Below are 71,146 nucleotides of genomic sequence, written 5' to 3' on the forward strand. Positions count from 1 at the left end.
TCTCTTGGGTGCTGCTGGAGATGTAATCTCTTCCAGAAAAGCCAGCCGACATGCCAGCGGTCCCCTCACCTGCACCGCTTGAGAGATGAAGGCTGGGGACTCCAAGGGAGCATCACAGCAAAGCCAGGACTGTTGGGGTGAATGGCACAGCCCTAGATCCCCACACCAAGCCTAGAGAATGTAAGTGTCTCTCCCAGTCTCACTGCTCATTTTTCCTGAGCTTTTTCAACCTATTTGGAACCTATTCCATGCAGCAACCCAGTACAAAGCTGGCACAGGAGTTGCTACAGCTGCTGTAACATATACTACACGAGGATATGAGGATTCCCCTCAGCTGGAGGAGTCCTTAGGCAGCTGCAACCCACCAAATTTACATTTCTTTTAGCATCAGGGGGCCTGTGCAAACAGCGCCTGGGAATCAGAGAACAGGGCCTTCCAAACATGAATTCCAAATATTTCCAGTAAGCACATACCTATCCACAAGTCCTGTTATTCATCTGCACAGGAAAACACTCCCAGTGGGAGAGGGAAAATGTCCCACATGAGTGGGGAAAAATCTCAGAACCACAAACTGGTTTGGATTGAGAAGGGACCTTAAAGCTCATCCAGTTCCAACCCCCTGCCACGGGCAGGGACACCTTCCACTAGATCAGGTTGCTCCAAGCCCCATCCAACCTGGCCTTGAACACTGCCAGGGATGGGGCAGCCACAGCTTCTCTGGGCACCCTGTGCCAGCGCCTCAGCACCCTCACAGGGAAGAACTTCTGCCTAAGAGCTCCTCTCAATCTGCCCTCTGTCAGGTTAAAGCCTTCCCCCCTTGTCCTGTCACTGGCTTCATTGCCCTTCTCTGGACCCACTCCAGAACCTCAATATCTCTTTTGTAGTGATGGGCCAAAGTTATCATGAATTATCATGAATGCATCCAGCTGGTTTGGCCACAAGTCAATCGCTTGAAGGGGGTTCAGCTCCAAAGAGGCAGTGGTCGCTCTTTATTTCCAAACAGACCTGTTATAACCCAAATTACAGTAACTAGTGCTTCTGCTGGCTGCCTCAGTGCAGAGGCTACTGCCTGTGTGGACTTGAAGATGAACGAACTTCTCACTCCTTATGGCACTGCTTCAAACCCAGGTTGAGGACTGCTACCGAGGCTGTGAGGAACAAGCCTGCACCAACCACTGTATGTCTTCCTGGGATACATGGGAAACAGCAGTGTGGAAAACCTCATCTAAATCCCAGAATTAACAGACACACACATATTATTCTGGTTTTCCTCCTAGGAATGTTTTGGTTTTTGCTTTCCCAGTGCAAAACACAGCACAATGAATTATTAAAGCATGGATTCAGACAACCACGTTATTTCCATTTCATGAAAATTTGAGAACAAAATTTCCTAAGAGCAAAGATGGTTTTTGCCTTTTTTGTCCCCCAGCTCCTCCTTCCCAATCCCTTCATCCTTCTTCCAAAGAAGGTCAATTTTTCATGCACGCTGTACAAGTAACTGGCTCAGTTGCTTTGATTTTGCATTTCTGAGTTCTCATGATGATGGCACCTGTGGGAAAAGTTCACTGAAGCTGGATAAGAGATAAGAGACACACCGTGGTGTGTTGGAAGAGGGCTGGCTGGAAGCTACATTTTGTTTTCCCCTTTTTCCATTATTTAAAAATAGAACAAAACCTCAGTGGAGATCTAAGACTTGAAAATACTACTGCAAGACTGAGGGGAGAAGAGATGAAGGGATATGTTCTATATTCTCACTTACTTACACATCTTCAGTGAGCAGGGTAAAAGGAGTGGGAGAAGAGGCAAATGTGGGGTTTTTTTGGATTATCTCCTTTTGGAAAATAAAGTTTGTGTTTAAATGCATACTTTTGGAAGCACCCACAAAATGGATGCAGCAGAAAGACCACCTTGGATATCTGAAATACCATTCAAGGAGAGAATCACTTTAAAATGGATGCTGTTGCCTTTGTCATGAGCAACTGGTTTCTAGTAGATGTAAAAGTCCCATTGGCTGTGGAATTTGTTTCTGGTTCTTTTTTTTCCCTTGAGGGAGGGAGTATCCCCACACCCTCAGACATTAGTTTGTAGCTTCAGATTAAAAGTATCCACTTATCTAAACATGCTTTCTTGTTTTTCTAACAAGTCACTAGAACAGACCTCTCTCATCTGTGGAGGCCAGTCATAGAATCATAGAATAGTTTGGGTTGGAAAGGACCTTAAGATCATCTAGTTCCAACCACCTGCCATGGGCAGGGACAGCTCACACTAAACCATGTCACCCAAAGCCTCATCCAACCTGGCCTTGAACACTGCCAAGGATGGAGCATTCACAACCTCCCTGGGCAACCCATTCCAGTGCCTCACCACCCTCTCAGTAAAGAATTTCTTCCTTATATCCAATCTAAACTTCTCCTGTTTAAGTTTGAACCCGTTACCCCTTGTCCTGTCACTACAGTCCCTAATGAATAATCCCTCCCCAGCATCCTTGTAGGCCCCCTTCAGATACTGGAAGGCTGCTGTGAGGTCTCCACGCAGCCTTCTCTTCTCCAGGCTGAACAGCCCCAACTTTCTCAGCCTATCTTCATACAGGAGGTGCTCCAGTCCCTGATCATCCTCGTGGCCTCCTCTGGACTTGTTCCAACAGTTCCATGTCCTTTTCATGTTGAGGACACCAGAACTGCACACAATACTCCAAGAGAGGTCTCACGAGAACAGAGTAGAGGGGCAGGATCACCTCCTTCGACCTGCTGGTCACGCTCCTCTTGATGCAGCCCAGGATACGGTTGGCTTTCTGGGCTGCGAGCGCACACTGAAGCCGGCTCATGTTCATTTTTTCATTGACCAACACCCCCAAGTCCTTCTCTGCAGGGCTGCTCTGAATCTCTTCTCTGCCCAACCCATAGCTGTGCCTGGGATTGCTCCAACCCAGGTGCAGGACCTTGCACTTGGCATGGTTAAACTTCATCAGGTTGGCATCAGCTCACCTCACAAGTGTGTCGAGGTCCCTCTGGATGGCATCCCTTCCCTCCGGCGTATCAACCGAACCACACAGCTTGGTGTCATTGGCAAACTTGCTGAGGGCGCACTCAATCCCACTGTCCATGTCACCGACAAAGATGGACTCCTCTTGATTCTGAGGTGGTCATCCACACCACATCTTACTCCATGGTGTACAGAATGCAAAAGCAGCACTGAGGAGACACTGGGAGCGATGGAGACAAAAGCTGGCATCAAGCAGTATAACCTACAAAATCACAGTTATTATTAGTTTTTCCTAAACAAAGGACAATTGAGCTAAGAGACTAAGGACAACCAAAGCTGAACTCCCAGCAAGAGTCAGCATGAGTGTCTGCAAGAAGAGGAAGCAGAGGCCTGCTGGCAGACTGCAATAGCCTTCTCCATCTTAGAAGCACAGCACAAGTGATCAAAAGAGGCACAATGTGATCTGGAGCTGTGACTGCGGGACTGTTACAATCTGGATAAAAGGAAAAAGCTCTGAAGCTTCTCTCATTACACGTGGCAACAGTGTCATCAAGGGTTCAGCAACTTGCCAGGCTGGTGTGGCAGACCATCTCTCTCCCAAATTAGCATGCTGACAAAAGCTCAGGGGGAGATGTGCTGCTGGTGTGATATGCCTCTGTGGAGAACAGCACTTCTTGCTTCTGCCAGCTTTGTTTCTCAGTGGGAGCTGCTGCTTCTTGTAAATGTCTCCTTCAAAATGCTGCAGGTCTCCTGCAAAATCTGCCAGTGCACAGTTTGGTAACCATGTCTGAGGCGCTGGATCCTGGCCTCAAAGACAGTAGAAAGGAACCCTCCAAGCCTTCGCCGTCACACACCAGTAAGGCTGCTGGATGTGAGTTCAGCTCAGTGAGAAGTGACTTGGGACTCTATTGGTATCTGCCTTCGGCTCTACCGTGTTCATTCTCCTCATTTCGTTCAGCATCCTTTTTTGGCTTACTCATCCTTCATGATTAAACACACGTTTTCTTATTCCCAGTGCTTGCTTTCATCACAAGTTTGGTAGCCTTTGTGACCTGCAATGTATTTGGCAGCTGGCTCAGTACAAACTCACACATGATTTTACTGGAGAAGTTTAGTCTAGTCTAGTTTTGAGGGGAAGGTCAGTAGTACAGTAACTAGGTGAAATACCATCAAGAACACTGCCCTGTGTAAACGCAGCTTGCCTCTGTTTTATCTCAGGCTGGAGAGGTAAAGATCATAAGCTCATCACAGAAGAAGCAGGGAAGGAAACTTTTTGGAAGAGAGAGAGTTGAGCAAACCATATAGCTTATTTGGGAAGCCCGTATAATTAGCCCTTATAATTAGCTGAGAATATTTGCTTTCAAGAGTTTTGTGAGGCAGATTTCGTCTGCAGAGGCAATTTTAGCTCTGCCAGTTGGTCAGAAATGACCTAAGAAACTTCATGTAAGTTTAATTTTTCCACTTTATTCTCTGTTTAAAGAAGTTCCCAGAACCCTTGCTGGCACAGACAATATGATATTTCTCCTTATATACCTTGGGTTGGATGGGGGGGGAAGCTTAGCTTCTCCTTATGTCACCTGTCCTGTTCGTTACTAACTCACACAATCACAAAGAAGATACGTTCCTGTTTGTTTTAATGCGCTAACACCACTGGTTTTCTTTAAATTCCAAAGTATTTTGGTTATTTTTAAGTTCTCTCAACTTCACAACATTTTACTTCTACCTTCCTCCCATGACTGCAGGTTTCCCCATGGGTTCTGCCCAACATAGGGTTTGTTTGGCTATTAATAGCTAGACTGCGACTTGGATCAGCCACAGGATGATACTGGATCAAATGCTACTTGGATTCTGATTCAATCACATTGGCAGAGAGAAGCTACTTCTGTACTGGAGCAAGTGGAGGCAGAACGGGTGGTTCTTGTTCTGTTTCTCTGACCCAGTGTTTTGTGAAGGGAAAGTTATACCAACAGTACTTTATTAATACAATCTTTATTCCTCTCCAGAGGAATAAACCACAAAGATCCCGACAAAACCAGATAAGCAGCAAAATATAATTGGGGAAGGGTGGGGAATAATCCCTGGGAAATGCCATCTCCTATTAAATATAGCCATAAATTTAAGGAGGCAAAGCAGGAAAAAGATGTATATTTAGTTTAGGGGTTTGTCCCATAGGAGCTGGGATAACTTGAGTAATAGAGACACTCATCACAATTTCATCACAACACCCTCAGCTGTGGGATGATTAAATCCCCGAATTAAAGCAAGCATTTACTAGATGAAATGAAATCCTGTCAAACCAGATTTCCAGAGTTGGATTATGCCTTCTTAGGCAACAGCAAACAGTCAAGATTAGCCAAAGTCTTTCAGAAAGGAAGCCCATCTAAAGTAATGTTTGCTTCGTTATCAGGCCTAATCTTACTGAGCTGAATTATATCTTTGTCACAACCCTGAAGAACTCTGTGACACATAGGTCAAAACTGTGAGCTCCTTATCTGTACCTTAGAGGGACCTCAGGCACCAGGAAGCAGTTTCACTGTCTACAGTAATCTTTGCAGTACAGAGGCTGCTGAACTGTTCCATACAATAGCTCAATCTTTATCCAGAGCTGTATGTAGGAGCACGACCTTGCCTTTAAACAAGAGTTCACCACTGCTACTACAGCAGATAAAGTAGAAGATGAGAGCTTTTTTATTTCCTGTAGTGTAGAAATCAGTCACCTTCCAAATAGCTGGGTGGTTATGCTGAAGAGTCACTACCCACATGCACAGCTACTGCACTCATGCATCAGATGTTTAACGGAGAGAGTGGGAGAAGCTTCTAGGTAGTAACTGAATTTAGCTGTGACATTTCATTTCATAGTGAAACAGATTAGGGGGTTTTGCTAGGAAAATGCTTACATGCTCCCCTCAGCTCTTGCCAGTTTAATTACACCTTCAATAATTCAGTCAGTAGCTGCTCAATCTCTCAAGTTAAATTATTAAGTAGAAGAGTGGAAAAAATGCAAGTGAGCATGTGAGACAGAGCACTCTAGGAATGCAGCTAGGGTGGACACACACAGCATCTGAGAGAGTGAGTCCTGGAGTGATTCTCCATCTGAGCCTAATCTCACATCCCTGAACACACAGGATTTCCCTTCTCCCCTCCCTGCTTCACTCCCTCTCTGCCTTTGTGGTCTTCTTCTTCCCATTACTTTTCCTGAACAAAGCTTTTAGGCGTTCTTGTGGCTTCGCCAGTAAACTGACTGACTTTATACATGCTGAATGGAAATGTCAGGTCTCATACACGCTTCAAGGTGAGACCTCAGAAGGAAACCCTTGTTTTCAGGAGCAATGGAAGAGTCTCCAGCTGCACAGTGGATAAAGGTCAGGGTTTTATACAATAAGCTGAAGAGGAAAAAGAGAAATCCTTAGAAGAAAATATGGGAAGAAGGAACATCCAACAGATGTGGGAATAGTGAAACAAAGCTGATAGCTTCACTGAGACAAAGGAATGTGGAAAGCAAGAGGGAGAATGAATATGGGATTATAAATTAAATGGTAGAGGGAAAAAATGGCCCTTTTTAGCAATAGAATTAACTATCTTTATTGAAGCTGTCTTTCTTATCCTTATTGAAGCTTTTCTTTTTTACCATATATGGTAAATTTCCATATATGCTTCCCATATTATCCACATTTCCGGTTATTAACTTGTAACAAGGTCACCCACTTGAAAAGCATTCCTGAACAAGGCAATGATACACTATTAAAAACACAATGAATTACAAAAATGTGGCTTTCTGCTGGCTTTGAGGAAAGCAGCGCATAGATTAATTGAAAGGTATTGTAGCCAGATACACCATATAGCAAGTGAATCAAAACCATGCGTATCATTATGGAATACAAAATCCACAACTGGTGGTGGTCCACAACTAACAATCCGTGTTCTCTTTGCACAACCCTATGAGATTAATGTGCTTAGGATGAGATCCCAGTGCTTATTATGAGATCTCTGCATTCCCCATAGAGTACCAGCACTGAGTACTCTCCAGCTGTTCATTCCCCTTCCCCCTCCATACACATTTCCATTTCCATGGTTTTCTGATAATCCCCCATGGCCTTGGGACTTCCTCTATAGCTAAAATAAGATATAAAGCCATATTAGACTCAGCATAATGAGTGATGCATCAGACTGTCTTCCCAGCTGATCATACACATCTGTGGGTGAGCAAACGAAGGATCCTCCTCAGCACGAGCTCTTCATTGTTATCAGTGTTACGTATTGCTGCTGGCAGAGCTGTGCAGACACAAAGCATTCCTTTGTAGGAGCTGAATTCCACAAAAGCACAATGTCCTTTTCTTTAAAGGAAAATACAAACTGGGAAGAAGAAGTCAACAAGGCACAGAGAGTCCTCCATGTTTATTGACTATCTTGGGGACTGAATGCTGACTTGCACCAAGTTCTTCACCAGTTCTTGAGCTGTGGCTCAGTATTTTGCTTTACTGGCAAATGACTGAGGAAGACAGCAGGAATTGTGCCAGCTCAGGATTTCACACTTAACATGAAGGAAGCCTGAGAATATTGCTTAACATCTGCCCTGCATCAATTCTTTGATTGCAAACCCCAAAGGGACTAATGCAGAGCCCAGCAGTAGGTTGGAAATAGGGAACCACGCTTATCCCCATGTACACTGCTTAGATCAATAGCTCACCAAAGGTGAAATTAGCCCGAAGTACATATACAGAAAATAAGAGGAAGGTACTAAGAAACTTGGGCTGTGTAAAATGCAAGATCTTCATTTAAGAAAGGTGTCCAACTGTTAGTGTTTTCTTACAATTTCAAACAGGGAAAAGAATTGATTATGTTGGGAAATCACAAGACATGCCAGAGCTATGCATATTTTGGCAGTGGGGTAAACAGCACAGAGAAGTCCACCATGGCCAAATTATGCAAATGTCTAAGTATTCAGGCACTGCAGCAAGAATTGTCTTGTGGATGGAGTCCAGAAAAGTTGAGCATCAAGCAGTACATGGAAAACAATAGCTGTCAATTCCTGCAGCAGGAAGACTAAAAGTTGGTGCCTGGCCTATCAAACATTCCCCATACTTGTATTTCATTAATGGAAGAACTATGGTACACTTCAAATAGCTGAATTTAAAAATCTCAGCTCCGTGTTCTCTCCAGTAAGGGCAGCAAGAGTGGGTAAGGGAGAATTGCTTCCTGCTGCACTCCATCCTGATCTTAGCACAGATTCGAGAATCTTCATGCCATGTGTAATACAAGACTGCTGCAGATGCTGGTAGTTGATGGGTAGAAAGAAGTGCTGCAAGGTTCAGCTCTTGGCTATGGAATGCCTCCACTCCCTCCTGCCTCCTGACTATTTGAGACAGGACAAATAGTTCATGCTTCCTATGACTACCAGAATCTGTCCCTTACCATTTAGGAGCCACAGTGTGTGGCACAATCAGCAAGACACACAGACCACACACAGCCACAAGCCTGCTGCAGCTGGCTGCATACAACCAAATCAAGATGTGATTTGTGCCGTCTCCATGAGGCTTTATATTTGCTTGCTGTTCCCAGAAATCAGCGGGAATGATTATTTTCCACAACTACCCCCCTGAGACTGTCAGTGCAAAGCTGCTATTAGTGCTTCTGTGCAGGCCTGTGATGCTGTGTTGTGTAGTCTAGAGAGCAGGAAGAAATGCTTTTCTGTAGTGGGCAAACTGCATCTAGTGGCATGAGCATGAAGAGCCTGAGAAACAGACTATGAGCACGGTCATTTCTATACAGGGGACCCCTCCATCCTTACTTAGAAGCTGAAGCTGGCACTAGTGCCTGGCGGCCAACATTTTGGAAGAGACTTAGCAAGCAATGCCCAGCCCAGCAGTAATGCAGGCCTCTGTACAGACCTGGATTTTCTGCTGACTTTTGTTTGAATTTGTTTGAAGGAACTTTCATATTCTTATTTTCTTATCTGCACAGGCTGTGAGAACTCAGTGAAACATATTTATCACCAGTCATCGCTTTTTCACTTCAGTTTTATCTTTGGCTTTCCAAGCAAAGGAACCTTGCTTAAAGTCTCACATTCTCCTTCTTATTTCTCAGACCCAACTGTGGCTATAAGATCTGTCAAAGGATATGGGTCCCTTTTTTTTGCCCCTTCAAGTGCTATGTTCCTGATACAGATAGCATTCTTGAAAATAGTATTAAGAAAGCCAGTGTCTATGCTCTTGGGAAGATAAAGTCATTGCAATCTGACTCATTATAACATCAACAAAATGGAAAGAATTGACTACTTTTGATCAAGACTATCTATTCTTGATCAGCTGCCTGATGAATCTGATACTCATATAACCTAAGCAACAGATACAGGGATCCCAGCATCTACCAGGTCTGTAAGATGAAGAAGATACACTCTGGTGGCTTGAAAGGAAAGTACATCTCTTTAATTGGAAAGAAAAGGGAAAAGTCATCACAAATTTTCTTCCTTCGTATTTTTCAGCATGAAGTGACTCAGAGGAAAAATGGGTTTTTTTTGAGAAGTGATCTAAACCAATTCTTTGCACATCGGTGCCACTGGTTTTGCTGGTGAACGACCTCTGGATCTTATGTTCTTGGAGTTTTTTTTCAAACAATTTAATTGCTTACATTATTTAGGTTGCGGTGGTGTTGTGTTTTGTTTTGTGAGGGTTTTTTCCTATTAGAGAGCATCTCTCGTATATAGCAGATAAAAAAGGCACCTTATTTCTGATCCAAAGGAATCTAATCTGTGGAGGAGAAAATTTTTACTTCTAGGACTACACTTACCTTAAGATTCAGACAACAAAAAATTCCTGGGGACACATTCTGCCATTCTTGTCCAGCTGAGTCATACTCTTACAAATAACCCCACTGCATAGAATGGCTTTTCTTTTAGGGTAAGACATTCTTCTGCAGATGAGAAGTAACTGAGTCAGGTTCTTGAAAGCTTCCTGCAAAACTCAGACTGTTTTTGCTCCTATTCTCAAGTGAAAAGAGAAAAGCATTATTTAGTAATAAACCATATTTGCATCTTATCTGAAGAGCTCTGGATAAAGGCCCTCAGGAGCCTATGTCCTAAGAAATACTTGGTATCTTCGCAGTAGCTTACTTGAACACAGACCCAGCCAGATTAATGGCCGCCACAGTGACAATTGTAACCTGTGACACAGCAGAGACCACCACAGCCTGATAATCTGCAAATAGATTCAGTTCCCTCCTCTGCCACTGACAGAGGGAGCAATTGTGAGGAATTCACTTGCTCTTTCTGCACCTCAGTTTGCCACCTGTCAAGCAGGAATCGTGCCATTTAGCTTCCCATATAAATTGTTAACATGAAAGTGATTCATGATGGAGTGGTATTTGCTATGCCATCCATTTCTGCAGTGCCGTGCATGCAAGTACTTTGCAGCTATTTACTCAGTTTTATAATTCGGGTGTTTCTTGCAGTAACTCCTATTGTACTCCTCGTATTACATACACAGCACCAGGATGCCTCCTACTTCTACATACTTGCTAATGATTGTATCTTCTTGCTCTTCAACCATTCTTCTTTCACAGTAACTTTGTGGTAATCTACTCTGTGCCGGACGAAAATATCTGAGAAGGATTCATTTGGAGCAAGAGAAATTCACGTGTCTCAGCATTCTCCTGAACTCCTACAAGATTATATTCTTTGTTCATAGATAACTTAATCCAAAGGACTATGGCAGCGCTGGCCTCATGAGCTCAAGTGATGTATCATGACGGGGCAGCTGACACGCTCCATTTTTATTTCCTTGATTTTAACACAAAAAATGCTGTCATGAACTCATTAAGTGACTCTGTAACACAAGAGTGTTTACACTCTTTACAGCCTGCCTCTCAGTCACTTGGAATTACAATTGCCTTTAAAAGAAATCCAACTGATGTCAATGGCTTCTTGAAGATCAAGGCATCATTTATCCTGTTTAAGAGTGATAGCATTATGTAATCTATCTTTAATTGGACCAAATCCTGATGTTATTCTTCAAAGTACCTTAGATGCATTGCTTAATCTGATTGTGATGGAGTACAGTCAAAAGATGAATGAGTAGGAACTTCCAAACTCAACATATTTAGAACAAACCTTTCCTCCAGGACTGGTCTGTCAATTTTCAGCCTTAAGCTGTTCAGTATAGCCCCTTCAAAACCTCTATTGTTTGTATTTAATATTAATCCCAGATGATAAAAACAAACATAAATCCTTCCAAAAGCCTGTTCCATTGGAAGTATTTCACATAGTGTGCTCTAGAGCTACACTGTAAAGGAAGAGAGAGCTGTAAGCCATATTGCTAGACAAATCAATGAGCCTGTGACGGGGCCAGGAATAGAAACAGCATTAGTATACCTTGGGAATGGATGTAAAAGCTGTGTCAGCTGCGGAAGTACCAACTGACTGTCCTTCCTACACCATGACACACACTGCATTTAATGTGCCTATTTCGCTTGAGCTGGTCCCAAAATTTAGGGCATGCAAAGGATTAATCAAGCTTATGCCCAAGACATGACAGACAGAATATTTCTATATGCTTCTGTAGAGAGAACAACTCCATCAAAGCCACTTTGCATAGAGAAGAGTCTATGCTCTTTCAAGAAACCAAGGGTACCAGTCCAATGCTTGTGTATTTGGATGATCAGAACACACTTAAGTATCATAGAATCACAGATATCTACTCTGCTCTTGTGAGACCTCACTTGGAGTATTGTGCTCAGTTCTGGTGTCCTCAACATAAAAAGGACATGGAACTGTTGGAACAAGTCCAGAGGAGGGCCACGAGGATGATCAGAGGAATGGGTTTCTGCCTACTGATTTTCCAAATCTTTGCTGCTTCATCTTTGACCTTAGAACAGGAAACCTCCTTTATTTCAAACAAACAAAAAACTTTCACATGATCCAGGGGTGAGGCTTTAGAGAAATCCCTTCCAAATATTGTACATTGATAGCTCCACAAAAGTTGTTGGTTTGGGTCTTCTGCTCCCAAGCAGTTTGTTTTGCTTTTCATACGTTTATCCATCACATTCCATATGAAATGATTTCTACACCTTTTATTCTAATTATGTATATTGCCCTCAACCAGGGGAAACCAAAATATACGATGTTTGAAAGAAATTCAAGTACCAACTGATTAGACTCAATTTACTACACTCACCAGATGCGATTTGTGGATACCTTCCTGTAGCTTGACTTTACAGCTTTCAGCTGTAAACCTAATCCGGTTGGTATCCAGCAGTAGTTTCACAGGTATATGCTCTGCATTAAACATATATATACTTGCACACATCCATATGTCCAGGGTTTCAGTACATTGGACCAAATTCTGTCTTGAATGATATTCCACCGATTCTACTGAACTGCCTAGGAAAACACTGACAGCAGGCAAAACTAGATCCATTCCTGCTGCACAGACTACTACCTTTTCATTCCTTTCACTTATTTTCCTCCTGTTTGGACCCACTCTCTAAGTCTTTGGCAGGTTAAGAGTTAGACAAATTATTTGGAAACAACTCATATTTGCAGATCCTCATTCACTGTGTAAATTACACAATGCAGTAACATGATGCAAAAGGAGGTTTTTTGCTGGCATCTCATTTAAATACTAATTAACAAGTAAGTTCTAATGATACAGGCACCTTTATCACTTGTGTGCTTCCAGAACACTCTAAAACTTTGATAGAACACACCATCTTCTGTTCTTTTCTGTGCAACTAATAGTCATTTAGATACCACAATGGTTTTCTTTCCTGTCTGTATCTACTGTCTACAAACTGATCCTCATGACTGTACAAATGCAAAGCAGTTATACCTTGAGATTCACTGAAATGTTGCTAGACCTATTATTTGCAGGACTTTCTAGCTGCATACATAAAACTTTGACTAACAGAATACACCAGGCATACAAAGCAACATAGCAGCCATCTGTAATTAAGAAGTGCAAACAGAGCTCCACTATCTTGTAAGGGAAAAATCATAGGAAGAACTACCATTTCAAGTAATTCACCCAGCAAAGAGAAGTGCACAAACATACACAAAAAGCAGCACATAAGTTCTCAGTATAGATCTAATTAAACTTAGAACAATGAATTACAATACACTAGTTTGTGTTATAACTAGTGTATTTTCATCATACTTGGCAAACTTAGTGTTTCTGCAGATCTTTTGCCTACACAGACGCAAATGTCTAGAATATGACACTGTTTCCTCTCTCACTAATGATCTTTTGACTTTTGTTTTGCACATACCAGCAAGCTACACTCCTCTGCCACCTAGCGCTTTGAGGAAGTAGAGTTTATATCAGCCACTATTGCTATCATAGTGTGTTCAAAAGAATAGATGAGGACTGTGCAGAAACCTTTGATTAAAACTTCTGTGCTAAATGCGAAATTAAAGAGAAACTTAGTTTATCAAACTCTATGGATATTGTAATAGATCACTGCCAGAGATCACCTCTATCTCTGCAGATCTTACCTATGATACAAAATCGTTCAGCAACTCCCAGCCTTTTATTTTTTAGGACATTACATCATCCTCCTGGATCTAAAACATCAAATAAATTAATTTCTACATAAAATCCTTATAGAAGAAAAATATAATCAGATACAGCATGTAAAAGAAAGCTTTTCTCACCACTAGCACGTTCCCAATGGATCAAAGTGAAATTCCAGAGGCAGGTAATTTTGTTTTTAAATGGATTCTGGAGCACAGCATTGTAACAACCTGCTTGCTTTCTGTTAAGGTATAACTTACATTGTTCTGAAAAGTGCATGTTTCTACATGAGTAGGATTTCAATTTCTCTCTTTCAAAATCAGACATTAACAGGGTTTATTTCAAATAACTGACTGTGCCACATGGTTTAGAGGAATTCTGTACATCTTTATTGTTTTAAACAGTAACGTAGCTTCGTATCGTCAGTGTTAATGAAGCTATGTTCAGCTTGAATTACTTTTCTTCAAAAGAAGGAAGAGAAGGAATTCTTTGAAGGATGAATGAATTCTTCATCTCTCACTAAAGATTTTTGTTTAAATTAACTTGTGCTCTACCAATTGCATACATGAATTTTCAATATTTGTCTGTTGTTTCTATTTTTTCTTTTAGAGACCATGAATACCAGATACTTTACTTTTTTCTGCCCCCATTACTCAGAAACCACTACAAACCATTACCAAGCATCTCCTCTTGCCTGCATTGCACAAATGCAGTACTAACATAAGCAGTATGGCTGTGAAATGAATCCTAATGTCACCATGACCTGTCAAGTATCTTAAAGCATCTCAGTGTTGACACAACCTAACTTACCTCATGTCAGAACTCTATTTGTAAAGAATATTGTAGAATTCACTGAATTAATGCACCATACAGCCAGTTGTAATTATTACTCCATTAGCAGAACTCACATGTTCTCTCTCATGTTAAAACAGTTTTGGGTTTGTGTTTAAGTAATACCTCTGTGTTTCTGAGGAATGAACCCACGACTCTCAACACCCCTGGCTAATTTAGCTTATTTCTCTACAGAACCTTTGCTAAAAATAGAAACATAAGTAAGGTGTAATTGATCCTATAATACATGGACAAAGAAACAAAAAAAAACCACCCACCTCTCCCTAATATATATATAAATATATATAAGTATATATATATATGTCTTTGATTTGGGACAAGGAAAATATCTATACCTATCTTATTGCTTGGCTAATCTCACCTCCAATATGTGTGTCTCATCCCATGCAGCTCTGTTAAAAATAAGCCTTCACTCTGCATCCTGCTTGCCACCTTTTATTGGCTTCAGTTCTAAATAAGTGAAAAACAGATATGACTGTAATAAATCCTGTTTCGACAAATTGAAAAGAACTTATGTTGTTTGCTTGGATACTGTCAACTAAACGGCATCAATTTACACTTATCAGTTTTCATTATTCCCTTAGACTATGGAGGAAATGCGACATCTCCACTAACATCTGTTCCTAACAGTTATGTTTCAGAACATGGAATTCAGAGCGAGGAAAGCAGAAGTGAGGTGTTACAGCACACACGGGCTCACTTCTTAACCAGGCGTAATTGGCTCAGCCACCTATAAATGAAGGCTAATCCGGAAAGCGTGGTGTCCCCACTTTAATATTCCTACCATCCACACTGCCACTTTTCCGAACGCGACACGAGTCAAGCTACAGGGAGGTACCCACAAAAAAAACAAGCCTGTAGAAAGGCAGGGAACAGCTCTGTCAGCACAGCTCCCCAAACGAGGACAACACAGGAGCAGTTACACTCAAACATCAAGGAAACACAGGGGCAACCTAGACAGGGCTGGTTCAGGCTTGCATTTTGTGGCAGCAAATGGCTATTAGACTGGCTGAGTCACAACGTCAGATAGTACTGTTTTCATATTGGAAGGCCGACTTAAAATTGAAAACAGTCTTAACCTTAAATGCCACGGTGCTAGTGTGCGGGTGAAACTCCGCAGCGAGGTGCTGTAACTCCACCACCGAGGAGTTCAGTGGACAGCAGAGGGCAGAGCTGCCCCCGCTCTGCGGAAGACTCAAGACCGTAAAGCACCTCTGCTCTCTGTGGTTTTCCAAGCACCCGCTCCCCACACAGACTACTTAAAGGCAAAGGCTGCAAAAGACTCAGTTCTGACCCATGCCAGATGCACAGATTCCCAGTCTTTGCACTTCAATCCGTTATTTCTCTCAAGAAATTAAGTGCACTTAATAGTGGATAGAGGATAAAATAGAGAATAAAAAAAAAGCTTTCCATGTCCCTTCAAGACAGAAAATTACTTTGCATACTAAGAGCAACAAACACTTAATCTTCAGTCTTGTACAGAAAAAGTGCAACTACTACATGGCAACCACTATTTTGCCCAAAACCAGGAATACCACCACGTTATCTCAAACAGCAGCACTGTAGAGAGATGCAGGCAGATTCTGTAAGAGCCATGGAAATAACCAGATTACTGTATCTTTCCTTGTAAATATGCTATCTAACCAACACTGGGTTTGAATTTATTATCTCCTCCCCCTCCAAAAGAGCAGCAGCCAAAACGAGAAAGCAGATTTCCCTGGGAAACTCCACATACTTTATTTTACATCTCTGAATGTTTTATGTTCGTTAAAAACTGGTTATTTACAAAACCAGCATGGAACACTAGCATACAGATTACTCAGTGTACCGCACTCAGATGTCCAAACTCAAGGCAGATCCTGATCTCTCTGTAACTGTTGATTGTTATGATGCATCACTGAGAAGCATTTTCCACTGCATGCTCTAGAAACAACACCTGACTGGAAAATCACACAGCACGATGTGCTATTCAAGCAGGCTTCCAAGAAGCCCATAGGTTTTCTGTATCAACATTATAACGAAGAAAACATTCTTGAAAATCATGATCTTTCTTGCTGTAGTAACTGCTTTTGTTAGCATTAGTTCCTTAGCATCAATTTTGAGCAAACCAAGATGGGCGCTTCCTGGTTCTTTCAATGATCCTCTTGCCTGCATCTTTTTCAGTGGGCTTTTCTCCATCATACAGGACAACAGTCTCTACAGTTGGAGCATTAAATGGCCCTCCTTCCTGTTTATGTATTTCCTTCCGGATCAGTCGAGTTTCTGCTTTGACCTTTGCATAACAATATCCACAAAGGACATGCTTCTGTTTCAAGTTTCCACACTCACGACAAACGTCTATGTTCGTCTGAAAAAGACATTGGAAAAGAAAAAAATTTGCAATTTGAGTAACAGCAACAAAAGAAACAGGACACAGTCAAAAATTACTCAGAAAGTTAAATGAAAAATATCAGAGAAATTAAATTGCCTTTTCAAAACCTATTCTTCTATGGAAAGTATTTTTTCTGTAACATATTACTATGTCAAATGCTTACTACTAAACAAGGCCTATGAAGTCAACACCTAAATGTTTATGCCTAGTGATGTTTGGAAGACTTTAGACCTATCCACTCAATTAGATGCAGAGGAACCTTTTCCATTTATACTAACTAGTTAGCTAAAAATTCATATTTTGTTGGCTTGGACCTAAACTATCACCGTTTATTTAACCACTACTGTCCACACACATAATGACCTATTAAAAACTATTTTTGAAGATTATAGTGTCTTTTAAGCAAAAAAGTCTTTTAAGGGACAGTAGTGATAGGACAAGGAGTAATGGGTTTAAACTTCAACAGAGGAAGTGCAGGCTAGATAAAAGGAAGAAGTACTTTCCTGTGAGGGTGCTGAGGCACTGGCACAGGTTGTTCAAAGAAGTTGTGGCTGCCCCATCCCTAGCACTGTTCAAGGCCAGGTCGGATGGGGGTTGGAGCAACCTGGTCTAGTGTGAGGTGTCCTGCCCATGGTAGGGGGTTGGAACTAGATGATCTTAAGGTCCTTTCCACCCCAAACCACTCCATGATTCTATGATTCTATTAAATAAACAAATTCCAGAACACTTTTTCAGTCAATACCAGTCAGTACAATGGTTCTCTAAAACAAGTGAAATGAAAAATAACTGACGTAAATCTTACTCCAGCACGCTTGTTTGCCATTAACAGAACTAACTTCAGTGAATAAGGTGGCCAGCCTATGGAAATCTGGTGATTACCTTGACTTTTATAAGCTTATTGGGGTTTCTTCGCCTGCAGCGGTTCACTTCAATGGTGCGCCTTTTCTTCGGCACTGCCATCCACAAGATGCTGTCCAGCAGACTCGGCGCCTCATTACCTTCATTGGTGTCATGTACTGGCTGTGGAAGGAAAGCTGGCGCCTGGACAGCTAGTGCAGGTCCTGAAGGAAAAAGGGAAGGTAACTCATTACAGCTAAGCCCCACTTTGGCGTGCAGCCGAGAAAACACGACACGGATACTAGTGACACCCCTAAAGCGGTAACAGGGGCCAGCAGCATCTCCCGCCCTGTTCCCTCAGCGTCCGCATGGCTCCGCGCTCTCCTTATCCAGCCTTTCTCTCCCTCAACCATTCAACACTAAGAACAAGCCCGGATTCCGCCCTCTCCTTCAGCCAGCACCTACCCCAGGGTGGGCTCTGTCCCCCAGAGAAACCCGGCAAGAGTCCACCCTCCAGCCGCTGCCAGCAGCGCTGAAGCAGACCGCGAAGCCGCGGCAGCGGAGGGAACACCAACACCAGAGCCGCCATGTCCCCACCGAGCTCTGCAAGGCGGGAAGGGCGGAGTGCCCAAGCCCTCCTGCCGCTGAGCCCTCTGGGAAACCGAGTGCGCTGAGCCCTTCAGGACGCCACAGGCACAGGCGCTCGAGGACTTCAACTCCCAGCATGCCTCGCAGGGCAGCTCTTCGCCAATCGCGTCCTTCGCTGCTCGGGGGCTACTTCCCGGTATGCTCCGCTATTGGCCAATCAACGCGCTAGTTGTGTCCTCGTGCAGGAAGCGGGAGGAGCGCTTGCGCTTTGCGAGGGGAGTGGAGGGGTCGGCTCCAACATGGCGGAGCGCGGGTACAGCTTTTCCCTCACCACGTTCAGGTACTCGGGGGGAGAGGGCTGTGGGTCCGGGTTGTTGGCGGGCAGGCTGGCGGGAGAGCGGGAGGACGGTGCGCAGCCTGCGCGGAGCGGTCCTCCGGCGGCGGGGCAGGACGGAGTGGGGAGTTTGCAGAGTCATCGGGTCCGCGGAGCCGGGCCTGCGAGAGCTGCGAGCGGCGGTGGCTGGACCCCGGCAGGCGTGGGGAAGGCCTTGGTTTTCAGGCGGTTTTGTGTTCGCCGGAGCGGGTGCACCGCTGCTGTGAGCTGAGCGGCTGCAGGCGCAGCGGGGAGAGAGGCGAGCGCTGAGGTGGGAGCCCCGGGTCCCAGCCGAGCTCTGTCGCTGACTTCGGGCCCAAGTGCTTGGATCATCTGTCGGTGCTGTGAGTCGGAGTCACTGTGGGGCCAGCCCGAGTTCTGTCCGGTCACTTGTGGTGCCTTACAGGAAGGAGTGCGTGGTGAAGCGGCTTAGCGCACTTGGTGTCCCCAACCACACGATTTAGGCAGGTAGTAGTAGTTGTGTAATTTTGAGCTAATTGGAGATGCGGGGCGATACCTGACATACGGTTTATTGAGAGGTTGCTTCAGAACGAACTTTGCGGATGTGGGAATGAAAGAAGCTCTCAGATAAGTTTTAATAGTTTATATCCCTTTCTGCTGCACACTACAGGCAGTGCTCTCTTTGCGCTTTGTGTTGTGCACAGCCTAGATGTGGGATGATTGCAGACACAGAGTCTGCAATATGATGTTGGAGTGGTGTCTATTAAAGTGTTGCTTTAATATGTACGCTTTAATAAAGAGAAAAGGAAATTACTCCTTTTTTTTAATGAAGTTGTTATACAGAATTGTATTACACGTATGAAAAGGAAAACTGAATGCAGGAATCTTTGTGCTGCTTTTGGTAAAGTGCCCCCTTAATCTCAGGGGAGAGTAAAGCTGTGTAATTACAAAGCAGGTTACTAAGGCCTTGTTGCCGTAAAGCAAATGAAACAGCTCACAATTTAAAATGAGGAGAAGAATCTTTTTAATGGGTGGATGCAGCCAAACATGCCTGCTTTACTTAAGTGAAAAGTGCATGTTTTAGTAGTTACTGGAAATGGTTTCTTAAGGGAGTTTAAAAACTTACTGTACTGTACGGAAGTTCCTTGTGCTGGAAATTACATATTTTAATTTGTGCTTACTTTTAAAACATTTTGCTGATATTCTGTATGTTTTAATTGCTCACATAGGAAACTGTTGTTCTGGTTTGTTAGCATTTTGTAGTGGAGAAGCTAGAATTATTACTTTGTTACCTTTATACACTGTTTACTCAGTGTATAACTAACTACACTAACTGATTATTGCTTGGTTTGTTGGGTGGTTTTTTTCTTGGTAACTCCTAAGTCAGATAATTTTCTGTTTTATTTGTGCATCTATTAAACCAGCAGCATCTGAAATACAGCCCAGAGAATAGATTCCACTTGCAGAATCACTTGTCCAGTGAGACTTACTTTGTGCTCTCTCTTTTCCTTGGGGTGGAGAATGTCAGCCTAACACCTGCTGCTGTGTTCTGATGATTCTACGTCCACTACCAGAAAGACATGGATCACTAAAATGCAGGAATACCTGGCGATGGAATGGGAGCTGTTTCTGTCTTGTGCCATTGACCTGATGTGTGCTTGTCAGTCAAAAGGAGTGGCTGTGTCTTGCCTGTGTTTTGTTTGTACCTTTCAGCAGTGAACATCAGTGTCTTAAACTTTTACAAACCAGACATATAATGCCACTTCAGTAGAAACTCATGACACTCTGAAGATTTTCCCCACTGAGTGGAAAACTTGTTTAAAATGGCATAAAACTGGAGAATCGACTTGTTCTCCTTCAACCTGCATCCCAGTCACTGCTCCCTATCCAAGACATTTCACAAATCAAGACTGTTGTAGGAGAGATTTTAGCATATCAGAATTCTGTTAGGCCTTACTTGTATATTTTCCTTTGTAGTCCCTCTGGAAAGCTTGTTCAGATTGAATATGCTTTGGCTGCAGTGGCTGCAGGAGCTCCATCAGTTGGCATTAAAGGTATGCTTAGAAAACAACTAATTCAGTGAAGAATTAAGGATTTGTGAGTGCTACTTGAAAAAATAAAGTACTTTGGCCTGCGTACTGGGCCTTTTTCATCTTGTGTATTTCATACTTTGTTTTTCTTTCAGGGGATTTTCACATGCTTTAGTGGGTTTAATATTTTGTATGTTTTTTTCTGCAAATCGGTTATTTTTTCTAAAGAAGGAAGGGAGCATAGAGCTTCATGCTGGAAGAAGAAAATTGCCTGAGTGATTTTGGAGACACTCAGCTGGTAGAAGCAGACATCTGTTTGTTTGAGTGTCTCTTAATTAAGCAAGCTGTGTGTCCACAGTATTTAAATATCACAGACTTACTTGAACTGCTCAATTATTAATGTGCTTCAGAATCTTTAGAGTGGGATTATGGGACCTGTAAGAGTATTTAAAATGAGAAATGATGAGTTGGGTGGATTCATCGAAGTATCTCTATTTAATGTGACTGTACACTTGAAGGGGTTTTATAAAAGGGAGTACCGAAATTCCTTACAATCCACTAAGCTTGTTAAGTGTTTTTGACAGCTTTCAGTAATTTCACTTTAATACCAAAACCCCCAAAATCTTGTTTCTTTCCAGCTGCAAATGGAGTGGTGTTGGCAACTGAGAAGAAGCAGAAATCCATTCTTTATGATGAAAGGAGTGTCCACAAAGTAGAACCAATTACCAAACATATAGGTTTAGTGTACAGCGGTATGGGTCCAGATTACAGGTAACTTTGTTTGGTTGCTATTTAGATGCAGTTTCTTACAAGAAATGTAAGAAATGGAAACAACTAGCAATTAGCTGTTTCTTTCTAAGCGTAGGGCATAATATTGTATTTCACTGTATCTGAAATTAACTTTAAGATTTTCTTAACATATTCAATGCCTTGTCAAATAATCCTCTATTTAAAGAATGAGTAGGGAATGAACAGTGGTGTACTTCAACCTTAGTTTCAGTTTCAGTATTTCAGAGATTACTCAGTTGGTACTGATTACTCAGTCTGTGTTTTCTTACACTGGTGTTATGGCACATGTATAAAATTCCTTAGCACAGTATTTATTATGAGTTTTCAGTTTTAGTTGTAATAACTAGTTGGAATTTCTTTGACGTACTAATTTTGTCTTTGTTTTTAGAGTACTTGTGCACAGAGCTCGGAAGCTGGCCCAGCAATACTACTTGGTTTATCATGAGCCCATCCCAACAGCTCAGCTAGTACAGAGAATTGCTTCTGTGATGCAGGAATACACACAATCTGGGTATGTTTTATTTTTGAAGTTGCTTAGAAAGGTTTTGTTTAAATGTAAGGAATAAACAACGTTGTGACTGGCTGTGTTCAAGGCCAGGTTGGATGGGGCTTGAAGCAATCTGGCCTAGTGGAAGGTGTCCCTGCCTGTGGCAGGGGATTGGAACTGGGTGAGCTTTAAGGCCGCTTCCAATCCAAATGTTCTGTGACTCCATGATAATAACAGCTACCTGGTAATGCAGCTTTCTGTGTGTCAAAAAGGAGATAGTTTTTCAGTGGAGAATGTCCACAGAAAGTGGGCCAGCAGGAGAAGCACTAACTGGCAGTGAGATGGGGTCTTCTTGCAAACAAACATGTCAAACAAAGCAGCATACTTTTGGTTTTGTACTGTTGATTGACTAGTCATTCTTGATCACAGCTTTGGGCTGGTGGGAAGGCTAACACATTCCAAATAACTCAGTCACTTTTGGTTTTCACTGAATAAATTTTGTATATCAGCTGTGGGCTTGTTTACTTTTTAGTGGTGTTCGTCCATTTGGTGTATCACTGCTAATATGTGGCTGGAATGAAGGGCGGCCCTATTTATTTCAGTCAGATCCATCTGTAAGTATCTTACATTTGTAAACCCTACTGCTTTTATGAAACATTTAAAACTTTATATGTGCTATGGTGAGAAGAATGCAGCGCTACAGCAAACAGTCATTCAGTAGAGGTCAGAATAAGCCATTTCAGTAGGTGCTTGGAGCAAGCCCTGATCATTCTGTGCCTACCTGATCCTGTACTGCTTGGGCAGCTGTTTTTGAGGGAGATGAGCTTTTCATGCATTCCCACCTAGTTCGTAATGCCAGCAAAAGTAGCATTCTGCAGCAGGTACCAGTAAAAAAAAAGGGAATAATTGACTACTAATGCCGCTCAAATACTTGTTCCCACAACTGGATGGAAGTTACACAAGAATCTGTTGTATTGTGGAATGTAATATGTGTGCTTTAGTATTTAATGATAGTGGTTAATTTAAGTGAGTTTATTTGCTGTGTTTGCACTGCACTGTGGAAAAACTGCCTTTTGATGCATGTGTGAGTTACAAGTCTTTACATCAGACTAAACCTTGGTCACTGTAGTGATCGTTGATGAGCTTCAGAAATTTGAATTACTGCCTGATGCTCAAATGTAAAAGGCAAACTGCAGATGCCTTGTGTAAGGCAGCTTGATTGAGCCATAGAACTGCTGAGGGTCTTCATGCCAGAGGAGAGAATAATGATGGCTAAATAACCTGTTAGTAGCTGAGATAAATCAGATGGCTGATTTGCAACAAGTTATTTACATTACTTGAACAGTAAGAATATACGGAGTGAACCTCAGGAAAGATGTGACTGTATTCAGTCTCAAAGGCAAACATACTACCTCTGTTTTAGGAATCCCAAATAAAAACTGTGCTAATGACTTACTAAATTCATATTTCAAAGTAATGGATAAAAATTAGGTGGGGCCCTATACAAATATTTTGTTTTCCCAGCATATGTTTCCATATTGAATTAGTTTGAATGGACTCCAGAATAGTCTGCTATATTCTCAGAGCATTCACTATGCTTATAATGACTTCTGTACTTTTTGCCAAGTAACTGAATATGTAATGTCTGACTAAGGTACACAAAACAATTCAATAGATTGTTGCTGTTACAGGGAGCTTACTTTGCATGGAAAGCAACAGCAATGGGAAAAAATTATGTCAACGGGAAGACATTCCTTGAGAAAAGGTAATGTATGATACATGTCTGAAAAGATGCTGTCTGGTTTGTTCAGGTGCCATATGACATACAAAGATAGATAAAAAATTCACAGTTTTATTAGGGCAAAGTTTTAAAGTACTTAAAATATGCTTCCAGTTTACTTACCCATGCAAAGGAAATTTGCTTTATTTAAAATCCAGTTTTTGTGTTTACGGAGAATTATTTCAGTGCAATAAATGTTATATTAAACATATTTGCAGAAATACTGTTCCATACAGAGTCAGTAATAAAAGTAGTGAATGTTTTTTACAAGTAATAACTTCGGCTATTAATAATCACAGTGCTTACAAATAATATTTGTATGAGAAACAGGAAGATTTTAGCAGTGCTTGGGGTTTTAGAGACTCCAGGATTATCAGGACGTGGCAAGATCTTTGTTCCATACTGAAATACACATACTTCTGCTTACAGATACAATGAAGATTTGGAGCTTGAAGATGCCATTCATACAGCTATCTTAACACTAAAGGTTAGCAAAATATTTAAGAAATGAGTTTCTTTCTGTTATGGCATTACTGGTGTGATTCACTGAACTGTATTTTCTTTAATAGGAGAGTTTTGAAGGGCAGATGACAGAAGACAACATCGAAGTTGGCATCTGTAATGAAGCAGGTTTTAGGAGGCTTACTCCAACTGAGGTTAAGGACTACTTGGCTGCAATAGCCTAGTAGGAACCGAGCCAGACTGTGTGATTCACACAAAGGTCTTTTTAATTTTGGCTACTTAAATGTTTTTGTTTGCAGTTTTTGCATACTTATTTCTACATGGTTCGTCTGAGAGATTTTTTAAATATCATGGGTGCAAAGGCAACAGTCCTAATGTTGTAATACATGGAATCTTATTACAGGTAATTCTTTCCCTTGATATATGGAATCTTTGTACACAAAACACTGTACAAAATGTAAAGTTACAATGACAGCTCAAAAAAGGCTAAAGAATAAAATTTGAAGGCCACTGTTTTGGGGGCAGGTGTCTGTGTGTCTTTTTAATCATAGCTTTTTATCTGCATAAAGCTGAGTCTTCAGTATCTTTACTGTTAAGGAAACAGAATTTTCCACATCCAGTCACAATGAACTCATGTAAGACCTTGAGTGGACAGGGTGATTTTTTTCACTTTGGAGCATTGTGTAATATTAAGTTACATCCAGAAATGGTTTTATCTGGTGTAAGAGATCATGTACTTTCACAAATAGCCAGAACAGTCTTCCATTTCAGGTGTAAACTGTGATCTACCTGAGCATCTCTACTCTTGACCCTCTTGGTCATTGTGTCTCAAGAGCTTGTTTTCTATTACTTGGGTCATAGCCCTAGAAACTGCACTTTTTCAACCCTGAAATACTTTTAGAAATAATAGAAGTGGTAACTCTTACTGAAAGCTAAATGCATTTATCACCATCAATAACAATCAACAAGAGTTGCAAAGCAAAGTGAGAATATGTGATGTAATTACTTTATCCCTTGAATTCTGCTAAAATATTTTCCAACTTGCAAGATAACTCTAAAGGTGCAGTAATGAAAAGATCACTTAATTTATGCATCACAACTTTTACAGGTGCAAAACTAGATCCTTGAATATTATTGTGTTAGGTGTCTGTATCAGTGCATTTGTTACGTGTGTAGAGTCGTTCAGGTTATATAGAAACACAAAACTTACTGCAGAAGAAACAGGATAAAATATATGTATTGTTTTCAGCAGAAATCATTTGGTCTGCAGTCATTTAAGTTACTCTATGCAGATTTCATTTGGTTTTAAGCAGTGTGATTGTTAAAATGTTGATAATGAACTGGGAGCAATAGCTTGTATGTAAGGCTAAGAACATATGGAAGCAGTCTGACAGGATACATCTTAGCCAGACATAACTGATGAAGAAAGTACAAAGTATGAGTTAGTCTGCAGAAAGTAGTGTGTAGCTCATTGATCTGTTCTTTCCAATGTCTGTTGTCTGATGTTTTATGTTATCATTAGGTAAATAAGAATTTCTGAAGCATGCCATAACTGAAGTTCTATTTCCTAATGTCAGAAATAAAAGCTGTGTCCAAACGGTTCATTAAGACTTACTCCAGATCACTTCTTGAGTATTTCACTCTGAAAACCAATCCATGCTCTGATTCTTCTTGTAGAGGAAGTGAACAGCTAGGAACCAAAACTGGAGGCTTAATATTGCTACATCTTCAATTTGGAATATTTATATACTAATTTCTTTAATGCTATATAAATATTATAAGGTGGTTTTTTTATATTAAAAAATGCAGGTAGATACTTCAGAAAATGGTTAGCATGAACTGCAGTAGCTTAGTTGCCTCCTCTACTAGATTAACAAAAGAACATCCGATGAAGTGTAGTTGAAACCAAAGCAAGTTTCAAATAAATCATGCTATCTTATTCCAAAATGGTAACAGTGGGACAAACAAAATGTTTCAAGGTTTGAGGGATGGGGGTAATAATTGAACAGAATTGTGTAGAATTTCACTAATTTTATAGGTCTGAAGTGGAAAACCCAGTATCATCCTTCTTGTGGGTTAATAATTCAAATGTAGTAACTGTTCCTGTGCACAGTATGAAAACCACTGTGCTCTGAGCAAGGAAAGCGCTGTCCTTCAGGTGTCTGACAACTGGTGTAGATGTTGAGAGGGGATTTGCCCACTGCTCCCTACCTTGCTGGGAGGACAGACAACCATTACCACATAGAGTAGTTTACTGAGGTGTGTATTTCAGAAGGGTTGCTGGCTTTACTTCATGTTATGAACCAACATTGTAAATGGTGGCAGCATGCAGTTAGAACATTTGACGTATTCTGAATGTCCTCTTGTACCAGGTTGCCTCAGTCAATGCTTTTTAGGAATGTAAACTTTGAATTGGTGAAACAATGCGTGGTTTGGTTATTATTATGTGATGGCATGTTTTCTTTTGAGAACAAGCAGAAGTGTGCCTTGGGAAAGATGAGAATGCTATGACTGGGCTTTTGTAGTACCATTTATTAGTACATGTCATAAAAAGAGACCAGAAAGCTTCAAAACGCAGATCAGTTGTAACTTTTCTTTGAGAGTACTTTACCTTGAGAGTGCTCTCCTCAGGCTATCTCTGAGGTATGATCTCAGAGCCCCAGTTGTCATTTCTATGGTAGTGTTTGTTTTGTGCTCTTTGTCAGAAATGGGACAGGTAGGTCTTAGGTGGTCTGTTGTCAGTGTATTCATTTTGATGAGCTACCAAACTGATAGTTGAGCAACTGTTTTGACACTGAGTCCCAAAGCTCCCTGATAATACTTAAGACCTACAGAGAATTAGAGTTTATGGGACTTGGTGTAATTCGGGAAGAATATGCATAATATATTGAATTCAGGTTTTATTTATTGTATTAGATAATTTTCTTCGTGGTGGGTGGGCAGACCGTGGTATTATGGTGTTCTTTGGGGCAGGTGGTGTGATCTGGATTGTGGGGTTTGCTTTTTTAACTTGATTTAAAGAATATCTCCAGGAACTCGCCAACAAAGTTCAAGTTGACAAGCAGGTATTTATCGCGGTGCCGGGAGACACGGGGGATAGCTCCTCCTAGCGTGTCTCTGCAGAAGTGCTAAACAAGCCGTCCATATATAGTCACTAATCATGCATATTCATTACGTACACGCATATTCATGAGGTTTCTTATGTATTACATCGTTTCTGCCGCATGCACACACAAATGTGATAGTGGTCTTTGGGGGCCGTTTACTTCTTCCAACGATCTTCCATCACTTGGCTGTTCCTTGAACTTCCGTCCTGGCAGTCTTTGCAGCATGCACAGTAGATAAATGCTTAAGCCAGCTTAATTGGTTTAGTAACACCACTGTTATAATTGAATGATTTCTCCCTGTCCTTCTACTTATCAGTTAACTCAGCTACAACTCATCCTGAACAGCTGCTAGTTTACATAATCTTCATCTACATGTCCTGTTTTGCTTACAATTAATATTGTACAAGGTTATGTGGTCCTAGAACTACATCAGCTATGGTCATTTATCTTTTACGAGGATGACCACTAAGCAGAACTAAACTTACTTACTTATAATAGGTTATATTTCAACCTGTTTTCTCTATTTCAAACTGCTTAATCCTACACTGAAGGAAATCACTCCCATACTGTATAGAATAGTGATTAAATTTTATCTAGCACCTAAAGGGAACCTTTAAACTGCAGGGAACTCATTTATGTCTTTTTCTATTCAAAATCTTTGGAATTTAAGGGAATAGTAATTTTAATTTGGAGAATTTATTTCTCAAATAACCATTTCAGGGGTGAGAGATACAAGCACAATGGAGCAGCAAATTATATAGGGGTTGTCATTTTCAAAATGCAGGGGGTTTGTGTGTGTTGTATTAGCTTTGTTTATATTTTAACAACTCACTGCAAGAAGTGGGATCAAGGGGGAATAAAGTGAACAAACACTGTTCAGGTGTGAGATGACAAATTACAGGCTTGATTGTCTTAAGCTAACCATGAAGTATGCTTCTGCTTCGTTTATCTTGTTCCTAATGCAATCATGTGAAAGAAGAGTGGTCGCTTAAAGTAGGTAACATTGATCTGCATGTCCTGGAAGATGATCAGCTCCAAGGAACTTGGGGTTGTGAATTTCCTTTGGCATAATTTAACTATTAGGATCTGGATCTGACCATCACCATTTCATGAGGTGATGAACCTACTGTAAGTAGGTTTCAGTGTGATATACAATGAGGTGCAGTGAGCTGTTTACAACTTGTTTTGGCTTACTCTTGCTTTGCAGATCTTGTGAAACCATTTAGACAACTAAAAACCATCACTCATCGTAGGAGCCAGCGATCCGTAGGTGGAGAGAAAGCAAATCTGATGCTCGTTTGGAGCATTGCTGCAGCACGGAGAGAGGCTGGAGCCCACGGCAGGGATTACTGCTTTGAAGTAGCCTTCAGCTCTGGGCAAGCATGGAGGACACTTGCTCACATTTAGCACTAAATGGTTCAATAAGGCTCGGCTTTGACAGTTTAGATTCAGCGACATGACATGCACGGAGCCACGGCTGTTTCTTCCCCGCTACACTTAAAGCCTCAAGGCTGACACGTCTCTGACCTCATGCAATGGCTTTGCTCCTCGAACAAAGGCTTTCCAGGATAAAATGTGTATCTATCAGACGACGGCCAGCATGCCGGGAACCAGAGCCAAGCGCAGAAGGCCGGAGGCCTGCCGTGGCGGATGCGGCGCCTGTCCCCGCCCGGCGGCCCGGGGGAGGTGCTGCGCCGGGCCGAGCCGCGCAGCCTCTTGCCGCTGCCGGGGCGAGGGCTGGTGCTGCCGGGCTGTGAGTACGGGCTGCGGGGAGGGAGAGGCTTGCTGTGCACCGATAGTCACTGCGGAGCAATGACACGAGTGCCACCGCCCGCTCTGCCGGGGACGGGGTGCCGGCACAGGGCGAAACAAGGGGCCGCGGCGCAGGCTCGCTGCCGACAGGCGCTGAGGGCACCGTGCCCTCAGCCAACATGGCGCCGCCACCTCACCGGCTCCGCTGCACGTAACGGCGGAGGGCGGGAGAGGCGGTGGTTGCGGCAGCTCCGTGCTGAGGGGCGGTGCGGGCCCCTCAAGGGAAGGGAGAGGGACATGGCGATGCCTCCGCGGCCGTTGAGGGCAGGAGGGCCCCGAGGGGCGCCCTCAAATGGCGGGCGTGGGGATGGCGGGGAGTGCGTTCTTCCTTGTGTGTGCATGCGCGGCGGGAGGAGGCTGCGAGGGGGTGGTACGCTCCTGTGTCAGTAAGTGTGCGCGTTTGTGAGGGGTTTAGGGTTTTTCCACCTCATTTTAAGAGTAGTTCCGTTTCTGAGGTGTTGTGGGTGGTTCTGAGGCTGCCTCGAAGTTTTGCTGCGAGAGTAGTTGGGTTTTGGGCTGACCCTCACTGGAAAGCTGGGAGTAAGCTTCATCCCGATGCCTTTCTATGTCTGTAGGAGGTGCTGTGGTGAGAGGGGCCAGAGTGGTAAATGCGAGGTTTTACTCACTGCTTTGTGTGTCAGAATAAACTTGTGAGGGTGAGGACTTTGTTGGGGAGGGCTGGTGTCGCTGGCCTCCTCTAGCCCTGAAGAGAGTCAGTGGGTCAGGTTGGAAGACATTGGGCTTTTTGGCTGAGAAGAAGGGGGAGAGTTTGGTGATGCTGGATATTGACTGGGCCAGAAGCAGTTAATTGTGGCTGTACTCGACCTTGTGCATAACGTGAGGGTGATTTCGACTGCTTTCAGCCTGGCCTTGCAGTTGTGCTGGCACAGCCTAAAGCTGCCTTTTCTTGCTCTTTAATGCCAGATTGCTTCAGCATGCAGTTTAGGTAAGAATTATAGGAGCATGTGTTTATAGTTGGGAGTTGAATCAAGTAATTTCACTATTTATAGTGGATATTTACTGCCCTCCATAAAAAATAGTGTTGTTTGCCGTGATATTGAATCGTATGTCTTTTTAAAGCCAGCCCCAATTCAGTTAAATAACTGCTGTCATACCTTGGGAGATGTACTAAAGTAATATGAATGTGAAGGAATAAACTTAAGGAGATGCAGCATAGTAAATCTCTAGTAGAACTACAAAACATAGACATTTCTAGGTCCTTCTGGCTCTAGAATTATAACCTGTAGCCCGTCTGTGTAATGTTGAGACTTTACCAGGATGTGGTTAGGTATTCATTAAGTTATACGCTGTAAGTTGGAAGCTGGAGAGGACAGAGCTGTGCAACTCATGACTGTAAAATACAATGGGCTTCCTCTGTGTTAAAATACTTACTGGGAGCCAGACTTGATGGGTTTTATATATGTCTGTAAGCATGGTGGGTGGCTTTTACATTTTAATGGTAACTGTGATGAAGAGGGAGGTTTGCATATGGCAGTAGCAGGAGTTCTCATTTTGCTCTGGATGGCAACTATTGCAAATGAGCTTTAAGTGACTAGCTCAGAGAAGGGCTTGCATGGAGCAGGAAATCCACCAACTTGTGAGGTGGTGGTGGGGTCAACTTGAGTGCTGCTGTTCTCCCATGCTGAGACCTAAAATCATCTGAGGCTGTAGGTTGGATCCCCAGAGGCAAAGGAAAGGAATTAAAACTCTTTGGTGAGACTTGCGCTGAGGTTCCTGCTGCTTGTGCTTTACAGTACTGGTTGCTGTTGTGCTAAATCTACTACAAAGCTTCAGTGTATACTGTTTCAAAGATCTCTTTTGACTGTCTTTATACTTGGCTATGTGATAACAATCTTCTCTTTTGCTTTCATTTGATAGGAATAATGTTTCCAACATGTCTGTGCAGTCGCTGCTTTGTGAAAGAATTGCTGTTGCCAAAGAATTGATCAAAAGAGCAGAAGCCCTTTCCAGGTCCCAGAAAAGGAGAATAGAAGGTGGAGCAAAACTGTGCAGCAAACTGAAGGCTGAGCTAAACTTCTTACACAAGGTAGAAGCAGGGAAGGTGGCCATTAAAGAATCCCATCTGCAAAGTACAAACCTCACCCATCTCCAGGCCGTTATTCAGTCAGCAGAGAACCTGGAGGATGTTGTCAGTGTCCTCCATGTCTTTGCTTATGAGGACAGGTTTGGAGACAAGCAGACGCTGGTGGTGGATGTTGTTGCAAACGGAGGTCACACGTGGGTGAAGGCCATCGGTCGTAAGGCTGAGGCTCTGCATAACATCTGGCTGGGGAGAGGCCAGTATGGTGACAAAAGCATCATTGAGCAGGCGGAGGACTTCTTGCAAGCAAGCCATCAACAGCCAGTGGAGTACAGCAATCCCCACATAATCTTTGCCTTCTACAACAGCGTGTCCAGTCCTATGGCAGAGCGGCTCAAGGAGATGGGAATATCTGTGCGAGGAGACATTGTAGCTGTGAACTCACTGGCAGAGCCATCTACAGAAAACCAGCACCTTAGCACCAGTGAATCGGATGAAGAAGGCCCTGAACTCCTACAGGTGACCAGAGTAGACCGGGAGAATTTAGTGGCCAGAGTTGCTTTTCCTACCCAGATTAAAGTAAATGTGTGCAATAGAGTTAACTTGGACATCACTACCTTAATAACCTATGTCTCTGCTCTGAGCTATGGTGGCTGCAACTTCATCTTCAAAGAGAAAGTGCTGACGGAGCAAGCGGCTCAGGAAAGGAGGGAGAGAGTCCTGCCTCAGCTGGAGGAGTTCATGGAGGGGAAGGAGCTCTTTGCCTGCGAGTCTGCTGTCAGAGATTTTCAGTCCATCTTGGAAACGCTGGGAGGACCTGGGGAGAAAGAACGAGCCGCAATGCTTGTGAAAAGAATTCAAGTGGTGCGAGATCAGCCATCTGACCGTGCCTTAGGACTAGTGGCTAGTTCAAAAATCAATAGCCGTTCTCTAACCATTTTTGGGACAGGAGACACTTTAAAAGCCATCACCATGACTGCAAATAGCGGTTTTGTGAGGGCAGCAGCTAACCAAGGTGTCAGGTTCAGTGTTTTTGTCCATCAGCCACGGGCATTGACAGAAAGCAAAGAATCTGTTGCCACACCTTTACCAAAGAGCTGCCCACCTGGTGATGGACTATAAGTCATTGAATGAGTCATTGGAATGCTGCAGGGGAGGCATTTGGGGAAACAAGAATCCTAGCAATACATTTTTGGGTGTGTGTCAGTGAAAGCAGTGACTGTAGCAGTGGAAGGGCTCCTCAAGGAATTTGCAGTATCTTTACTCAGCCCTTGGGGGATATTTTGTTCAGCTGACTATTAATTTATTTGCTAAGGTAATAAGATTTCAGTGAAAATTGTTAACTGATTTACAGTATATTGTATCCATCCCTATTAAAAAGTTCAGTTAAAGCACAGTTGTTGTGCCCTTGTCAATTTTGTCCTTTTCAGGGGGATTAAATTCAATGCCTTAGGTGGACTTCAGACTTGGGTTATGTGGAACTTAAATCCTTCGTTCATCTGACTGAATTCCTTGTTGATTCAAGGGTACTTTGTGTACAGAATTATGCCTTTTTGGGTGTATGTTGTTTCATGAATTCATGACTAGTGTCTGCGAATAGAAACCAACTTAAGTCGTCCTTTCCTGAAAGGAGCCTCTGTATGTGTACCATGTTAGACTGAATCAGGCAGCAGCTTTGAAATTCCCCTAAAAATCAGTTGAAATTGGAGTTTATTGGCACCTAATATATTGTGAGTCTTGGGCTGAATTGGACATCCAGTGGTAACAGATCAAGGAGGCAAATCCACTTCCCTTTTGCCAAATGCAAAGTCTTGCTGGGTGCAAAACTCAGCTTGAGGCTTTGAGCTAACAGAATGCTCCTAAACTGAGCCAGGACCCAGGTGGGTTCTGGTACTAATGAGCTCCCTGCTGAGAACTCATGGTGAACTCAAATTTGACTTTGTTGTTTGAGGTTTACCTGAAACAAAGCCTCACTGAGGTCCTTCAGTGTTGGTGTGACAGAGGAGGAGGTTTATGGGACATGTTGTTAAATGCTAGTTTGCTCTGTAGTAGGGAGAAGCTTTTTCACTGGTGTTTTTTGCTGGTTTTACTCAACATGCAGACTAAACAATTCCTTATTTGACTTTTTTTTTTTTTTTTTTCCAGGAGAGAGTTGCATTTTGAGAAGTCTTTCTAATGTGTTTCTGTATGCAGTAATGACAGGAGTTGCTGTTTGGTATGAAATTGCATCAGGTTCTTAGCGGAAAATATTGAGATGCCAGAGTGAATTCTTGGTCCCGATCTATACATTTTATCAGGTCAGTGAAAGAGATACTCACTGAATATTTGCCAGGCTGTTGTTCAATAAGATAGCGTTATTATGCAGCTTATAATTCAGGCAAAGAACATTCCCTTGCCTCTTGCCACTACACTGTAAATTTCTTCCATTCGGGCAATGCTGCCCTTAGCCAGAGTCTAAACATGTTTCTTTCTGTCTCCAGTGCTCTGGTATTCTCCAGCACTGGTGTAAAGATACTGGCATGCCAGCAAAGCCACTCTGCATACCTTTTGCCGCTGAGTAATCTTGACTCCAAGGAGCAACAGTGTACTTTTGTCAGTATGACTCTTGCTCTGACAGCACTATGCCTGTAGAGTAACCTGTTAGGAGTTGTCACCAGTATCCAAGTGCTGCATATCTTTACCTGTAACTCCTAACAATGCAGAGGCCAGTCTGTTCTTTACTTGCACCTCATTTCTGCTGGTCACTGAGGTAGTTCATGGGGTTTAGTTAAGATGACTGGAACTGGATTTTGTTATTTGCTGCTTCAACATCCAGTCTTCTACCTGCCAGTTTCATAGTTCTCCCTTGGTGAGTTGTTCTAACAAAACATGTAGCTGTTTCCTACAGTCTTAACACGGTGTAATGAAACCTCATGGCGGTACACATACCCCACTGGATCCATTAATTTTCCTGGAAGTTCTGAAGGGAAAGGAGGACCAGAGCAATGCAATTACATAGATAACATGGTGGCTGTCTGCCTTAGTGATTACAGTTTAGGCTTCATCAAACAGGAGCTTAGGGAGACAATGCTTTATCATGGGGTGATGTATTCACCAGAGCACAAACAGATGCTCACAAAATGTCCCAGTACTATAAAGAGCTGAAAGGAAAGGTGCCTTTTGTTTCTGCCATGGGAATTCTTACTGTGGAGACTTCTGTGATGTCTTTCCTCTGCATCAGGTGTGGGAGAAGGGAAGAAAAAAGAACACTGTGTTTCAAAACTGTTTCTGTTTGATACCAAAGTCCTAAAAGAAGGTACATGTTACTATTTCTGGTGCATAATTTATAAACAGCCTGAGAGGGTTGTTCTTTTTGTTTGCAACTCAGAGCTTTAAAAGCTGGGGTCCCAACAAACAGCTTACTATATATCACTGGTTAATGTGTTTTACGATCTAACAGGATATACCCAAAGCTAAATGCATGGTAACAGTGCAGTTATGCATGGTAATTCATTATGACCTTTTAAGAACTAATCCTTTAAGTTACTTTTAATTTGCTTGCAACCTTCCTACCCTGATGAGGGTTTGAATGAGTAATGGGAAACAACTGCTTCATTCTACTTCAGCTCTGTTTAAAAGCCTATGTCTCTGGAGCCATCGTGTGGTGATTTTCTTCATTACCAGTCTTTTGCCCAGCACAGTATTTGTTACTGAATCCATTTTCTTTCTTTTACCAGTTTACCAATCATATGAGCAATTTTACAGGAATATGAAACTCTAGAAATTGTGTAATGTGTTTTAGTTGTAATATTTGGTGGTCTTTGTGTTGCCTTCCAAGATATTGGTGATCTCTATATATCAGCTGGTGTTCTGGCTTTGTGTGTTTAGATTGTACTTCATTTCACAATCGGGGGACTAGATGTCGCACTTATTTATGATTTGAGAAATGAGTAATTAGAAGATACCAAATTATGTTTGAAATTAACTTGATAACCATAGAAATCCGAGGCTGCTTATCTTTTCTTCCAGTATCACATCACCGCTTTGTCTACACTATAGGAGGCACTCAAGGATACAGAGATGTCTCACTTGCTGCTATGGATTTTGTTTGGGATTTTCAGTGTCCTTGGCAAAGGTGGATTCCTAAATTGTTTTGGAGGAATAGTTCTTCTGGCACTTTTAATTTACTTTACATTATCTCTGTATGGTCCTACAGTCTTTGAGGAGAGCCAGCATTCTGTTCTGTGCAGCACTCAGCCTGCTCTTTTTGCTCCAACAGTAAGAATGCCAAACCAGGAGTGCTGCAGTTGATGCCAGGCAGTGGAAAGTGCTTGGATATTATATGAGAAATAAATAGGTAAGTTGTTAATACATTCATGTTTCTAATTTGCCTTCTACTCTTTTGTCAAAGGCAAACTTATTTCTGGACACAGCTGTGTATATCCTTTACTTACTGTTGTTCTGGCTGACAAAATTTGCAGATCAATGACTTTGTCATTGTACCTGCAAGCTGTGAAGATGCCCAGAGGGAGTTTTGGGTGTTGCAGCCAACAGCTGTGTAGAAGTATTATTCTTTGGTAGCTTAATGGCTAAATAGTGGTTTGTGTTTCAGACTTGTCCCCCTTACCTGATGATGCCTTCAGCAGCTTAAAGCAGTCTGCTGAAGTCATCTGGAGCCTGTCTGGAAATACTTCCACAACCCAGTTCCTAGGTCCTGAAAACTGAATGTAGGTTTGGTCACAACAGTAATACACCAAAAAACCACAATCATCAGTTAGTTTAGGTAAGTTTGAGAAAAGACCTAGGAAAAAAAAACAAACCTGAAAGTCTTTCTTTGTTCAAGTGGAGGTTTTACGATAATGACAAAGCATGTAGTTGCAATGACATTCTTTATTTCAGGCTATTCTGAAAGCAAAGCAGCACAGGTTACCTGTTAGCTAATCAACCTTGTACAGTAAGCATGAACTAGACAGGGTTCTTGACTGGAAGGCTGTGGTTACAGTTTTCCTGCAAGCTGTAGCTTTAGGAACTGCTCCACCATCCAGCTTGCTGTAGGCACCACCTGGGTGTTCTTGTGTGGTGAAACCAACTCTGTAGGTACGTGTGGCTGTTTCTTTTCCACTGAGATTTAATGTGGTAGATTATTCTAGAGTGAAAACAAAGAGAGTGAATGTAACACTACAACAGAGCTGCTTGGAACTGTGACGGTGGGGCCGTGCACATTGTTCCCTATGAGCATCATAGAAATTAACATTGTTCCTACTGAAACTATTGTAAAGAATTAAACACACACACACTCATGCCTTCATTGTTCAGAAGCTTCTTCTGTCCATTTTAAAGATCTTCACTTACAATGCCTTACATAAGACATTCCTCACTCAGAAAAATGTACCAAAAACCCCAAAAGCCAAAATAACACAACCAACAACCCCAACCTAAAAAAGAAACCTAAAAGAATTAACAGTACCTGATAATGAGGCTGAGTGCATGATAAAGCAGCTCACTGTGGGATGAGAAGCACACCAGGGCACAGCAGTTTTGGTATGTACCAAAAACAAGGGGCTAGAAGAGTGAGTAGCATGGGTGCTTGACAGTGTTTTTTTGCCGAGGTTCATCACATCCATTTCCTGAAGCATCTGAGGTCTCAACACTGCTCTAGTGGTAGCAGTAGTGAAGGTGATGGATTTCCCTGGGCTTGCTGTAAACTACCATAGTGCTTCATAGTTATGTTGGTGGTAGTAATGCTGGTTAATTTTGGGGGCTGTTTTCTGAAACCATCCTAGACATAATACTATAATTTGCAGTTTTCTTAGCACAGATATAGCCCTCAATGCTGTTGAGGCATGTGGGAGAAACTTTTCAAAGGAAATGTGTTCAAGGGAAAATGCTCTCAAAAAATGAGGCAGCTGATGTGAACAGGAGTGAAAGAATATGGAAGATTAAGTCAGTGTTAGATTGTCTTGCTAGCCAGACAAAAAGCATGACAGGAATGGGTGAGGATCGGGGAAAAGTATCCCCTTCCATGCCCTGTGTCCTGTTGTAAGCTGTGGAGAAGTTGCTCATAGCTCTAAGGGAGAAAGGGTAATGTATCACACAAACCTCCTTACTACATATGGATGGATGGATGATAGGACAGACCCTCTGCTGCTTTGCAGTCACTGCATTTCTGACTTCTCTTCAGGTTTTTTCTTTTGTAGGGGATAATTTAGCCTATCTTTACAGAGATGAGGGTCACCAGGGTGAAATGTCACTCAGGCAGACCACAGCCTTTATAACAATGAAACTCTACCATATAAATCTGGGTTTGGTTTCTGTTTGGTTTTGCTTGGTTGATTGCTTTTCCCCTACATTAGGAATGCACATTACAAGCCAGCATTAGCTATATCCACAACAGAAACCTCTTTTCATGGAGAGGGGAAGTGCAACCTCCTTTCTTCACACACATACAGCTGTCAAATGAACTCAGCAATAATAGCACGATTCATCTTAAGGAGTCTCACCTTCCTCCCTGTTACTAGCAATTTATTTATGGTTTAGGAAGGAGGAGAGGAGCAGAAGGTAGTAGATCTTTGGCATGCCAGATACCCTGCCAGAAATAGACTACAATGAAAAGCAGCATTTTGCAGGACAGGTAAGAGCACTGGAGTAACAAAATAGAGATAACAATAACAAGAACAATCAAAACCAAAATGTGTCTTACCAGGTATTTCGGTGGTTGACTCCTGGGTTGGTTCTTTGCTTGGGTCCACGCTTGGCTCAGGGGTAGGTTCAGTACTTGGCTCTCCGCTCAGCTCCCAAGTGGCCTGTTCACCTTCTTGTACTCCATTGTTCCCAACTTGCTCTGTGCCTTCCTCCTTGTATGGGTCTCTGCTGTAGTCCAGGGGTAGCTCTGTGCTTGGTTGTATGCTGGGATCTCTGCTTTGCTCCACACTCGTTGCCTCAAGCACAGGTGTAACAGGGGTACCTACAAATAAAATGGAAGGAATTTACATGGATGAGGAGGATGGTTTGAAAAGCCAAGTTACTTCAAGGGCTGTCTAAGCATGTACATAGTTGCTTTCATGGATCAGAAAGACCAAGTAGGAGTTTGGGGAAGGGGGGGAATAAATCTGGTAATAATTACACTTTAGAATATGAATCTTATTTCAAGTTACCAAGATTGATTTGCCAGTATGTCTTTTGACTCACCTTGTGCCTTTAGCAGATCAACCAGAATCAGTGCCAGCAGTGCTGAAAGGATTGTCATCTTCTTCAGCATGGCTGCCTAAACACCACGTTAAGCACGAGCGTTTGGAGCAAAGCTTGAAGTACACAGCAGACAGAAAGCCTTGGCTATTTAAAGGCAAGCTCCTACCTCTGTGCACCTTCTTGAGAAGAATAGGTTGCGAAAACAGCATCCAAATTACATTCTCAAAATGAATTTAGGGCCTACCTCTCAGGGACTGTAATCAGTCAGTTCCTGCCCCTTGCTACAGGGTGAGATAACCTTTACCTCAAGCAGTAAAGGACATTTAGGGGCAGAGAGGTGGGGAAGTGGTGGCCTCAGACTATGGTAACATAGATAGTAGTGTCATTGTGTGCCTCTGGCAGTGCTGGTTGCTCAGGGCAATTGATCCTGTTGGTTTTGAATAAGGATCTTCAAAAATCCTTTGATATGACACTTGCCAAATTGAACATGCCTCGCAGCAATAGGTGAAAGGTGAGGTGCGACTAAAAACTATGCATCTGGCTTCTGTGTTGTAAGGAAATAACAGTGTGAAAGAGCTGGGATGTTTTGGTCTGAGGCTGGATGAGCATTTTGTTGGGAAGCCTTCCTTTGTCACTGTTGGAAACTTGTGCGCTTGTGCATGCGTGTATCCAGCCTGTGATAGGCAGTATCTCAGCCCCAAAGTGATGCATTTGAAAGGCTTGGACAGAACTGGAGAAATCCTCCAGAGGGGAGCCAGCTGCTTTGTGTGGTTTAATCAGCAAAACACAATCCTTGTTTCAAGGGCTGTTTCTGATGCAGAAAAGATGCTTTGTTTGCATGGATGCAGCTCCCCATGACCTTCCCCATCACCACTAACCAGGGAACTGAGTCATGGCAAGAGACTCTCAGGTTGTGGCAAATGTAACTGTCTTAGTTAGGTTTTGGGGTCTGCCAGGGGAGCAGTGGACCTCAGGTCTGTGTGTTTGCCTCTGTGATGAAAACAGAACTGTGGGCCTGGTTCTGTATGTTACATTCATATGATTGAGTGGTGTAATTGCTATAAGTAGCCATCCTGCAATAATTAGCAGAATTGGGCTAATGTCAAGTCAACGTAAAGGAATTCAGAATCTGGCTCTCAGGATTCCTCCACCCACCCCCCATTTCCCTGATTTCACTTGTTTAATACTGCATCAACTTAGGTTTTCAGCACAGTGTTTCTTTCAAGTTGCTTTTACCTCTAGGGTTTGCCTGAGGCATTATTCCTCTAATCAAGCTTTTTATGGTGCAACAGAAGGGGTTTCTTTTTTTCTTGAGGTGAAAAAGGAAAACTGATGCCCACAAACACCTACAGATACGTGGCTGCTACAGAGGGCTTTTCCTGTGTTTCTAGTTTCAATTGAAGGTTGATGTGTAACATCTTTTCTGTTTTTTTCAAATGTGAATGGAAGAATTTGGCGCTGACTCCCTTGTAAGAGGTAACAGCATGATGCACAGGTCAGAAACCTGTGAAACAGAAACATTGCTATCTGCAATGAGCAACATTCCTCAGTATAGACTAAGAACTCTTGTTTTTCACTCTTGAAAGTGTTTTTCTAACACACAGTTGTTTTCATGAGGTGGTGGGTCTGCCAGTTGTGAAAAAAGAGCAAACACAGAATCATGGAATCACAGAATGATTTGGGTTGGAAAGGACCTTAAGATTATCTAGTTCCAGTCCCTCTCCATGGGCAGGGATGCCTCACACTAGACCGCTGAGTTATTACTGTGTAAGGAAAGAGGAATTGTAATGTTACTTCCTCAGTGGATCTCAAGTTTGTTTCTGAAGCATTCATCTTCCCTTCTCACGAGGCTCACTGGGCAGAGTGGCCCATCTTGCTCTTCCCAGATCTCTTCTGTTTGTGTCATTGTTTGTTTCTAACAAATGTAGGTGAATTTAAGCATTTTAAAGCAGGGTTGCAGGTTAGCTTTCTGGAGACAGAGTTACATTCACTTGTTTTTCACTGCGGTTTAGAGTTGTTAAGGAGAAATCTCAAAGAGCAGTGATGAAGGTATAAGTTTTGAGTAGGAGTTCTCACTGTCTGGGATTTTGTGTGGCTTGGGTTTTCTGGTTTTGTTTAGAATTAGTATAGACCCTGTCACTATTCAACATCTTCAGTGATCTGCAAGTAAACAGTTAACATTGCTGAAAGAACTAAAAAATGAAGATTCATGAAGAATAAGTAATGGTGAGGACAGAGGTGTGTTACAGGTTTATTGCATTTAGCTACGGTGTTTTCAATAGATCCCAGCCAATGAGGCAAGTTACATGTACAGGTTAAAGGAATAAAAGCCATACTGAAGCAATGGAGGCTGCATCCTGGGAAACAGCTCTTTCCTTCCCCAAGTTCCTGAATGCGGCCCTCAGTCCAGATGTTAACATCCATTATAGAATGTAACTAAGCTAGAGAGGGTAAAGAAATAAATGTTTATTGGTGGAAAAAACCCCTCTCTAGGACTGGAGAAATCTTTTCAGATGCCAGATTTGTGTATTTTATTAAAAAGAAGGCTAGAAGAGTGACTTATGGTTTGTAGTTTTACTGGGGGGGAAGAGGAGAATGCAAGGTCTTAAAGCAGTCATTGATGGCATGGGCAGAGGCATAACCAGAGACTGGCTTGATGCCGAAACAAAACAAATGATTTAGGTAGAAATCAGGGACTATGAGGGAGCTGAGTGGTATTAAAAAACCTGATGGATTAAAAAACCTCTAGGTATTATTATCAAATGGCTCCTTTTAGCCTTGTGGTCTCTTGACTCTCAATTGTCTAGGTTATGTATTGATATTGGACTCCTAGGGAGAAGCAAATATGACTTTAATACTATGGAGATGAATCATCACTTCCTCTGTGGGGTGGTGGAAGATGATTGGTCTCACCATGAAAATGCAGGAGGTGGCAGCACACCAGAGATATTTGTACAACCTGTCGATAAGCCGTGTTCAGCTCACTCGTGTGCAGAAGCTGTGCAAGTGTCCACAGAACATCTTTAGTCAGGAGGAAAAGTGAACTCTGCCTTAACTGCATTAGAGTTTTAGAGGATACCTGACAGAAACCTGGTAGTGACTGAAACTGCTAATCCCTGGGGTAGGATAGGTTGTGATGATACTGGTTTATGCCATCTCTGTGAAGGGACTTCTTTCTTTCTCTGTACCCGTTTAGTCTAGGTGCCTTGATTGATATGGAGACTCTCACCTGGAACTCCAGTAGGTGTGAGACAGGCAGTTCTTCCTTCTTACACTTCTGTGCCTGTGCAGTGCCTGGAGGTGAAAGCTTCTTCTGCGTTTTAACAATCCAATGCTGGTATTCCAAAGGTGTGTGCTGTGCAAGCAGGCACAATGCTAAGAGGTTTTGATAGCAAGTAACTGAAGCAAGCTGTGATGTGTAGCCTCCCTCACCTCCAAATTGGGGTGTGTAGTGCAAGGTATTTATTAAAAGTGTTTTCATGAACTAAGAATACTGTGATAAAGGATACTAAAATAGTTCTAAAAGTTTAATTTCTTTCCTCCCCAGCTGATGGTTGTTACATTTCTTTCAGGTCAAAGCAAGCCAGGGTGATGAAATGAAGTTCAGTGGAGCTAGGATCAAAGCAAGGGACATTGTCAGATGATGCAGGAGCTAGTTGCCAGAAGTTCACACAGGCTCAAGAGAAGACTGCAGGTAAGAGTAAAACTGATGGTAACTAAATGCATGGAAGCAACACTCAGCCTGTGTGATCCTCAGATGAAGCATAGGATCATAGCATAATTCAGCCTGAAACAGGTCTCGTGAGGTCTGTAGTCCAATATCTCACAGAAAGCAGGGTCACACCTAGCTCACACCAGTTTAGTCAGAGCTTTATTCAGTCTGGTTTTGAAAGCCTAAAGGGACAGAGCCTGCACAGCCTCTCTGGGCAACCTGCTCCGATGCTTGATAGTCCTCATGGTGAAAAGGTGTTTCCTTATATTCAATCTGACCTTTCCTTGTTTCAACTTGCGCCTCTTCTCTCTCATCCTTCCTCTGACTACCACAGGCAAGCCTGGCTTTTGTAACCTTCATAAATAGATGGAAGGTGAGAGAGTATTAGTTGGAGATTGACATATTATTTGTGTTTTATGTGCATATAGTATAAAGACTTGTAAATTCTTACTTTTCTCTGGGCACCAGCTTATGGCCACCTTTGCAAACAGAGCACTAGGCTTGGTGGATCCTTGGTTGGACTGGGTTATGTTAAACATATTGACTAGTATCCTTTGTTGGACTAGTGTAGCAGGGAAAGCTGTGGATCCTAATTTGGGTGTCTGAAATAGCTGCAGAACACTTAAAACTTAATGTAGCTGCAGAATCTTTTTAGGCAGAACAATTCTTAGCTTTGCAGTCTTATCAAAGGTGATCAATTGGGAAATAGTTTAATTTACAGAAGTAGACTCAGTGCTGGAGACCTGTGAAATCAGATTGCACAAGACAAGACAGAAACTCCTGTTTGGAAAACAAGCTATTTTTTTGTTAGCAGCAAGGACCAGATTTTCTGGAAGGGTGAAGGATGCTGAGACTACTTCATTCTTCTGTTGTGAGCTGAGGGTTCTAGGTGCCCTAAGGCATGTTATGTCAGATATAAGTATTTATGCTCGGGGAAAAGGATCTGTGGTAGTGTCCCTTCTGGTACTTTATTTGTATTTTGCAAAGAGTTTTCTTCCTTTTCACAGGGATTAGCTTGGGAGAAAAAGTCAGAGATTCTGTTTCTTCACAGTCACATTCCACAGAAGGAAGAGTTTTGTGGACTGTACTTAGTGCTCAGTGTTCCAGCTGGCTTCATGGAATGAATGATTTTTGTTGGTTTGGTTTGTTAATGAGGCACATCTTGACCTTCTCTGGTGAAGATGGGGAAAAAATGCAGTCAGGATGTTTTTCATGCAGCTATGCATAGGCTGAGTTAGGTATCAAAAGCTCTAAATATAACTGTTTGAAATCACATTTTGTGATTCAGGCCTGACTTTCAGCACTACCTGGGACTTAACCACTTATTTTTTTCTCTCTGAAGTCCAATGTGTTATATAATTTATGGCTGCCCCATCCCTGGCAGTGTTCAAGGCCAGTTTGGATGGGGCTTGGAGCAACCTGCTGTAGTGGAAGGTGTCCCTGCCCATGGCAGGGGGTTGGAACTGGGTGAGCTTTAGGGTCCTTTCCAACCCAAACCAGTCTGGGATTCTATGAAAATGGATGTGCAGTTTGTAGTGATATTCTGCTGGGGAAAGGCAGGCAAATGGGATTAGTTGATGCAAGGATTTGGTAGAATGCTTAGTAAGAGATGAAGGCTTGGGTATTTTTCCTGCTTTTATCAACATGATAATTTCCATGCTCCACTTTGTATTTTTCTTCCATGTCCTTTCATCTCTCAACAGCATCATGTCCTTCAGATCTGTCTGTATCTGTTTCTCCTGCCACTGTTTGTATGTTTGCCACTGTTCCGTAAGACAGCCTTAGTCCCCCTTCAGGATGGAAGGAGCTCACCTGACCTTTGCCAGGACGGAGTGGATAAAAGTATTTTCTTATCTGTAAAACTTCAGTCTCTCAGCTTTCTGCCAAAGGGCAAAATGCTTACTCAGAGATAATGTGACCCTACTCAACCCTTGAGGTCTCTGGCTTACCGAGCAGCATATTTGACCCCATAATGTCATGGCTTCCCCACCAGCTTTGGGAGCCTTTCTGAAACGGAGTGCTTCATGTAGGGAAGGATCTATGAAAAAGCATGTGCCATAGTGGCACAGATAGCAGAGCTCACCTGCTCTGTAAGGGGTGTTCACTGTAGTACCCTAGTTCCTGCGGGTTGCGAGAGAACGGGAGAGTGCTTAGCCAGGGCACTTCAGCTCTCCCGCAGGAGCCATGGAGTGCACGGCTCAGTCGAATGTGAAAGCTGCAAAATGATGTTGTTTTCTTCTGTCAGTTGTTCAAAATGTTTCAAGATTCTCTTCATATCTTTGGGGTTTTTTTATGACCCCCCTAGTGCTGGCAATATTAATACAGCTACAGCAACACTGCCTGTAGGAATAGCAGCCGCACTCATGAGAGGAATAGCAGAAATGTTGCTCAGAAATACACTGTATGCTTTAAAAATGGCTTGTGAGTAGCATAATAAAGTCGTAGATTTTGTGTACAGAAGGACCTTTCTTGTATCAGGAAAGTATGCTCTGTTAGGAATTGTTTTCCCTAATTTAGGAATCAGCATTACTAAAGCTAGTGGAAGCCGTGTTATCAACCTCAGTAAGAGCAGCTGTGAGAATAGCTCCTATTTCCTCCCTTTTTTAATCTTAGTGAGCAAAGCAGTAATCTTCCTCCCCTTCTAGAATGCTTCTCTTAAAGTAAATATCACACCGGTAAATTGGGTTCATCCAGCATTTTTGGTTCTTTTGAACACCTTTTTGGTAATTGCCTTTTCTCCAACTTGATAACATCATGTTTTCCATATCAACAGCACGTTAGCACAGCAGCTGTTGGATCAAGCAAGAGTTTTCTTTAGCATCTTGATTATTCTTTTAGATGTGGACTTGGATATCCATGGATCCTGCTCAGTCTGTAGTTTTAGTATGTGCTGTTTATCTTTGTGTATGCAGGACTGGATGGGTTTGAAGGATGTTTAAAGTCAGGGATAGCTCACACATATTCAATACATGTTTTGTGAAACCTTGTCCATCCATAGTGAGCCCTTTGGAAGAACAGAGTTGTTCTGCCACTATTGGCACATGAGTGAATGACCTTCTCATCAGGATATTCTGGTGAGATACAGGTCATCCATCTTCAGATCACTGCCCTGATTTGTACTGAATTCCAAGAAAGTTTTTTTTCACTTAGGGAGAGGAGGGATGTTTCAGTAAAGAAGTCAATGACCATCATTTTGGGATGTTTACCAGAAAGGCCATGCTAAGGCAATAGGTAAATCACAGGCTTGAAGAGTTTGTCTTGTGATAAGGGACTAGAAGAGGTTGGCTTGTTCAGCCGAACAAATACAAGGCAGGAGGTGACCTGTTCTGCCACTCATGAACATGTCAAGGGGGTAAATGCCACTGTTGAAGAGCTGCTTTAGGTGTTGATACATGGACAAAAGGCTTTATGTACATTTAGACTGGGAAAGGAAGACAATTTTGCAAAGCCTTCAGAGGGGAATAGTGAACAAAGAACAAATGCTTTTTAAGATGAGACACAATAGGTGTATGAAAGGGAGTATGTGATCTGATGGGGGATAACTGGGAGCAAAAATTTGGATGCAAATACATCTTCTGGCTTCCCCCCCACCTGCCCCCTCCCTGAGACAGAGCAATCTGGGCAAAAATGAATGTTGTAGACTTTCTTCCTCCTGTAATTTGTATTACTTATGTCCTGTACTCCGATGATCTCCCTTTATCCTCGTTCTGCCCACAGAGGAAGAGAAATGGAGTTTTCACAGAGGCAGGATTACGTTTTACAGCCTGATCTCAACTCCAGTGACATTGAAAAGGTCTGTCTCTCTGAAGGGCCCTTCTTGTTCTTTGGTTACCTTTGTTTCCCTATTGAACAGCGGGAGGCCAGGAATGAAAATAATGGGCAGGTTTGCTCTGTGGAGCAGCCTCCAGGTGGTTCATACTTCCAGGTAATGTGTTTTTCTCCACATCCCAACTGTCTTTTTGCTCTGAGAATCTGATATTGAAGCTTCTATTATGCTTGTATTTTAGTCCGTGTTTACGCACTTCTTAAATCCAACATGAATTCACACACTTTGAGTAGGTCTCTGGCAGATCCCTACTCATGACTTATTGTTCCCAGCCTCTAACTTTTACCTCTGTGACATTTATCTGGCCATGCAGTCAGACAAGCCAGGGGAACTACTTTGCTGAGGAAGGATTCAGAACAAAAAGGTTGATTTCTGCTGGATTTGTTTTCCATCCTGGCTCACTGTGCAGCTGTGTGAATGCCCAAAGGGAAAGGATAGTAATGACTGCAGCAAGGTGGAGGTGTAGAGGATGGACTACACTGTTCAGTGTCGATCTGGCTTTATCTTCTGACGTTAAAAGCAACTGAATGAGGCACACAAAGCAGACCGGATGCCAGGAATGGGGGCAGAGCTTGCCTTTCTCTTGTCAACAAAAGAGCTATTTGTAATGCAAGAGGCTGACTCCCACCTGGGAGATGGGAAATTCTGGTCCTACAGTGTGCTTGCTACTCAGTAGGTAAAGCTGTTGTAATTTGTGGCTAACCCAAAAGGCACTGTTAGCACAGCAGTCTGTGGAGAAAAGGTGTTAAGAGACTATATTAAGAAAGAAATACTGTTTGACTTAAAAGTCAGTGTCAGATGGTCGGTTAGGAGAGCTGTGCTTATCTGCTGCTTCTCCTGGGACTAGAAACCGAGCCCCTGTAATGCAATGTTTGCCTAAACGCAGGTAGAATTCCTTGATCAGAAAATCTTGATGGATTCTGCTGTTTGTGTGGTATCGAAAGAGTTAAGAGGAAACTCTTCCTCTCTGCTCAGCCCAGCAGCATCCAGTTCAGAAGATAAAAGCACCCCTCAGCATGAACAGGCTGCGAAGTGTATTTGAAAATAAATTCTTTAATGCCAGTTGTCATTACGAATTTATTTTCAAATACGTTTTGCAGTTTGCTCCTGCTGAGAGCTCCTTTTATCTTGTAACTTGCAGACTGTGGGGCTGAACAAAATAGGTACCTTTCCTTTTAAATAAAGCGGCAAATATTGAAGCAAGATTCTATCTGTCACACATTATAATATTTATATGTATTTCTCATCAACCCCAAATTCCCCAGGGACTCTCAGGTTCGCATGAGTCTCAGAGTGCTGGGTTTGGCATCTGGGTATGTGATTGCTTTAATGGAAGACCGTGCTGTTTGCGTTGGCTCTACTGACTCTCCATTACACTTGGTCAGATGCACATAAAAGACAGTCTAAAGCTGTTTATAAGGATGATACTTTAGGTAACACGATGAGTCAATGTGTCATGGCTCAGCCCTGACACTTGGGTTCAAACTTGGCTGCATCTGTTCTGCTTTGTTAGCAACAAAGGATTAGGAGCTAAGTACCGTAGCTAGCTGTAGCTTGCACTCAGAGGTGGGGTGTAGTTTGTGCGTTTCCCTGATTTCTACCTTTTTTTAGGGCAGCATCAATTACTTGACATGCTTAAAACCCTGTGAATCCTGCCTGTGCTGGGAAATGATGAATCCCTCTTTCCTCTCTCTGAAGTACCGGGGGAAATGTGAAACTCCAGACATTTTCAACAGATTTGTAGAACAAATGAATACTGAAGCCAACACAGCATCACAGAACGGTTTGGGTTGGAAAGGACCATCTGGTTCCAACCCCCTGCCATGGGCAGGGACACCTCATACTAGACCAGGTTGCCCAAGACTCTGTCCAACCTGGCTTTGAGCACTGCCAGGGATGGGGCGTTGGCCAGTTGTGGGGAACTTCTTCATTTGCAGCACAGTAGTAAGAAAACAGTAGTGGTTTTAATTTGTTTAATTATTCTCTCAGAATCAAGAGCCATGTTCTTACAACACTGCTCGAATTTGTTGTGATCTTTCTCCTAGCAAAGCTAAGTAATAGGAATTTGGAATACAGCACAACTCTTCTCCTTCTGCATTACTATGACAATAGCAATTAAAAAAACATACAGTACTACCCCAACCTCCCCAAACCTACAGGGCAATTCCTTCCAAAGTTATAGCTGTCCAGTTCAGCAGAAGGGAAAAACATTTGTATTAACAGTGATGACATTAGTTGGAAGTTAGGAATTCTGCTTATTGTTCTTGGCTGTATTTTTTGCAGTACTGGAAACCATGGGGACCTCTTACCCCAAACATCAATTTCTGCACAAGCTTGAAGTAGCTGTGTTCCTGTGGATGTCTTCTGTGACTGTTGTGTCTCTGCAGAGAGCACTGAGCTTGTTCCCAAGAAGCCCATGCTCTGTTCTGGGCTTTCCATCCAGTCTGCTGCTTGGCATTAAGCAGCTCGCTTGTTGTAACTTGTACTTTTTACACACCTCATCTCTTCAAATGCTGAGGGAACTCTGGGTCTTTAGAGCCTGGAGAAGAGAAGGCTCAGGGGAAACCTTATCGCTCCCTACAACTGCCTGACAGGAGGATGGAGCCAGGAGGGGGCTCGTCTCTGCTCCCAAGGAACAAGGACAAGAGGAAACAGCCTGAAGCTGCACCAGGGGAGGTTCAGACTGGGTACTAGGAACAATTCCTTCCCCAAAGGGTGCTAAGGCATTGGAACAGGCTGCCCAGAGCAGTGCTGGAGTCACCATCCCTGGAAGTGTTCACACACCGTGTAGACAAGGTTCTCAGTGACACAAGTTAGTGGCGGCCTTGGCAGTGCTGGGGTAAAGGTTGGACTTGATGATCTTAAAGGTCTTTTGCAACCTGGTTGATTCTATGATTGCTATTTGCTAATCTGCAGGGGGGAAGAAAAGCCATGAAATAGTTGGACTGGGTGAATGCTGTTTTGTGGGCAGCAGCAAAGTTAGGAGGCAAAAGCCTGCCTATATCTGGAAGAACAGTGTATGATTCTCCGCTAAAGGGGTGTACAGCTTTTGTCACATCCTCATTGCTAAATGTAAGCTATTTACTTCAAATTGGATTATTACTCCATTTAAACAAAATGCACAGTTGCATCCATTCTCTAAAACCAGAGAGATGTGACTCTTTTTCAGGCCACAAAGCACTATGTATTATTATTACCACTGTTTAATTTTCAGCAAAACTCTGACTTGTGCTTGCATTCCTATCCTATTCTGAAATAATGAATTCCCCTCTGGCGACGATAGCCATCTGTAGCATAGCCTTATGGATGCATTTGCTCTGGGGTATAAACCTCTGGCTGTATTAAAGGGTAATCTTCACTGAGGCAGGTTGTTCTCGTTTAAAAATGTAAATGACTCAAAGCTGCAGTTTCAGTTTCTAGCAGTCCCACCTGCTATTCAGGAAGTGTCTGTTTGCAGAAGGAATTCCTATGGGGGAGAAAATTCCCCACAGATTAGGGAGGATTTTTCATGTAAGTCTATTTTGATTTGTATAAGAGACTAAAAGGTTATTTTTCATGTCACTGGAGAACTTCCAGCCAAATAGATATTTTTCTTCTTGAGCTGCTTAACTTGAAGGCATTCTTGTCCAGAAGTAGAGTTCCCAGGAATTATCACCACTGAGGCTATTTCTTACTGATGCTACTCTCCAAACCTTGTATTTAGTAAGCAAAGAAAAGGAATCACGAGCTAGAGCAAACCCTCACCGATGTGCTTGCAACATCTATTAACTTAAATATTCACATTTAAAACTAGAAACTTGGTGGCATCCGTACCAGGTCTGTGGGGCAGGTGCAGTTGGATGTGCTGCCCGAAGCCCAGATCCCTCAGCATATGCAGCATGGGAGGGACTGTTTGGCCATGAGAGCACACAGAGGCTGTCACCCTGGTTGGTTTTCTAGTTGAAAACATCTTTCAGTTGGACTGGAAAAAAACAACTGGTTTGGACTGTAGGAAATCTGCTTCAATCCAAGCCCAGAAGAGGGAGCCCTCCATCAAAATAAGGCTCTGAACTGGATCACGACCAAGATTCACAGAAGTTTCCACTTTCTCTTCCACCTGCTTATAAATCACTGGGTGGAATTTCTTGCCTGTCTGCCTAGTCTTTAAAGACTAACAGCTCACAGTTTCTACCCTTAAACAATATCATTCAATAGCTGACATGCATGTGTGAGAGTTTTCTTAAAACTCTGACTGGACGCATCAGATATGGAACTTGGTTCCCTATAAAAGAAAGTCTTCCATTGCTCTGCAAAGCAAACCCCCTTTTTGTCCCATGCTCAGTGTATCGTACAGCGTGTCCTGATTTTCACTCACAGCAAAACCTTCCTATGCTTTAAGGAAGCCTGCAGCTATCAACCTTGCTCTTGCTTGACTGAAGCCAGTGAGGTTTGCTCCTGTCTTTGACAGGACAAGGAGCAGGTCCTTTAGTATAACAGCAGTTTCGCTCAGATCCACATGATGAGTACTTCGCTCTGAGCAAGACTAACCTGCAGCATACTGAAGCCCAAATGACCTTTTCAGATACTGTGTGTGCTTTTTGTAATGTCTTAGGTGCTCAGTTTTTAACCGACCCATAACAGCCCCAAATGTCCAGAGGAGCTGATTGCTTTAGTTGCATAAATTTCCTGCTGCTGAGATTTTGGTGCTCAGCTGCTATTCATTTGCAGATCTCTAGAGTTTACTGCTTGTTCTATCATCCTGGGTATACTGGACAAATTAGAGTAGGTTTGGGGTCCATCCCTCTGGAAACCAACTAAGAATCCTCTGTCCCTTCTTTTCCCCATGGAAATATCAAGGATAATCTGCCTTCTAGTAGCTTGTTCACTTGATGGGGTCTCAGATTTTGGGTATGAGTTTCATGTGCCTTCTGCCCCTTTACTTAGCTGAAAGAACCCGTCTTTTAAAAAAGGCAGCCAAAACTAAGGCAAACATATCCTCAATTTCTTATTTAAGATGACTCTCTTCTGTCCTTTCTGACCCTTTCCACTGCCTCCCATAGTCCAGGATAAAATCCAGTCTTCAAAATGCTTTTGTTTTGAAAACATCAAGGTATAGCTGAGAATAGCTCCAGGATTCGCACAGTTCTCCCACATTACTCCAGCGTTCCTCCAAACTCAACTCCAGTGTGACTCACAAGCCTGAGTTTTGCTTAGGAACTAAATCCTTTCAGCTTCCTTGAATGCTTCTGGGAGAAGATGTGACAGTGACACTGCCTGGTACGACAGGATTTGAGAAGGTAGCACCAAAAATGCATGGTATTAGGCAGGAGCAAAAAGATCCATGACTGTGGATTCAGTGGCTGAACTGCCTGTTATAGAGACCCTGAGTGACTTTGCCCTTTCTTCCATCTCTTCGTGTTCTTATAGGTTATGTGTTTGAGCAAAGCATTCAGCTTTTCATATCTTTTCCCAAGGCTGTTAGTGTACTTATCTGGACTATGTCCTCATCTTAATTTGTCCCTTGATGTACAGTTGAATTAATACAACTCAACATTGAATAGTCACTCTAGTCATAACTTTGAAGTGGATTTATTGAGATAGTATACATTATATGGAAAAGTTGAATCAAAAAAAGGAAGGAATAGGCTAGGTTCCTGGAAGTTAAGCTTTCAATATAGTTGTTATCCTTTATCATACCTATGAGGTGAATGATGGCTGCCAATGTTTATGCTTATAAACAGTGGCTTGTTCGTGCTGTCTTGAAGAAGGCAGTAATGTAAACATATTTACATATGTATTTCCTTGTGCTGTGTGCTGCGATCATCCGGTCCAGATAAGTCTTTAGAGTGTATTTTGAGGCTGGCTGGCGCTGTGGCTAACTGGGTAAGTTATGGCCGTCCTGAGGTCTGTATGTTATCAGTGGGAAGGCAATAGTGGACAGGTTGCTTCCCTTCCTGTCCCCCTGCCGAAACACAAGGTGAGACAGATTGCCTTCCCCTTTGGTCTGAGGGCTGGAAGGTGAGATCAGGCTGCTAGATTTCTTTCTGTTGCAAGGTGTAAGTGCATTGGTAAGTTAGATCCCTTCCTGCTGCTGGAAGGAGAGCTTGACCAGGAATACCAGCACTGTGAACCTGCTGGGTAAGTTTGCTGCCAGCCAGGAGGCAAACAGGCAGTGGACAATGTGATGGTTTACAAGCCAGGCCACAAGCAGTGTAATTCAAAAGTCCCCAGATCCAGTATTTTCACACTGACGATTGCTTGTTTAGGGGTTTTTAATTTTTTTTAATAGAACACAATGTAATTAAAACCAAAATAAAGCAAACTAAATCAAATCAGTTCTATAACAGAGCTCGTGGGCTCTGTGGTTAATGCCCTTAAAGTAACCCAGTAACAAATAAAAAAGTCTCCTACTGCCCAAAGGCAACCAGTTAACTTCCTTTTATGAAACTATAGGTCTTTTTATTAGGCTACAAAACTGTTTCGAACAAATAGAAACCAAGTGTGTAAAAAATGTGTTTTTCTTTAAACCAAACCAGCGTAAGCCACAGGGCTCTTCACGTGAAGCTCTGCCTCAGTCTCTCCTACAGGCTTGTGCTTTTGAGAGTGAATACAGGGCTCATCTATTGAGCAGAGCTCTGCAGCTGCTGCTAGATAGAGGATCTATACAGTAACTGTACCAGAGATATTAAGCAGCCATTCAGGATGGAACTATTCAGAGTAGCGAACCCTGAGACATGCAAAGCGTTATGCAATCATATTGGCACATGTTGTGTTCTCGAGCCCAAAAGAGTTGCTATTGTGGAGACAGGTTATTTTAATCTTCACATGCAAAAGCTTTTGACGTGTACTGCACTTATGCCCTGCCTTGTAATACTGTTCATTCTAGCGCTAAGCAGATGTGGTGCCAAACCAGCCCTGCTATAAATCAGTGCATCTCCTATTGAGATCAATAAGAATTGCACTTGCTTACACCAGGGCTGAATTTTTGCCTATAAATTACAAACAGTTCTGCTGTGGATGGAAAATATATTAACCTTCTGTGAACGTAAAACTCAGTGTGTCGTCCGTAGGGTTTTGCTTTTCAGTGATTACTTCCTAACTGGAGAACAACTGCATTTTGAGTGGGAAATGTTTTAGCAACAGATCTTTGTGTACTGCCTGAACATGCTCGTGTCTTGGCCTCGGTGAAAACAATTCATGTGTAATGGTCACGGTATGGACACTTGGGTCTTGAATTCTGATAAACTCCTTGTAAAGTCTAAAGGCCAGGCTGTTTTGGTCAAGAGAGCAGTAAATGAGAATGCAGTAAGACATATTATTACATGGAGCAAACCTTAATAAGCAAAAAAGTAAGTCCAGCTCTGGGGCCCACAACACAAGAGAGACATGGAGCTGTTGGAGTGACTCCAAAGGTGGCCACAGAGATGCTGTGAGGGCTGGGAGCAGCTCTGCTCTGGAGCTAGAGAAGAGAAGGCACCGGGGAGAACTTATAACAGTCTTCCAATACCCAAAGGGGCCAACGAAAAATCTGGAGAGGGGCTTTGAACAAAAGCCTGTAGTGACAGGACAAGGGGAATGGCTTTAACCTGACAGAGGGGAGACTGAGATGAGCTCTTAGGCAGAAGTTCTTCCCTGTGAGGGTGCTGAGGCGCTGGCACAGGGTGCCCAGAGAAGCTGTGGCTGCCCTATCCGTGGCAGTGTTTAAGGCCAGGCTGGATGGGGGGCTTGGAGCAACCTGGTCTAGTGGAAGGTGTCCCTGCCTGTGGCAAGGGGTTGGAACTGGATGAACTTTAAGGTCCCTTCCAACTCAAACCATTCTATAATTCTATGAAAATACATGGCTTGTTTTATTTCTTGTATTGGTGAGTCTTGACTGGTGAGTGACAGTCTTCTCATTAAGTGCTACCTCATCTGGTTCGTATTTCAGTCAAAGGTTAAATCCCTACTCATGTATTTGTCTTACCATCAGATAATACCTGATGCCATGACACACTAAGACCCATAGATTGTTGTACACCCCTGTGAAATGAAATAATTTGGCTCCTGAACGTTCTTGATGGCTTTGTGCAGCACTGGATTTAGGAACTGGCATGTGTTAAGTTACCAGCTTTTACCTTTCTGTCTATGCCACTGCTGCCTGTGAAATTTTTGCTCCCTATGGGCTCCATAGGGGAGAGCTCTTGGAGGATGAATAGCCAAATGGGTCTAGGACATGGCAATTCCAGAGGAAAACATCTCATTCATTACAGATGTTGGGTAAGAGTCACACAGCACGTGAAAAGTCCACAGAAACTTTTGGGGTTTTTTTGGGTCCCCTTATACCATACTTACACTCACCTTATATATGTATGTGTAAACAAGCTTTATGGAGTCCATGGCAAAAGCAAGTTAATACACAGAAGATAATATACTCTGTCTTAAAAATGAAAGGAATTAGAGAACATGATAGTGCATTTCAGCAAAACACCCTGTGATCTTGCAGTTAAATTGTGTAGAACAAATATCTGTCAGAGGTTGCACACAGATCCTTTATTTGAAATGTTTTCTGAATGTTAAGTGTTTAATTGCGCGCCCTCTCAAGGCAGTTGCTTCTTAAAGGAGTAGAGATTATATATTCCCCCTAGTTTTCTATGGAATGATGTATGACATTTGGTCAAATGCATTGTGCTCTCAGGATAAATTATAAAGCACTTAAATGTATTTCATCACACATTATACTTCATCTTCAGGCAAAAATGTGTTTTGTCAAAATATTGATTTGTATTATCAGGGCACGTTGTATAAAATCCAAGAGTGAATTTCATTTTAGGGAACTGTGCAATTTGTCTAACCATTCCAAGGAAAAGGACATCAAATACATATGAGCAATTGTGTTGGTGAAATGAATTTTAATCATGTTTATCATCCTTCCAGATACACTGTACAATGGCATTTGATAAATTTCACTCCCTAGACCTTAGTCTGATGGCTGATGAGATAGGAATGTTACAATGTCCCAGTGGCATCGAGCTGGATTCCTGCTCTTAATAGGGTGCTGATAATATAGACACTGGTAATTTATCTGTTACTTAAGAAAAAATTAAATCTGATTCCATGAAAGGAGGAAAACCAAATAAATGAATATAGGTGAGAATTAATGTTGACATAGTCTGCACTATGTAATTGGTGTCTAGAGGTTTTAAGGACTAACTGGAAATATTTGAGGGATTGTTTTTTCTCTGAGTCTTGCGGTTAAAACTTGAGAGTCATGAAACATAGAGTCTTTCTCTGTTTTTTTTCCTTTTTATTTAACTTGCCTACAGATGTTCTACATGACCTTGAGAGAGCTGGATGGGGCTGATTCTGCACTGGAAGTTGAAGGACCGTATTCTGCAAAGAGATGAGGACTGAAACTGCATCCTTCCTGTGTCTCCTGTCTTTTCACTTGTAACAAGAGGCTAACAGTGTGCTTCTTCCTCCTCGGGGTGCAGCAAAGCTAAATCATATGGTATTTGCAGTGATTCTACTATCAGGAACTGTGGGCTGCTTCTGCTTGAATCTGTGGAGACTCCTAAGGGCGAAGTCTTTGCTCTGCTTGTGGATTACCCAGTAGAGGGCAACATCACTCTCACGCATGAAGACTGCATCCCCTGCTTGAGCCAAAACCTGCCAAAAGCAAGAGGAATCTTTTCCTTGGCCTTTATAGCTCTTTATAAATGCAGATTTTTACTGTTTTTCAATATTAGCCTTGCAATGAAACGGCAGTGTGTGAGCACTCCCTTGGCACTGTTAGCAGCCAGCCTTAGAAAAAAAGCTTCAGAACCTTCCAGTGCTGGCCAGAAACACAATAGTAATTTTTATTTTGTTAGTGGTTCATACAGTGCTAATACCCATAACAGCAGTGACTGTGTGGTGCTTTGAGTGCTGTATGGCTTTGGTTAACTTTTATCATTCTTATCTATTTATTTCATAGTTGACCTAGGGGTGTTTGAGGTGTGTGTCCCAGGGCCTGGAAAAGGAAGAGATCAGGTGGATCCTGACCCCATGGAAGTCAATGGCAGCGATTTTCTTTCATTTTCATGGGATCAGAACTGCGCCTGATCTTTTCCCTTGAAGCCCATGGCTGTCAAGGTCCTTCTGGGTGGACCCACATTGTGGTGCTTAAGCTCTTGCCCTTGTCTTATGGATGGACCCTGGAAATGGCCGATGACTTTGCCTCATCTGAGGCTGTTGATGGGATTCGTTGCTATGACCACCTGGCTCTGCCCCATGGTCAGACCCTGCAGGACTGCACCCTGTCAGTGAAGGCACAGCTTGTGCTGGGTCACCTGTGGGTCATGGCACAGCCCTGCTCCTGCTGCTCCCTGACGGCTCCTGCAAAGAATGAATTTATGCCCTGTGAGAAATCCCTAAGCAGAAATTCAAATCAAACCATTTAGAGCGATCGAAGTGAACAATGGGGTTATAACAAATCTTTGCAGGATCCCAGGTCTCTAATGCCAAAATGTGCAACCCTGGAAATAGAAACAGTTGTATGCAGCTTAACTGAGTGGTAATGCAGCTCTTGCACCCACAGGAAGCTGGCCTGTTAGGCATCCAGATCTACTAAAGAAAGGTCTAGTCCTCAGCCTTGTGCAGAACAACTTAAAAACTTAGCACTTGAGGTCAAAAGAATAAGAATTGAAACCAGAAATATCCACACAATTCCACTTCCCTTTATAGTGCTTGGAATTTAGGAAATCAAGTAGATTTTAAGCTAACTTCATTATTTATTGCAGTGTATTTCCTGCTGCTTGAATGCCTGTGACTACCCAGACATGGAAGATGACAGGTAGTGATATTTTTTGTTCACTGTGAGACAAAAGGGGCAAACTTCAGTGGGTTTTCTGTTGAGCTCCATGTATACAAGCAACAAATGCATAGAAACACTGGTATTTAAATATGAAATCCTGTTGGGGAAGCAGGTTTCCCCAGGGTACTTATCTGTAGACTAACAATTTCTTCACATTTTATATTCTCTTCCTTTTTTTTCCCCATTTATTCTTTAAGAAATATAATCCTCAGAATGACTGGGAATTTCTTTGAGATGTTGTTAACACCAGATGCAAATACACGTGTAAAAACTCAGGACTGAGTTGTTGATATTTCCTTTGTGAGCCTCTGGGTCCCATATCCAATAGGTGTCAGGGACAGACTTTCTGGAATTCAGAGAATCATAGAATCAACCAGGTTGGAAAAGACCTTTAAGATCATCAAGTCCAACCATTCCCCTAGCACAGCTAAAGGCCACCACTAAACCATGTCACTATGGGCCTCGTCTACACGGTGTGTTAACACTTTCAGGGACAGTGACTCCAACACTGCTCTGGGCAGCCTGTTCCAATGCCTGAGCACCCCTTGGGGAAGGAATTGTTCCTCATCTCCATCTAAACCTCCCCTGGTGCAGCTTGAGGCTGTTTCCTCTTGTCCCATCCCTTGTTACTTGGGAGCAGAGACGAGCCCCCTCCTGGCTCCATCCTCCTGTCAGGCAGTTGTAGGGAGCGATAAGGTTCCCCCTGAGCCTTCTCTTCTCTAGACTCTAAGGACCCGGAGTTTCCTCAGCCATTTCTCATCACACTCGTGCTCCAGGCCCTTCACCAGCTCCATTGCCCTCTCTGGACCCACTCCAACAAGCGTGTTTCCGGGTGATCCCTGCAGCACCTTTGTTTTTTGAGTTGAAGTGCCATTGTTTAGTACCTAGTTGCAGGGAGAAACCTGTCTAGCTCCAAATGGGAACTGCTCCTTTTAACAGGCACACTTGAAATGGAGGGGACATGAAATGCCAAGACTTGTCTGTTTGGGGTAAATAATGCTCCTTCCAGCTTTAATATCTGTAAGGAGGCAACATGTTTGTGTGGAATGTGTACCACTCTGTAGTGAAAATGTGGAACTGTTCTCACACTGAGATTTGGAGTAAAGAAGTGTAGCAAGGTTGAAACTCCCCACTGGCACAATTCTGAGCATGCTGGGATCTACCAGTCCAGGTCCAGGAGCAGAATTTGCCCTGTGAGGTAGAGGATGCCCTGGGTGTGCTGGCACAGCATCAGGAGCATGCAGGAAGACCCACTGTAGTTACTGAGTTCAAATGAGTGGAGCAGCCTGTGTTGGATCTTGGGGTAACATGGCCATGCACTTGTGGAAGAAGCTGTGAGCACAGACTAGCTCGTACGAGGACCACGCTGTATCCCCTTGATGTGCCTGTGTGAATAACAAGCAGGGCTTCTAAGCAGAGGTGTTCTCTTTCTTCCCCTTAGTAGAAATTCTCCAAGGTTGTGCTAATACAGTTCTTTGGTTTTATTTAGCTGGGTGGCTTTGAAAAAGAGTCTTTTTAGCAAGGTGGTTTTATTTATTGCTACTCTTTGGGTTGTTCCCGTAGATCCCCTTTGAGACAGGCAAATCTGTGGTGCTCTACAGCGTAGATGCTCAGTGGCCAAAAAGGAGTGTCACTCTTGGGAGCAATCCTTGTGTAACCTCTGTGACACATGGACCAAAGCCAGCAAAAACTTGGGGTTAGGGAAGGGAGCAGGGGATAAAGGTAACAAAATAACTGCAGTTTAGTAAGATGACAAAGCTGAGAGACCACAATTCATGGATGAAATGGGAATGCTTCTTCCTCAAAACACATGTGCTGTGGTTCCTACTGCTCTGTTTCTCTTGCCACCTTCCTCCCCAGTTCTTATAGCAGCTGAGACTTGGTCAGAGAAGACATCCTCGATGGGACACTGCCTTTCATTGCTGTTTTGTCTCTTTCCCATGTCCTGTTATCCTGTTCTCATGTAGTATAACACACAAGATGCTGATTCTGGAATGACTTGATGGAGGCTGCCCCATCTGTTTTACCAGTAAACTATGACTGATGAGCAAGGGACGAAAGTGATTGCATTGATCAAGTTGTACTAACACTGCCAGTTGATAGCATAAATAAGTAGGTTTTACTAGTCTGGTTATCAGATTCACATGTTTCAGAGAATCATAGAATAGTTTGGGTTGGAAGAGACCTTAAAGATCATTTAGTTCCAACCTCCTGCTATGGACTTCCTATAAGAGGGAAATAGGGTTTCCTATTATAACCTTTCATACGTAGATTGCTGAGCAGCATGTGAAATAACTTATTTTAGTCAACTGTCTTGGACCTCATAGAGTATAAGTCCATCAAGAACAGACTGAAAGCCCTTGATTTAAAACAAAAGCGCCTTCAGAGTAAGGTCTCTAACCCTCTCAGAGTGCATTAATTCATGGAAATGTTTTTTTAATAAAGGTGCTATTTTACAGGAAGGGAAGTATATTTTCCCAGTAATTTAATTATCAAGATGTTTTTAGAGAAAATGAGCCCTTGCCACTACTAATGAATAAGGCAGCTGAGATTCCTCTATACCTATGACCTAAATTAATATCCAGCTTCTCAAAGGCTTATGGCAGTAACAGTGTGCAAAGCCTTTCTGTAACTTTTAGAAGGATTGGAGTAAGTTGTTTGGGCCTGACAGACTGTAAAGAAGCTGTAAATATGTTGATGGTGAACAAAACGCGTAATTATTTGTAGTAAGAGGAACTGTTCTGCTTCTGAAGTTGTTGCTATCAAAAACCCCATATGGTATGGATGCCACTTAGTAGCCAATGCTACTAAGGCTCTCTTATCTTTTAGATGGTCGATATCTATAAAACATCTGTAAAAATAGAGAGGCTTTCTGGTGATGATATCCTGAACACAATCCAGCACAGCACCAGCCAGAAGATTGCAGATAACTCACAATCTTTAGCTCTTCCCCTTCTTCTTGCCTGCTTGCCTTTTTGTGTTTTACTGTGGAAGCCAGCATCATGCACATATTGGCAGTGAAATCATTTTACACTCTTTTCATGTTTTCATGTTTCGATTAATATGGCTTAAACCCATGATTTTGGGGTCTTCTCTTTTTTGTTACCATTGCTGTTCAGTTGAATGGGTCAGTCTGTCCAGACAAAGTACAATATTCTTCCTGTTTCATAAAATCTTCAACCTTACAGCTCCTTTCCAGTTCGTAGTAACTTCGTGTATTTCTGCCTTCTGTCATCTTCTGCTTGCAGTTCCAAAATGGTTTCCAAGATCAGATGAATACTGCTGCTCTTTATTGTCTGTCCAACTCTCCTAACATTGTCTATTGTCTGAAGCACATAGAAATTCCATCTAGAGGAAAGTGCCAGAATGCATATTGTCAGAGACATTGTTCCAGTACTCAGAAATAGACTCTAATATGCCATTCAAGACTGCTATAGCATAAAGCTTGGGGCAGAGATAAAGAGATCCTCATCTAAGACACTTGGAGGGAAAGAAAGAAAGAAACAAACTTAGGGGGGAAAAAAAGAAGTGGCAGATCCTGAGGCAGCTTGAAAAATATTTAAGATGGAGACAGATTTTATCAGTGTGGTAAAATAAGTCAGTGCTGAAATGAATCTGTGAAGAAGCAAATAATTTATTGTAACACTTATTAGGCTTTTAATGAATACTGAGTAAAAATACTTGGGGTTTCTTTCAAATAGTCTAAAAAGATTCAAAGATGTGGCTGCAGAAAGTCCAGAGAGCTAGGCTATGTTTCCAACAGGGTGCCAGTTAGATTAATTATGAGGTTGTTAGTGATGTTTTGCAACTAACATACTTCTGCAGTTCCTGTGATCAGATATGTAAATCATTTATAACACACGGATGCAATTTAGAGTTTATTGCTATGTTTGATTGTCAGTCTTTAATTCTACCTCACATTAAAGCCATCTCAAGCAACTAGCGACACTGAAGTTTCCCTGATAGGAAGAACAGTTTATGCAGGCATTAGATATTTCTGCATTGAAGACTGCAGTTTTTCAAATACATACAGTGTTATTGGGGCAAATCCTTGGATTTTAAGAACCCTGGGTTTGGGGTGTGTTTGCAGCTGAAATCCTGTTCTGCATATATATGGTTTGAATGTTTTCAGGACATTTCCTATTTGCTGCACAAAACTTCTGTACTGTAAGCCCTATTAAAAATGTGTCAGTGAAGATACCCAATTCAATCCATTTTTTGAAGGACTTCACATTCAGCAAAGAACAGGTCTTCTAATTCTGTTTCTATTTATTGTTCAAATAAGATTTTATTATTTTCTATTTATTACTGAACAAATAAATGATAGCAGTTTAGTTATTATTGAATTTATTTATTGAATTTATTTCTCTCTAGGATTCCTGTCATAATGCCTGCTTAAGCGTGTCCTGCTGTTTCATACCTGACGGGAAGGTAACGCTTAATGCAGAGTGAAACTGGCAAAGCTCCTCTGTAAAAGTTCTTTCCTCGACAGTGAGCGGGCTGTGTGTTTCCAGACACTTCACACTTCATAGCCATTGAGAAATGCAGCTTTTTGGCAGTCGAATGGGTAAAAGGTCCATAAATGTGGAACATGAGTGTGTCTGAATGCTGCCGGGCTCCTTACCTTGTTACATTACCTCACACTTGGTGTACTGAGTATGGCCATGACCACATAGCAGGGCTGCAGGGCGCATGGAGCAGGGCAGACGCTGTCCCCTTTGGGTAGAGAGCATTGCTGTGCTGCGAAGGAAGTGGAGTGGGGACCTTCCTTTTACTCAGCCCCTTTGTGACTCATTTTCCCCACCAGGTAGTGGGGCTGAGTGATGCTGAATCCACAGTACAGCTGAACTCTCCTCTCTGTAAGCCGAGAGACCCCTGTGCCTGACACAGAAGCACGTCCTTTCATTTTCAGGTGATGTTTGCCTCGGAAAACAGGATGAAGCTATGATAGGGTTGATAAGGGGAGACCTTGTAACAGTCTTCCAATACCTGAAGGGGGCCTACAGGAAATCTGGAGAGGGACTTTTTACAAGGGCGTGTAGTGACAGGAGAAGGGGAAATGGCTTTAAACTGACAGAGGGGAGACAAGGAAACAGAATGGAGACGTGGCATGACATACAGGCTGAGCTTAACTCCTCAACCTGGTGGAGGCTGATGTGCAGGCAGGCCAGTGGATGGATACAGGTACGGGATGTGCCTTACCAGTGAAAGGCTATTTTGTTCTCCAGGACTTTTCCTGAAGGATTTGCTTTGCCAGCAGCAGAGATCAGCTCAGAGTTACGCAAAGTTGAGGGGTAAATAATGCAGCAATGTTTGAGGCACAGCTGGAGCTGCAAAACATCTGTGTGCTTAACTTCAGATCTCTGAAGCATTCAAGCCCTGCTTAGGAAAAGAATTCTCTCTTTCAAAAATGCCCGTGGAGAGGTAGTCATTGCTCATTTTTGCTACTGAAGCACCCCTGCATTTTGCATTAGGAGGGCATTTACAAGGACTAAGAGGCAAGATGTACAGGAGAAAATTGACACCCAAGAAAAGAATAACTATTGCGTTTTGCAGCTTGCAGAGGAACAAGTGTTAGATAAATGCTTATGACAAACAGACCCTGTTTGATCTCCCTAAGAAGATTTGACAAGTCAGACACACAGGAGCCATAAATTACCTGTAATGGCAAAAATTACATCAGTTATAACCTTTTAAGCAGTTGTGCCTCATACAGCATTAATTCAGAGATAGTAATCTAAGGAGAACCAGTCTCTCTATACACGTTTGCCTTATAATATACAGCTACAAGAGTAAGCTGCGTATGATTTTCATAAGACATGATAAAAATCTAATGGTTCTAGGCTGCATACTGAAAACCTGTGCAGATAAGTGGCTCAGGCTCTGATAAACATACTGGGCCAGAAAAGCCATTTTTTACTTTAAAGAAGAAACGGGAATATGATTGAGATGTCATGGTGGGGGGGTACTGCATGGGGAAGATTCCCATAATCAGCCATCAGCCCATTTCAAAGACAAGTGGGGAGCGGGGCTGCCACACATTGCATCAGGCTGGGCTCTTTGTACCCCTGACGCCTCCTGTGCCTTCTTTAGAGGATTCCCCTGGGGGAGTTGCTTTTCCTGGCTTGCAGGTTGGTCACAAAGGTGGGGCAGGGGACACAGCAGTGAGCACCTGCGTGCGAGGATGGAAGGCACGGACCCAGAGGTAGAGTACAAGCTGGTTTGTTTATTACAAGGATTACACAATATTTATATGCTTCCAAGCAATTAGCCAAGCACATCTGTGTCTGCCTTGCGGTTACATTTACAACTTCAGGCAAAAGGTCTATCTGATTTTTCTTATCAACATCCTCTGCCCAGTTCCGACATCCTTATTCCTTGCCAGTTCCAACATCTTCCAAGTACCAGTCAGGGACGGGTCACTCTTAATTGCCTGCTGTAGTTCCTCTTTCCCATGGTCTCTGACAGTTTCGATGCATTCCAACGCCCACACCTGCATGCTGTGCTGACCACTGGCACCTGAGGAGCTGGTGCACCACAGAGCTGCCTATGACACCCATGACAGTGGGGCTTGACGGTGCAGGTCCTATAGCAATGAGCTCTGCTACGGGATTGTTTCTTCTTGTGTCCTAATGGCAGAACTTGAGTTCCCCCGGAGCCCAGACAGAACACGTAGGGAAGATGATTTCCAGCCTCTGCATGGCCTTGCTTGTGCTCAAGTGGCTGCTCTTGGGGCTGGAGGAAAGACTTCCAGGCCTGCCTTTGGTTTCAATTCATAGAATCCCAGACTGGTTTGGGTTGGAAGGGACCTTAAAGCTCATCCAGTTCCAATCTCCTTGCTCCAAGCCCCATCCAACCTGGCCTTGAACACTGCCAGGGATGGGGCAGCCACAGCTTCTCTGGGCACTCTGTGCAAGGGCCTCAGCACCCTCACAGGGAAGAACTTCTTCCTAATCTAAAATCCTTGCAAGGCTGCTTCTCTGGAAACCTCCCCAATGACTAGAATCACACAGGGGAAAGCTGCCACACATTGGGTTGTTTTTTCCCCCCACCAAAAAAATTTGTTTCTATGGTAAGGAAAGCTCTGTTTGTACTGCCTTTTTGGGTAGGAAAGGAAGGAAATACATGCTTATTCTAAGAACCGCAATTCCTGTCCCTACGCTGCCTTCTGTCAGGGGTCTAACCACATCTTCCACAGGCCAGCCTGGGTGCTGCAGATACCTGCGGCAGGACCCCTCTGTTATTGACGAGTGAGCCAATCTCGTTTTAAAATATAAATTTATTAATTTGAGCAAGTGATAGCAGATAAAAAAAAACAGAGCTGGGTGCGCCGGGAGGCTCCGCTCCGCCCCAAACGCACACCGGGTCTTTTTGGAGGCTGTCCCTTATACCTTTTCGGTTTGGGACTTCAGCCAATCCTGTGGTCTCCTTTGCTCGGATGTTTTGACGTGGCTCTTTTCCATTGGTTCTCCCCGCCGCTGGGGTCTCATCATCAAGAAACTTCGAGAAGTTTCCAGAAGCCTCGAGAAGCTCCCAGAAGTTTCGAGAAGTCTCCCGGAAGTTTCGAGGAGCTCCCGCCCCCAGTCCAGTCGTCATAGCAACCTCCATCCCCCATATGCTGTAACAAGACACTACCTCAAACTACCCAACCCCCCTTCTCTTCTCTCTCACAATCCCCTGCAGTAACACAACTGACTTCTCCTTCCTAATGCAGAAGTCGTAATGCAGAAGTACAATAGTTACAAAAAAAAGAAAATATGATTCCACACAAAGTGACAGTTACAGAGAGTTTCTTAAAATGTAGCAAACAATATTTTCCTTTAAACCTTTTGATGAACAAACTACACATTACACCTCTGCTCCTCAGACTTCGTGCTAGCGCCTGGAATACAATAACCCCCACACAGGTGCTGGCTGCGAGGCTGCTCTTCAGCCTCGTCCTGCCCCGGGTCCACATGCTGCCCGCCGATCTCTCTGAGGGAGGTGAGTCCAGTCCGGCTCCAGCCGGTTCCAGCCGCCCCACGGCAGGGCACAGCACAGCGCCCTCAGCCGCGGGCGGGCGCCTCGTGCACAGCGCCCTCGGCTGAGGAAGGGCGGGCGGTGCCCAGCGGGGAGCGCTGCAGGGACGAGGGTGAGGAACGGCCTGGCCAGCCCCGGGGGCAGAGCGGCAGGAGGGTTCCAAGCGGATTCCCCCTGTAGACGTCCTGAGGGAACAGTGGGAGAGAGGGCAGGAGCCGCAGGCAGCACCACAGCCTGCCATCTTCCTGAACCCCTCGCGGTCAGGATAAGAGGAGATACGAGGGAAGGTGAGCTTGAGAAAATGGCAAAACCCCCCTTCCCTGGGGTGAGAAGGAGTTGTCTCGCCACAAGTGTGTTTTAATTGGCAACAAATTACATTGATTTTCCCCAAGTGAAGTCTCCTTTTGCCCATAAGTGGTCCCCAAGCTTTCTGATCTTATTTTCTCCCTGTCCTGTGAGGAGGGAGAATGGGGTAGCGGTTGGGTGGGTGCTTGGCAACCAGCTGTGGTCCATAACCACAGTTCCAGCAGAGGAATGAAGCCATAGCCGCAGTGTGTCCCACACAGCTGGTACATAGGCCTGGTAAGTCATGGCTTGGGATGGGGATGTGCTGCTGGAGCTGCTGCATGGGGCAAGCCAGGTTTGCCCTCAGGAAGGGATACTGCACCAGTCTTTCCATCTAGGGTGTCACTTTGTGGTCAGGGTTGAGGTGTTTCTGGGCTCCTGGTGAACAAACAGCTGCCTGGTCTGTAATGTAAGCGAATAAACAGGAATTTCTCTTTTCAAGGCGTTTCACCCATTGCCTTTCACCAGGTCACTTCACATAGTATTGCTCTCAGTCTGTCTTTCTGCCTGAAATGCTTAAATGATAATATGTGAGTCAAGTATCTGGTAAATAAACCCTTAGTTAGGAGGGTACAACACCTTGAATTTGTAACATATGGCCCATGCTAAAAGGGGAGGGGGGAAAAATAAGGCAGGAATCAGAAGTTCAGGTTGTTTCATGTGCTGAAATAGACCTAAAAAACTTACTTAAATTTTACCTGGGTTTTAGGCTGTGGTAAATCAAGGCCAGGTTGGACATGGCTCAGAGCAATGTCCTGCTCTGGTGGAAGGTGTCCATGCCCATGGCAGGGGGTTGGGACTGGATGAGCTTTAAGGTCCTTTCCAACCCAAACCATTCTATGATTGAAAGTGTGGTTATATATTTAATCTGCTCAGCACTGCACATAGAAACCTCAGTCACATCTACCTGTACCTTAGCCAGATGTTGACCAGGAGGGCAGGGTAAATGAGTTACCTCTTTGTAGTTGAGAAAGGAGGTGGCCTGTACAGGGCACGTTGATTTCTCTCTGTCACTCATGAAATGTATGAAAAGAGCTTGTACTCAATACCATGAATTTGATTTTCTCCTATATATAAAGGTGTAAAGGAGTATGACACAGGGCCAATAGCTTGCTCAAAACTGAAGCATTAATACTTCCCATTAATAATTCCCAGCTGCTGTTAAATGACTGCTTTAAAACAAAAAAGGGCTCCAGATACCCTGTGCAGAAAAAACCAGACCATCTCTAAAACCCTAGGGGTGTGCTATTGACCATGTGTTAATCCTTGATACACTATTGGAGCTTTTCTTTTAATCTGTCAGTACTGAGAGAATGGTAGCTGCCCTTATACCTCAGGCATATTACATATATACATATACCTCATATATTACATATGTACCTAGCCTATATTACATATATACATATGCCTCATATTATTATAGCTGAGGTATGGGGCAAGAGAAGTGGATGTATTGCTGCCCTGGCCCCTCAATAGTCAAAGTTCCTCTTCTGGTACAAAGGAAATCAAGAAGAAATGAATTTTAGGTCACTTTCTGTGGATACATACAGCTGAACAGCATGAAGGTGATGAGACTCGGCTTTCTGGGAAGGTTCAAACATAGCTTCTGATTTGAAGCCCAATGTGTTACATCTTTTTTTTCTTTAGCATTTTATTTGACTGTGATCAAGCCATGAAACAGATGTGACCAACTTTCTTCAATGTGCAACAAAATGCATAAGGATATCTTCCTTTTGGTTAGCTTTCTGAAAGAAATTTGTCATATCCAAAGCACATGTCAGCCTGTCCCTTCAATAAGAACTTAGGGCTTCTGTGCAGCTTCTTCTAGACCTGGAAAAGCTGCAGAAATCTTAGGAGCTCTGACAAATCTAATGTAAAAAACCTAGAGAAGAGGAGAGAGCTCCCAGATGAGAGCAAATGCTGAGGGAAGGGTGGGAATTCAGCTGTTCCATGTTGTGGTTGGTAACTACCTCCCTGCAGGTGTCCTGCATGGCTAAGTGGAATGCAGTGAGGTGCAGGTTAGTCCGAGTGTATCCTCCTTCTTGGCAACACTGGTGCTGTGGGGCAGACGAGTTGAGTTTGGGGGAAGTCACAAGTCTATAGGAAGCAAAGTTTTGCTCCTGTTTCTATGAAAGAACTTAAATTCCTAGCAGTGCCTCAGAAAATGCCTATTTATTTATTTCTTTTTGGCAGCATGCATTTCACTGCAGTTTGTGGATGGCAGGGGTCAGGGTTCTGTGATGTTCTGTATATCTGCCCTTAATTCTTTCCTTTTGAACTCACCATGACTTGCAGTAGAAGCCTCTGTATTTGCTGATATAAATTGATGCAACAGCTCATCTTCAGCGTAAATATCGCTTATTTTATTAGCAATAATAAAGGCATCAAATATTTTTGCTGGGATTTTCTTTTTTTTTTTTAAGTTATCAGAAAACTGAACTCTTGCTACCCCAGAAATTTGAGCCTAGGGAGTTCAGTGGTTAGTATATGACTACTCTAGGGGAACAAAAGGTACCTTTCCAATTAAAGTTAATAGAGGGATAACTTCAGACACACAAAAGGGAAAAAAAGACACCTATAAGTCATGGTGAGTTCAAAAGGAAAGAATTAAGGTAGGCACACAAAGCATCATGGGAAGTGCTATTCAAGCTGCCATGTCAAAAAGGCTGATTAACAGCAGTTCCAAGTCTACCTGATCACCAGGGAGTCTTACTGATAAAAATTATTTCCCCTCCAGAGAGAAGAATCTCCCTGAACTGAACAAATGTGTCACTTTTGAATAAGGATTCATGAAAAGGCAAAAAAAGAAGAAAAAAGAATAAAGGTAGGCATTCACCCAAAGATCTGAAATTTGTAACTTGTGACTGTTGATCAGTCTTTAAGTTCTGAATGAAACTGCAAGTCATACGTCAGCAAGTGGGATTCAGATCATTAGCTTTGCATTGTTTTTTTGTTTTAAAGAGCCTGTTTGCAGATAAAATTCACTGGTGTTGGTTGTAATTGCAATCAGGGAAATTTAATGGCTTGTTTTGATGTGTTGCTTAGACTTTCCAGGCTGTAAGGCTTTTCAGCAGAGTCCTTCAAAGATGTTTATTAAATTCTGGAGCTACTGGGTGGAATTTGGTGGTCTGTGTTGTGTGTGGAAGTCAGACTAGATGAGTGCAGTGGTTAAGTCTAGACATCAAATCAGATTATTTCAGGTCACTGATGAATTTTGATTATATTTTCTCCTGTACTTTATTTCCATGGGTTGTTTTTTACACTTTGAACTGTACAAGAGAAAAGAGACATGAAAGAAAATGCTACTGGAATGTCTTTTTGTGAGCATAATATTATACAAATGTCAGCATTTATTTTATTTCACCTTAATCTGGTATTTGACCTTTTGTAATTCTTGTGTATATTTACATGATATTTTTGGTGGAATTTCTCTTTGAATTGCTGTTTTATGTTTGAGTATCTCAGTCTTCTTTGTACCCCTGGTTTGTTCCTCCATTTGTGGTGATGTGGAACTGGTTGGAGAATGGGATTGTCACAGATGGGGAGCAGATCAGTATGAATATGTGGGCACTTGAGATGTTTTACAGGCAGTGTTTGGAAGAATTACAGTGCACTGTGTGTTTGAGATGCTTTTTCTGCAGTAGATGTGTTTTAGGTGTGTCCAGTGCTTTGATATTAACTGATAAAATTGAGGGAAAGTGTTGCAGTGGATGTAGTAGGCTTTGTTGGACAGCAGCAAGCAGTTTGAGATAAAAGCGGGGATGAAAAACAGGAGCAGTGGGTTCTTTGGCTGCAGCTGGACAGCAGAAGATGAGCAAGTCCAGGCTGTGCTGTCTGGGCAAAAGTGGGATGGCTTTCTGAATTTCAGCCAAGTTATGAGGAGCATCATTCAGTACCGGAAAGGAATTCATGCTGTTTACCTGCAAAATGGAGGTAAAAGGGGATTTCAGGTAGCAAATTGCTAAGTGAGCAACGTTATGTCTTGTAAGGGGAAGTGGAGGTTTTGCCTAGGCTATTATATGTTCTAGGTAAAATACTCCCTTCTAAGAAATCATTGAGAGTTTACCCTCTGGGTTTTTTTGGCTCAGCATTTTCAAAAACCAGCGGGTAGTTAGTTTCACGTATGTGATGCTTTGTGAAACATGTGTTCTAAAGCCTTCATGTTCTTCTCTTTTTCTAGATGAGTTATTACTTATGTTCTCATAGTTGTTTTTACTTGCAATTTTTAATGCTATATGCTCCTATTACTAGAATGTGAATGTTAGAATGGGCTGTTGTTAGCTTGCTCCTGACTCTGCTGTACTAAACACCTTGGGGAGCTGTGGAGTATGAACTTTTTCATTCATTTTTTTCAGCATCTCATTGTTTATTCATAATGACATTTTAAAAATGTAGAAAACTATGCAAAGAGCAGTTCAAATGTAGTATGAATTTCTCCTAAAAGTATTTACCTCTATAGAAATATTGGGTTATACATTATATTTTATGGAATATTATATTCCTATGGAATATAGGAAAAATGCTATGTAGAATTCAAATATATAAATCAGTATCTTAAAACAAATACTTATTGCATGTGATTATCTGAAACATATATTTGTTTCATCTGTGTGCACTTGTTGTGCCATCCAGATGAGTTTAATATTTAGTAACAGAAAAGGAAGGTTGTTGTCATGTCTTTATTTGACTGTAGAGGACTACAATCAGGAAAGCACTTCATATGCATGAAATGTTAAGTTCATAATTACTAGGCAAGTTACCCAAAAGGGAGAAAGCAGCCGTGTTTTTTTCTCTTCTGTTCTCTCGATATTAATACTTCTTTGACTGGGAATGGGTTATTCTTCGGGGAGACGAGGACCATCTCTTTGCAGCCAGTGTGAGTACATCACCATAGCAAGCTCTACCACAGTAAAAGATTGGATGCAGCTCTGAGCTCTCTGGTGTTCAGCTGGAAGGTTGAGGCCCCATAGCAGACAAGAAACTCCTGCAGTTCATTTGAGAAAGCATTGTAGGCTTCTGGTGCTGTTGCTTTCATGAGGAAGTCTCTCTTGTCATTGTTCTAGGAAGCAGTTTTAAAACATGAGTATGTTTTGGGAATTCTGCTTGAAAGAAAATAACAAGCATATTTAGTAGATCAGAGCTTTTTTAGTAGGTGAGCGGACAGCATGTTTATGTAATTGATTAGTGGTCAGTTTAACAGTGGTTAATTTCAGCACACTGTAATGTGTTTGACATCCATTTTATAAGGCATTGTATGGTGGGAATATGATTCCCAGCAATGTTTTCTACTGAATAAAGAATTTCCTTGTTACAAGAGGAAGAAGTCAGGAGAAGGTAGGTTAGCTGTGAAGAAAAAAAAAGTTTGCTTTTGGTGATGGTGAGAAGAAATTGTATCATTATTTGCATATCGCTGGTTTCCTGTCCTCTCCCTCCCCCTGAAAGTTTCTGTTCCCAAAAGTTCTTCAAGTCATGAGTTTTTCTTCCTGTGAATCCAGATTTTCTTCAGTTTCTTTCTGAACAGATTTAGTGTTTGTCTTTTTCTCTTGGACCTTAACATTAAAGATACTGTTTAACCTATATGTTGCTTTGGCAACATGCCCCCTTCTTGGTGAGAATATTCCTGCTCGTTGGACCTACCTGGATTCAGTTGTCATCTCCCAACGCATTTCATTACGAATGTGTGTTAATCATGTTCTGTGCAGTTCATACGGGGAGCTGCTTCTGCCTAAACTATTTAATCAGGGACACAAAGCTGAGACTCATCAGCAATATAAAGGAAGTTTGGGATAGTGCACGGAAAGAGCTGGGTGATGTTGAGGACAGCAAATGTTTTTGACTAATAGTGTTCAAGTAAGATGCCTTTTTTGCCTCAGTTTTCAGTAGGAAGACACCTTGCCCTCAAGATAACTGTACTTTGGGGTTGGTAGGTGGTGTTAGGGAGCAGAATGGTCTTCTTGTTATTCAAGAAGAGGAAGTTAAAGAATTGTTGAGGCATCTGAACATTTATAAATCAATGGGACCAGATGGGATCCATCCCAGGGTGATGAGGGAGATGGCGGATGAGCTTGCAAAGCCGCTCTCCATCATTTACCAACAGTCGTGGCTCACTGGTGAGGTTCCAGATGATTGGAAGTTGGCCAATGTGATGCCCATTTATAAAAAGGGTAGGAGGGAAGATCCTGGTAATTACAGGCCAGTTAGTCTGACCTCAGTGCCGGGAAAGTTAATGGAAAAGTTCATACTGAGTGTTATTAAGCAGCACTTAAGAAATGGCCAGGGTATTAGACCCAGCC

The 71,146-nt window shown here is 42.7% G+C and overlaps 3 protein-coding genes across 7 annotated transcripts; 2 read left to right on the forward strand and 1 right to left on the reverse strand.

Annotated features, from left to right (window-relative positions):
• Positions 1–16,059: 16,059 nt before the first annotated feature.
• Positions 16,060–18,133, reverse strand: MRPL32 (mitochondrial ribosomal protein L32; the record flags this gene model as incomplete). The annotated part of the gene is made up of 3 exons (XM_080611147.1): positions 16,060–16,683; positions 17,587–17,768; positions 18,010–18,133. 3 exons carry the CDS (start codon positions 18,131–18,133, stop codon positions 16,429–16,431), a joined length of 561 nt encoding a protein of 186 aa, XP_080467273.1. The 3' UTR covers positions 16,060–16,428.
• Positions 18,134–18,370: 237 nt separating this feature from the next.
• On the forward strand, positions 18,371–24,536 carry PSMA2 (proteasome 20S subunit alpha 2). Its single transcript, XM_080611123.1, has 8 exons — positions 18,371–18,472; positions 20,444–20,520; positions 21,135–21,267; positions 21,674–21,796; positions 22,305–22,386; positions 23,464–23,537; positions 23,982–24,039; positions 24,122–24,536. Exons 1-8 carry the CDS (start codon positions 18,432–18,434, stop codon positions 24,236–24,238), a joined length of 705 nt encoding a protein of 234 aa, XP_080467249.1. The 5' UTR covers positions 18,371–18,431; the 3' UTR covers positions 24,239–24,536.
• A 3,531-nt stretch (positions 24,537–28,067) lies between these two features.
• On the forward strand, positions 28,068–55,116 carry LOC308217256 (UPF0415 protein C7orf25 homolog). Of its 5 annotated transcripts, XR_013956215.1 has the most exons (6): positions 28,068–28,874; positions 30,812–31,989; positions 33,120–33,271; positions 35,233–35,310; positions 41,714–41,835; positions 54,961–55,116. XR_013956215.1 is itself a non-coding variant. In XM_080610242.1 (3 exons), the coding sequence occupies exons 1-3, from the start codon at positions 28,657–28,659 to the stop codon at positions 33,212–33,214; spliced, it is 1,491 nt and encodes a 496-aa protein (XP_080466368.1). In that variant the 5' UTR covers positions 28,068–28,656; the 3' UTR covers positions 33,215–33,709. The 5 variants fall into 5 exon arrangements, 3 of the variants coding, with proteins under 3 accessions (XP_080466368.1, XP_080466367.1, XP_080466369.1); XR_013956216.1 differs by lacking the exons at positions 35,233–35,310; positions 41,714–41,835; positions 54,961–55,116 and having other exon boundaries at positions 30,812–32,289; positions 33,120–33,710; XM_080610242.1 differs by lacking the exons at positions 35,233–35,310; positions 41,714–41,835; positions 54,961–55,116 and having other exon boundaries at positions 33,120–33,709.
• Positions 55,117–71,146: the final 16,030 nt, after the last annotated feature.

This window comes from Psittacula echo (genome assembly GCF_963264785.1).
Source record: "Psittacula echo genome assembly, chromosome: 2".
In the NCBI taxonomy this organism is placed as follows: domain Eukaryota; kingdom Metazoa; phylum Chordata; class Aves; order Psittaciformes; family Psittacidae; genus Psittacula; species Psittacula echo.

Coding starts and splice junctions, on each gene's coding strand:
- PSMA2 (XM_080611123.1), top strand. CDS start 18,432: ATGGCGGAGCGCGGGTACAGCTTTTCCCTCACCACGTTCAG. Junction 18,473..20,443: donor TTTTCCCTCACCACGTTCAG/GTACTCGGGGGG, acceptor TTTCCTTTGTAG/TCCCTCTGGAAAGCTTGTTC. Junction 21,268..21,673: donor GGTATGGGTCCAGATTACAG/GTAACTTTGTTT, acceptor CTTTGTTTTTAG/AGTACTTGTGCACAGAGCTC.
- LOC308217256 (XM_080610241.1), top strand. CDS start 28,657: ATGGCTTTGCTCCTCGAACAAAGGCTTTCCAGGATAAAATGTGTATCT. Junction 28,875..30,811: donor AGGGCTGGTGCTGCCGGGCT/GTGAGTACGGGC, acceptor TTCATTTGATAG/GAATAATGTTTCCAACATGT.